The sequence below is a fragment of the Botrytis byssoidea genome, assembly GCF_014898295.1.
Source record: "Botrytis byssoidea strain MUCL 94 chromosome Unknown BBYS_007, whole genome shotgun sequence".
Taxonomy (NCBI): Eukaryota; Fungi; Ascomycota; class Leotiomycetes; order Helotiales; family Sclerotiniaceae; genus Botrytis; species Botrytis byssoidea.
The window spans coordinates 510,577-579,139 of NW_024065848.1; the positions used below are offsets into that span (position 1 = coordinate 510,577).

The following is a 68,563-nucleotide window of genomic DNA, read 5'->3' on the forward strand; positions in this document are numbered from 1 at the left end:
GCGTGCGTGGCGTAGTGGTAAAGCTTACAACTTCTATGTGTGTGTAACCATGCACGTGACACCTAAATTATTTATAAATAATTCTTTAGTTTTTGATAAATATATTCTGATTTATTTTTATTAATAATAATATCAAAAAACATTTTATATATTCTTATCTTTAAAGTCTATTATATATACTCTATAGGATTAAGATTGGGGGAATAAGGAGATCAATTCTTCAATAAAGGAATCTCTTTCTTTTAAAATCAATCTTGTATTTTATAAATATAATAAATAGAAATATTATTCTATATAAATTTATATCTTAGATTAAGCTTTTCGAAAATAGGATTTACTTTAGTTTTAAAAACCTCAAAATAAGATTTAATATTATATTCATATTTCACATTCTCAAAATCCCTATTTATTATATATAGATTATTCCTTTTAATATTCCAAAAGTTTTTTTAATATATAATCTTTATATTCTTATTTATATTATATATTTTAATTATTTCTAAATTCTATTTCTAAAAGTTAATATAAAAATATTATTCTAATCTTTTTTCTTTTTCTTATTCTATAAAGTATTTATCTAATTATATAATTAGACCTTATTCTTTAATTATTAATCCCCTATAAGCTAAACATTATTTAAATTATTTAATAATATATATTAATATAAACTCTGGTTTTTTTATATATTTTTAATTGATTATACTATATTTGATCAAAATCCTCTTAATAATTCTAATATTATAATCAAATCTAATCTTTTGAATAACCTATTTATATATAGTTTTCGAAAATAATTATATATATTATAATAATATTTATTTGTTTTATTTAGTATATAATTTAAATCGATTAATATGTAGTAGGTATATATTATTATTGTATATTAGATTTTGTAAGAGAATATATTATATAATTTTGTAAGAAAGTTTAAGATTTTTTGTAATTTAATAGGAATTAAAGCTTTTCTTTACTTTATTAACTATTTTATTATATATATATAAAGTAAGATATTTATAAGGATTATTTTGTATATTTCTAATATATTATGTATTATGAATTGAAAATATAATTAAAATAATAAAATGTGATTATGGGAATGTAATGTGTGAAAAAACGCGTTTTGTAGAGTTTCGACTAATAGAAGTGCATGATGACTGTATATTATAAAGAGAATGATATCATATATTTATATTTATTATTATATTCAAGTTATTTAATTCAATTATTTGATATAAATTGTTTTAATAATTTGAAATATTTATATAATAATTAAATTGATGGATTTATTAAGATATATATTAATTATATTTCAAAGATTGAATTCTCTATAACTTTTAAAATTATATATAAAGAACTAATTACTTTTTAGAATATAAAATCAAAATTTCGAGAAATAGATTTAATATTATTTAATTTTAAAGTTATATTTTCAAAATTAGATATTCAAATTTGTATATTTATTTCTTCTTTTTTCAATTTAGATTAATAAATTTTTTAAATTTTTTATAATCTAATTAAAACTCGTTTTTAATCAATTTTAGTGAAATCTTGAATAATCTAATATTAATTAAGTTTTCTTATATTTATATTTAAAATTATATTAACTCTAATTAAAGGTATAAAGAGATTAGTTTATGAGAATATACTTTTAAATATAGAAATTTGTATATTTCGAGTAGTGAATAAAGTATTAAATAAATATCAATATATAAAAAAAACCTAATTATATTAAGGAGAAGTATTTATTAAATAAAAAACTCTTAATATATTATTTCAGTAAAGGTTGATATTCAAATTTAATATAACGAATATCAAAAAAAAAAAATTCTAATAAAAAAGTATTTTTTAATTAATATTGTAGTAAATATAGAAAGACTGAATATAATATAAGAATTTATTAAGATAATATAATAGATTCTAGATTATTATAATTTTTATAATTTTAATTAATTAATTCAATAATTATTGAATAAAATGAGTTTGAAAGAGTGAATTGAGGTGAAAGTGATCCGCACACTGATATAACCTGCACACTGATAAATCACGTTATCTATATCTGTAACATGGTTTATCACCAGGTCGCCAATATCACCGGATCGCCAATTATTTTTACATACAAAAAACGTTCGTATGTAACCGTGCACTTTCTTTATCTTTCGATATAATTTTATAAAATTTGAAAATATAAAATCTAATTATAAAAATATTACAAAAATCTGATTGTTTATCAAAAAATTGAATTAATATAAGAGTTATTATTAAAACAATTTATTTATAACGAAAATCGTAAAAATTTCGGCTTTTTTCGAAATAGAACAGAAATATTGATATAAAAACCAGATTTTTGAATAATTGATTTCTTATTATTATTTAATATTCTTTTCTTTTTCAAAAATAATGATTAGTTATTAAGATATGAATATTAAAAAAAGCTTAGTTTTAGTGTATTTTTGAAATGACGACTTGGTGATATTGACAACCCGGTGATAAACCACGTTATCTGTATCTAGGTATATAAAATGAAGAGGATATCTATCTACCTACCTACATACCTAGGTACCTATAGGTAAATAATAAAGGAGATTAGATAACTCAACTCACTTTTTTACAAACCACAAAACACAAAATGCACAGTTAACTACAATACATACGGCGAATGAGTAGGTATATTGATATTATGCTATTTAACATCTATTCATCAATCAATCAATCTCTGCATCCTTTCTCTCGCTATTGACCCTTAAGTAGGTAACCTTATCTTGAGCATTTTTGCTTTCATACTTCATAAAGGCTAGAAAATTAACTTCCATAATAATCTCATCGCTGTTATTTCATCTCTATTATTCTCTGTTTCAAGTTTCAAGTTTCAACGCATCGTACCATCCAAGACTATTGTTCGTTTCGAGTTTGACAAGGTAGGTAATTATTCGTATCGGTTTCGATATCCAAAGTCGACGATGAGGCGATGTAGCGATATTTGAACTTCTACCACAAAATCCAAGTATCGTCGAAAACCCACCACCCCCATTCGCCATCATCCATTACCGATCAGTCACTTCTACCTCCGAAACGAACCTCCTATCGATAATTTCGCAATCGGTATATCATCCACGCCTTCTTCCCTCATCGTCTCCAGATCCTGCTGCTTCTTGTCGTTAGTTCGATACATCGCTTTCCACAATCTCACCGATGCATCTTGAGATAATTTGCGAGAACTCACTGTCGTATTTCCAGTCCCTATTGCCTGAGATCGGAATTGTGGTTCTGTCGTACTACTCGATAGAGATGTAGGTGTCGATGTTGATGCAACCGAAGGCGAATCTGTATTCACAGGTGTTGTGAAAGTATCAAGTGCACTTTTTTCCCTTTGATCTGTAGGAACCTCATAGTCTCCTGCTTGCAAATTCCCAAGAAGTGTTTCGGAACTGTAACTCAGATCGGTATTCGTACTGAGCATTTCTTGATGTTCATATTCCATATCGCTTGTAGACATTACATTAGATAATGCGCTACGACTGCGAACATTTCTCCGCGCGGTAAAGGTATCTAGATTCATAGCTGGATCCGGTAGAGGTGAATCCAGATTCACCGCCTCATCATCCGCATCTGCATCTTGATTACTTGGAGGCCAGATTGAGCTTAATGTGTTTGTAGATTCTCGATTAAGAATGGAAGTCAAGACTGGACGACCCGATACTGCGTCCATGGCGTTTCTTTGAGAAGTCCGGTTTCTTCTAGTGATCACCTGTCTGCGAGAATGGTTTCCCGGACGCCGATGTCTGCGAGGTCTTCTGATTGCTCGAACTCTGCTGCTTGAATCGTGTCCTTCAACGGCATGTACTACCTCAGGTATCGTGGGGAGCTCAGTATCCATGTCATCATCAAGTAATTGGAAATCCATTCCGGGGATTGCGACCGCACGTGTTTGCTCACCTAACGTGGGCCTGCGAATACTCATGGTACCACCAGGTGATATACTCCTTCCAGTGCCCAGAAAGAGTAAAGCCTCGTTGTCTCGAAGCTGTCGTCTTCTGGGAGAATTAGGAGAAGCAGGTAAATCAGTAGAATTAACCGTAGTATTTGTTGCGCGAGCAGATCGGAGTTCAGCCAAATATGATTTTTTAGCTCGCTCAATAGCTCCTCGCTGAACAAATGATTCTATTCCAGGCGGGAAAAGTGGAGTTGGGGAATTCATTGGGGTTTCAACACCTGCAGGATTGGATATGGTAATTTCGGGAACAGATTGCATGTCGGTATCCTCAGAAGGGCGAGGGATGTTGGAATCTGGAAACGAAGTACCATTGGATTTGGGAGAGGGGTTTGACGACATCTTGGAGGATATCGGGTTGGTTGATTTGGTTGAGATCAATCGAGGTTTATGTAAAATTCAAAAAGGCTAGTTTGCGTGATAGCTTTGAGGGTTGTCCCGAATCGACGAAGTTCGAGTTGAAGAGAAAGTCTAGAATTTTTCAAGACTGAAGTAGAAATAGAAGTCAAAGTTATAGTGAAGGTAGCAGAAAGTGAATATGCTCACTCAAGATACAAGAGTTTCGCTGTACGTCTTATTCAATAAGAGAACACTCTCAACACGCCAAACAACCTCTTCGTCTCTTCGAATCGTGTTGCAATAACGATAATCGGTACAAAGAAATATATGTTAACTTCGATCCAAAGGCTACAGAATCGAATGAAAAGTAGTTCAAGAGGCCTCCTATAATTATAAACCGTTCAATCTCAAGTTTCCAGAAAATAAACTTACTAACAAAGCTGATGAAAATATAAAAGTCGATTATCGACTCACAATTCTGTAAATATGGGCAGAAGAAACGGATGAAAATAAGATCACACTTGCTTCAGTCTTTTCTGCAAGGTGGAGTTTTTTTAAAAGGAAAGTGCAGCGAAAATGTATTTGACCTGAAGAAGTCGTTCTTGCCGTATTCAAAACTTAGTGACTATTTTGACAACTCCGCCTTCCCTTTCACAAAGTCACGAGCTAAATTTCAACACGTTGAGAAAGCAATAAATAGGAATGAGAGATTATTGACTTCGGATTTATTTCAGTACTGAGACCTATAGCAAACAACCTTAGTAACACCAAGAGTTTATATCAAAGCTAGAAATGTCACGATTCTATATATGCAACAAACAGCTTGATTCAAACACGGAGTTTTTTTGCACGTCTAATGTTAAGCCAGATGCCTCTCTTTAAATCCTATTTTGTGCCTTTAGATCTAGGATAAAGGGGTTCAAAAGTTATGAAAATCTTCAGAAGAAGCAAAGGTTTATAATCTCTAAAACTGACTAGATAACTCGTGTATTTGGGGGTTTCTATGCAGGCAAAGTGAGATTTTATGATTTGCACATATTTTTACTGGCAGAATCGAGTGTAAGCTAGAGAAAATAGGGGTATGCTTTTACATTTGTTGCACGTCTGATGTCATCTTGATACTCGGTTTCGGAAACGATATTACTTCCTTTCGATTGCATTTCTTGCCTTTATAAGTAAACAGACATGTTGAAAAGAAGTACAGATTGCCCCCGGGTAGAGCTTCACAAAGATATAGCTATTTGCTGGTTCTGTCTCTCTGGTTGAAGTAAAACTTGCGAGGTTTCTCAAGTATCAACACTGAAATTTGAGTTTGAGTAAAGCGAGTGAGTATTGTTTTGTTGGACATCTGATGATATCCCAGATACTCACTTTTGGATACTCGCTTTAATATACACACTAGCATCTTCATGTTCATCTCAAAGTGTATGGAAAACTGCAGTCATGTTCGAAAATAGTAAAGGTGCAGCATAACCAAGTATCAGATATGTTGATAGGGCTATTACTTGCTGACAACTCCCCAAACATGATATCGATGTGAATCCAGAAATTAGCGCTGAAAACAAGCTTTTTCTTAGTCACTATATGGGTTTGTTCCATATTTGAGGAGGCTCTTCAAGCATGATTCGATCAATCCCAACATCGCCCTAGAGGCGATTCCAATCTTTACAAATCTTGAAGAATGGATTTCAAATTGACCAATATATACTCCCGTAAACTCGTAGTAGGATTGCCTTGAGAAAGAGAATAGTTTTAGCGTTTCTAACTTGGTATACTAACTTTCCCTTGATTTTTAGAGCTTTTGATTGGACTTGCACACTGCAGTTTGGATTTACTAGCGATTATGGATGTGGAAACTGCTGTACGCTGGGTGAGAGAAGATGGACGATAGAGGGAAACAATTTAAACAATTTTTTCTGATTCTGCGTACAGGTAGAACTATAGTAGGGTAGGAAAAATTGATGCAATACGAAGTAAATGAAAACGCACAACGATGGCACTTTTCGAGATCACATGAATAACAAAACACAGAGATAAACAACGAGAGTGATAATTAGAGGCACACAATACATCCGCCTCCAACTGGGTCCTTGAAAAATCGCTTCATAGCCAAGAATGATTAATCACACAACTTTTCTCGAAAGTACCCCTTCATCAACAATTTACTCGCTCTCCTTAACAATCTGCTCCAACATCTTCACATAGTCATGAACCTCCTGTGCTCCAGTCAAGGTTATATCTCTCCTTTTACCTTCAACACTGACAACCGGTACACTGTCCACACCATTCCCCTCCGCCTCTCTAATCAGATTCTTCACATCCATCAACCCCTCATATTCATCCTCAATGATCTTCTTTGCTTCTCCTTCATCCACCCCCGCTTCCTTACAGGCCGCAAGTAATGTCTCCTTACTACTAGGATGCTTTTCTTCTTGGAAATACATTCGATACAACGCCATGACGATCTTATCCGCTATCTCCGGACCACTACCTTTCACATCTTCTTGTTGGAAGTGTTGAACAACTCGATGGGCATCGAGAGTATTGGCAACTGTACCACCGAATTTGTAATCTATACCTGCGGATTTTCCATATGCAGTCATTAACTTGATATACATTTCCATCTTGTCCTCAGAATCTCCGTAACGGGATTTGCGATACCAAGCATATTTATCTTCGCCTTCTTTGCTGGCTCCGGGATATAATTGATATGGTGAAAACTTGATGGTGAAGTTAACTTTCGAAGCTGCATCTGTTGAACGGACGACACGGAGTGCTAAAGGGATTGTTAGTAGATGGAGATGTGTATGGACCTGAGTGATTGTGGGGGCGGGGGAAAGGAGGAGACGACGTTGATCATCATCACGTGAGTGATATCCTTTCCCAATCCATTTCCGATATTTTGGATATTTGGGTAATATCATCTCAAGTTCTCAACCGACTTCTAACATGGAAGAAAAGCCCAATTCTTACCTTCATCCAATCTAAGTAACGTTGCTGCAGTTAGTAATCCGTATTCTCAGACTTCCAATAATAGTCCCATGAAATATTGAATATCCTTACCTCTTCTTGGCAAGATAAGTCCTAGTTGCGACCAACACGATCAGTCATACTCTTGATCTCGTATTCCATCAAAATGTGCTTGGATAATCACCCGCATATGCAATGTGCTGATGGTGAAAATCGCAATGAATCAAGAAAAAAGATAGAAAAAGAAGGAATGTAGAGGATTTTACGGAGACGACTTACCATGGACAAATAGTATCAAAGGTAAATGTGATGGTAGAATCGTACATGGTGTTGGCGAGAGTCTTGAATACGAGGTCTGGGGATCTTTTCGGGGCGATGCTACCAAGGTATGTTTGTCGTTGGACCCGGGGTTGTTTTCTATGTGAGAATAGAAAGGTGGGATATATTAATTCGAGATGCGAAGATTCGAAATGGAGTAGCTGTTATACTTTGTAAAGATAAAATGTTGAGAAAGTTCTTGAGTTGTAGATTATATGATATGTATATAATTCCTTGAAATGAAGGGGGCAAATGTAGATATGATGTTGATGTTGTTGTCGACTGTTAACTCACGCCATTTCTCAGTCTACTTCAAGAACTACCCCGCGATGAATAAGCGGATCAAAGTCCCATGGCTAGCCAAACATATTTCATTCCAGCCACACCACTATCTTTCATCATGCAAACACTGTACCACCTGTTGGTTTTCTTTCCTTTCGTTTCGCTCAAGCGACCGACAATCTTTTTCTGAATACCATCACTACAGGATTCTCAGAATGCCAGATACTGTGGTCTTCAAATGCAGTACAACCCTGCCAACAAATGGGTTATCAGAATGCCAAGGTATATTTCCATCTACTCATCGCTTGAATCGACCCGTACAACCAACTCATCCGGTATGGATCGATTCAGCATCCAATAAATGGAATGATGACAAGTACGAGGCATTATACTATACCATGCCACTATTGATGAATCTTCGGCACAACTCGGTGTCTTTTCTCATCTTCCTTGTTCTTTCATTCAATATAGACAAATTGAATTCATGATACGAGAGGGCAAACAGGAGTCTTGCTACAAATAGCCTCATATCTGAGACAAAAAAGGTACAAAGGCACGAGGAGCCTAGCCCTACAATCGGAAGTACCGAGTTTTGGGTGAGAGGCTTAGTTTTTGGAATCGTTGACTCGTGAGATATCATCATTTTTGATGACACCTGATTTGCCCATCTCTTCTTTTCTTTGCTTACTTAACAAGATATTTCTTACTTTCCTGTCGTTTTGCTCTGCTCAGAAAGACCCATGAAATCCCGCATCTTTCATACAAGGGATCAAAGAACACGATAGAAAAATGCAGGAGCGCCTCGTCTCTTGGTCCCGCCTAAATAGATGTGAAGTGGGAGGAAAGCTACCGTATTTCCATATTGAGCAATATATACCTGCCAGTCAAGTTGATCAGCAGTTACTTCTTGCCTCCCACGCAATGTACATATAAAATGAAATCCCCCTCTTTCCCCAATGAATTCTTGCCTCCTCTTACATCAACGTACATATCACTTTCCAATAGACATATTAACATAACAAAGCGCATAGTCGCATCAAACCTTACTGTCTGTCTGTCGTTAATTTTCAAAGTAAACAAAAACATCAATCATCTACACAATCGTTTGGTCCCACACTCAACACTTACTACAATACCTAGTACTCTTGGAACTCAACACCGCTATCTAGTGGATGAAAGTTTTGGTTACAACGATAATCAATCCATAACATACTGAATCAAAGATCAAAAACAATGAAGTCGTTCGTTACCATTAGTGCAGCAATTGCTGCTCTCGCTGGTATAAGCAGTGCTCAAGTTACCTAGTCAGTTACTCCTCCAGCCCTAGATCAATACTTTAGATCTTCTCTTCCTTCATTAGATTCGACTGAGTTAACATCACTATAGTAACTCGACTACTGGAACCTTCTCGTGCCCAATTGCCAATGGTGCTTACTGCGCAAGTTCATCTCTCGGTGGTCCTATCATCATTCGATGTACAAATGGCATTGGTCAACCAGGGAACTGTGATGACAACCTTGCCGGATACTTCCCTTATGGTGTGAACTACTCACCATGTTGGGAGACTAGTGAGAAGAGTGGTGATGCTGCTTGCTCTAAGAAGTATGTTATTACATCTCATTCCATTATCTCATATTATAGCTTCCACTTCAACTCTCATCGACCATCCTTGAATTTCTTATTTCAATTTATCTTTGACTATTGGTCTTGGATATCACACGACTAACAACTCCTAGCTGTATCGTCCAAGGTGCCTCCGGTAACTTCAACGGCACATTCACCCTTCCCAACTGCACACCCATTCCAAATCCTTCCGCTACCCCATCTCTCAACGCTTCAACAACTACAACATCGACCGGTACATCAACGATCATCGAGGGTTCAAAAACCGAACTCATAACCTACACCACAACCTTCTGTCCTACATCTACCCCAGTAGTTCTCCCATCTATCACATCTCCCACTGTCTCAACTTCTATCGTGATTCCTCCTTTAATCACAGCGCCTACTGTCTCTACAACTCCTGTTATCGACCCGTCATCGGGTCTTACCACTGTCATCTTTTCATCCGGTACCGCTGTCAGTACCGCTGTCGGAACTGGTGGCTCGGGAGGAGGCTCGGGTGGTGGATCTGGCGGTGGATCTGGGGCTGGTAGCTCTGGAGTTCACAATGGTACAACTGGTGGATCGGGTGCTGGCGGAAGCGCAACTGCTACACCCGTTGGACCAACTAAAACTGCTACCGGAACTGGTGCACCTGAATATACAGGTGCTGCTAATATCCTCAGTGCAGGTGGTCTCGCAGCAGCGGGTGCTGTGCTTGCTTGGTTTCTTTAAGTGCTCTTATGTTTGAGAAAAAGGAATGAAATGTGGATGCGGAGGAGACAAGGGATGAAGATATGATACATTCCTTACTCCTGATGATGGTATTTATGAAGATGATGGAGGACTTTTTGGCGATTTTCTTACACAGTTTTGGAAGATGGTTTTGGACGACATACATACACACCCACGACGGATACGCATGATATATTATGACTTTACGAGTCGACGACTCTCCTTAATGATAATTTCTATGGATGATGGATTGATAATGGATGTTCAATTTTTGGTAGCAGGTTATACGAGAATAAGAAGGTTTAACGATTTGAGTGGGTATTCTCTTAATTTAAGGGGAATGAGAATGAGAACTGGTGGGAGTAAAGTAGGAGTACGAATGGATATGATATTTGAATGAATGCCGTTGAAGGAAGGGAGATGAAATGTTATTGGAGATTGAGGAGGCGGTATAGTTTAACAACTCAATGATATGACATTACAATGAAAAGTGGATGAAATCTATTTGTGCAGAGAGAGGGTTAAAAAGTCACCTTTCTATTCTTTTGATTATCTGCTTTTGGCTTGTATGGATATAGTATTAGGAGAGAACCTGTCTTACTCATTATATTGTAATCTTACTGCTAAAACACAACAAGAGCGTGGAAGCTATCTTTACACTTTGCATATGACGAATGAATGGTAGGTAGGTACTTCCAATACCAATACACACAGATATCCAAATATCCAAAGCTAAACCGCACAACACACACAACACAAAACAAAACACACGACGATATATATGATGATGACACAACAATCCGTAGTAGGAACCATATAATATAATGTAACACCATATAACATAACACAGCACAAAACGATATCCGAAGGGCCAAGAGTTCCTTTAATCCGCCTATTCCTTCAGTTATTCAGCAATCTATTCACCAATTCACTCATCCATCCAACAAACCAGCTACCCTACAATTTAAATTTTAATCCTCCACAAGTAATCAGTGACAAGAGCATGAATGCAATAATAGCCTACAATCTACCTAGTAGACCACCACTTCCCTATCTATCTATCTATCTATCCATCCATCCATCTATCTACCTATCGAATCGATCAACCCCTTCACTTCATCTATCAAGCTTCAAGCTTCAAACTTTCCAGCCACACACACCCACTCAACAACCGCATCAACATCAACATCAACAAACCATCAAGATTAAAATCAAGATCATTATCACCATCAGAGAAGGAAAAGAGTACAAAACATTAATATACATAATTTATTCATCTTATTCATCTCAATGCTATTCATCATTTCCCTATCATTCAATTCAATTCCAATCCGTACCCGCTTCCATCCTTTTACAATGCATCGCATTCACCACGAACCAGAATCTCCATACAAACAAGCTCCTTCATGCAAACAAGCTTCCTCCTCCCTACAAATCTTTTTCCCCTCCTCCTCCCCCTTCTCCCTTCAGCCCCATCTTTTCTTAATTAAAAAACTCCCAAACTCCCAGTAAATAATCTCGTGAATGAAAGACGTCAAATTAAATTATAGTAGTGTTTATATGCGTATCAATGAATGCGCGGTCCGCCCACAAAAAGGATACTCCAGATTGTTCCAGCTTACAGCCCTGCTGCCACAAGAACGCCTGATTAACTTTCAGTATATCAAATGAAAGACTTCAGCTAAAGTTATACGATTCGCATTATGCTTTTGAACGAATGAGGTATGTATAGTTGTTGCGCAGTGGGTATGCATCATGGAAAGACATGTGACAAGAAAAAAATAAGAAAAGAAAAATGCTCCGGCCGACCTCGCTGCTATGCAATAAAGGACAACTTCAAACGAAAGAAAGAAAATGGCAATGAAGTAATAAAAACTCGTCTATTCGTATAATCCGCTCCTTATGTACCCAATGAGTGGTATGAATGATTTTTTCATTCTCAACACTTTTCGTTTCATACATTACATATTTTATAATGCTCGCCGACTATTCATAGCTGCCGATGCCCCCGCTGATGCTAAATCCTGTTTCGAGCTGACACTTCGTGTGACTCGGGGCAAGCTGCTACCACCAGAAATTGCCACGGTTCCAGTACTTGTACGTTTCGGCCCAGGAGGTCCGGTCAATGTTGTGGCATTGGATTGTCTTCGAGGCGGAAGAGCTTTACTTGGACTTGTCCCAGCCGCGGGTGGCCGAACAGATGAACCACTCTTGTAAGCAGGTGGTTCTGGAAGGGGTCTATTGGAAGCAGGTGCAGCGGTGGTATTGTGTCGCTTTATTGGCGAGTCGATTCGAGTATTGATACGAGGTGGAGCAGTAGCCTTTTGACCAGTGATAAATTCATGCCTAACAGCTTCATCAGGCTTCAAACGCTTTTCAGGGTCCCACCTGAGACAACGTGCCAAGAAATCAAGGAAAACTTCATCGTCGCACTTGATGGTTTGCTGAAGAGATCTTGAGGATGGCCGACGTCTGCGTCCTTTTGAAGATACCGTGAGACGTGGTTTCCCGAGAGAATCAAAGAAAAGCTTTTTGCGAGTACTTTTCTCAATCAAATGCTTTTCCGGTGGACCAAACACTTCCATGATGCAGGCGAGTTGTTCCTGTTCGTTTTCACCAGGAAAGATGGGCACTCCAGTAAAAAGCTCCGCCAAGATACACCCAAGACTCCACATATCTATCGGCATACCATATGTCATACCAAGGATAACTTCAGGGGATCGATAAAATCGGGATTGAATGTACGTGTACACCTTCTCGTTCTCGAAGCAACTTGACCCAAAGTCAATAACCTTGATCTCTGAATGAAGAGGGTGCGCAAGCAGAATATTTTCGGGTTTCAAATCACAATGAATGACCTTCTTTGATTTCAAAAGCAACAGACTGCTAAGCATTTGCTTTGTAAATCGTCGAACGATCTTAAGTGAGAAACCTCTGAAAGAGTGAGCTTTGATGAGCTCATAGAGATTCATATCTAAAAGTTCAGTAGAGATACAAAGATGACCACGGAAGTAGAAGCTTTGAACAAAGTTGACCATGCTATGCTTATTTTTAGGATCCTATAATTGTTAGCTGGCTACTGAGTGAAGTGATTGGAATTACATACCCATTCGCGCAACTTTTGGAGGATATTAACCTCTACCAAAGCCTGCTGATGGAATCTCTTCTTGTTCCGGATGATCTTAATAGCTACTAATCCTCCAGTCTTGTGATCAATACATCTTACGACTTGACCAAAACTTCCCTTACCAAGAACATCAATGATCTCATAACGGTATGAAAGATGATCTCCAGTGGCAATTTGATAATCCCCTCTTTCATCATCGTACCCGAAATTGGCGGCATCAGATTGAAGCTGACCAACATGTTTGGCTGCACTAGATGTCCCACAGAAGTAAATGTCCTTGTAATCGACAATTTCCCCTTTCTCGTAAATGTTGAGATGCGAGACAAGTTTGAGAGCCTGTTGAGGGTTCGCTCGATCCTTAGGAGTAGCACGTTTTCTTAGAGCATCTAATTGACGAGCTGCCGTCTCTGTTTCCTTTCGTTTATTGCCGAGCTTCTTCATCTCCTCTTCCGCCAGAAGATCATCCTTGTCTAATTCCGCTGTCCAGTGATCTTGATGTCTAATACTAGTACTAGAAGCCTTTGGATTGAGCATTCTATGCATAACAGAAGATGTAGTTCGAGAAGTCGCGGTTGGAATATTTCTCTCCGAGGCCATAGAGTCAGTTGATGTCTCTTTCTTCGGACTGTTTCGATTCAAACCCCAGCTATCACTCTTTGTTCTGTCGTGACCTGTGATCATATTAAGGCTCGAAACCGAGCTTTTCCTTCGACTGGAATTGAGATAAGTAGTAGTAGTAGTGGTTGACTTGACCGAAGGACTAGGACTAGGAATTTCCTTGTTATTGCTACTCATATTGTTCATGGTGGAAGAAGCAGGCAATCTAGGTGGTGGCATATTATCATGTTTTGGCGGAGGAGGTGGTTGATTGGCTTCTCTTCCGCCTGTTGCTTGAGCATTGCTGGCGGTGTTCTTCGATCCAGATCGCTTCCAACCAAGACTCAACTTCCTTCGCAACGAAGTTGTTGAAGACGGCGTTGGGGGTTCTTCCGGACTTGAGACTTCCGCAGGAGTATCTGTTTTGGCTAATCTATTCACCTTCAAGGCACGTGGCCCAGTCAATCTTGCCGGCTTGTTTTCAGTCGTCGAAGTGTCCATTGTAGTGAAATCACCACTAGTTTTGGACCGAGGCATGAGATGCTGGCCAGCGTTGTTCTTGGGAAGAGATGAGGATAGATATGGAGAGGTTTCCCTAGGCGGCGGTGGTCGGTTATTGGCTATAGGTATTGGCTTTGTCCCACTGTTATTTCCAAATACTTGCGAAGATTCTGTAGGTCTATGATGGATAGAACTATTGCTTCGCATTTTAGGCATATGATGCTCCGATTTATCTTCGTTGCGACGGGAAAAGAACGAGGTCTTGGAAGCTGTCATGGGCGAACTTGGGGTCTTTGTATTTGTCCGCTTAGGCGGGGGTGTAATGGCACCATTGGGTAAAGGCTCAGGATTGGATATGGCCGCAGCTTTTGCAGCCGTAGGAGCGCTTAATGGTAACAAATTCAAGGGTGGCAGACGAAGTGGTTGAAGGTTCTTTTTCTTGGGAGTCGTGGTATTTTGCTTTTGCTGTTCAAGGTCTGAATTCGAGCTAGGTGGCGCATGCCTCGACCTCTTTGGCTCTCGTTCAATCTTGGTTGGTTCACGTGCAGAGTTCCTACCAGAAATGCTATTTGTTGAAGTACTGTTAATACTACTGGCATCAAACGGCATGCTTGATTTCCTCTTGGCAAAAAACGGAGTTTCGATGGGAGAATCTTTGGGGGATTCATACGCTTTGGGTATCGCAGGAACTGGCGGAACATCTTCCTCCTCATTATTACCAGCCGAGCTATGAACATTTCGTGACTTAGGTGTTGGTAACCTTGATGTTGTGGGGGCAAGTGACGAGACTCGAGGCTGTAAGGAACCTGTAGTAATTCGAGATGTGTTACAGCTTGAACTCGACGCAGCTGAAATAGCAGAATTGTACTTACGGTTACTATCCGGAGTAGTTCGAGATGATGAAGGTGTGGGCACCTTTCGAGGTAACATTGAAGGGGACCTTGAAGACCCTCGAGGAGTAAACGCCGGATACGAGTCAGGCTGTGGAGTTGGCGGTGTACCTGGCGAAGCAGTAGGATTTCCTTGATGAGTCGATAATCGTTTGGCTCTTCGAGTATCCGTAGGGCTGATGGTTCTAGCCCCAAGTCCACTTGCATGGGAAGTACCTGGCAAGACTGACATCCGCTTCGAGGTTGATGATGGTGTGGTTGCAGGTATTCCTGTTCCACTGGGCCTTCCTGGTGACTTTGCAGCAAGGGATGATGATCTACTGTGATCTGGTGTGCCAGGCTGAATAGAAACTTGGGGTTGCCCTTTACTCGGAGGTTGCAATGATTTAGTTTTAGCTGCTCTCGAGGCAGTGGTACCTCTTGCTCCATCCATATAACTCGGAACTCCTGTACTATTCAATCTTGCAGATGCATTGGCAGCATCCGACAAAGATTGCAATGATGTACTTGGAGCAAGACTCGGACGTCGTCTTGGTGTGGTCCCTGCCTTGCTTGAGCTATCTGACTCAGCACCTCCTACAGATCTGCGCGGTATTCTAGCAGCAGGCGCATTGGAGGCAGCACTTCCAGATATCGGAGGATATTGATTTCGTCGAGTTCGAACAGCTAGGGGAGCAGATGGTGGATCCATATTCCCCGATGCAGTTGAAGAAGTGGTTGAAGATATGCTACCTTGACGATTGCTCACACTCTGCCTACGTTGAAAAGAGGAGGTTCTCGCGGGTCGTGGTCCAGACACTCCACGCGCAGAACCTATCCCTCGCCCATTGTTCATAGATGCTTTAATTTCCCCCATTGAGGGCTTCTCTCTCGGCATTGAATCTCCCCCACCTGTTGCCGGATATTGTGCTGTAAGCTGTAGTTCATTGGAGATGCTAGTTTGCAGGTCGTCAAAACTGGGAGAAGGCAAAAAGTCGTAAGAAGTCGAATTATCGTCGTTGTGACCCCCAAATGTAAATAAGGTGTGATTGTTTCGTTGTGGAGCATGCAGTGTAGGCTCTGTCCCAGCTATCAGACGCGAACCTCCGGTGCCTACACTGGGAGGATAATTCTCAGAAATCCTTCTGTTAAAAATATTAGTAAATATGAGCGCCTCGAATGGCTCCCTTCTTGAAGGTTGTGAATCTTACTGTCTGGTGGGTGAAAGGTCAGGTCGTGGACCTGAAGGAGCCCTCTGTTCCCGAATCATGAATAAGGAACTAAAGTCACTGGGGGAAGCCAGCGACAGAAATTAATCTCGAGTAAAGGATTTTGCTTTTCCTTGAGCTCAGTCCGTTTAAGGGCCGAGTTTGTCGATAGACTATCTCATTTCAAATGGCCGTCGTAGGGTATAACTAGTAAACAGGGAAGTCGTTGTAAATGGTGACCCAGTAAAATGCAGAGGAAAGCTATCGGTATCAGTGTCTCTCGAGAGTCAATATCTTTTTTTTTCCCTTCTTCTCCACAGAAATAAAGCGCGTCAATTGATGGTCTCCTCTTTTTGTATTGGAAGTTTGGAATATATCTCGAGGAATGGCTCGTGGATTGTGTTTAGTGGTGAAATGAAGGTAGCGGTGGCAGATGTATTTTTTTTATTGTATGGAGAGTCAGTCTCTCTGAGGCTGCAGATAGACTAAGAGTAGTTGAACAATATTTTGGGGATGGATTGCAAGCCTGTACCTGTCCGTTCCCGTTACTGGTTACTGGTACTGCGAATGGGATAAAAGCTTGATGTTTCCCGTACCTTTTCGAGATTCGAGGTGGCTCAGGGAAGTCAGGGTGGTAAGGGTTGGGGGGTTTATGATCAAGGTCTTTTCCGTTGCCTATAGAAACAAAAAGTGGATCTAGATTCTGGATGGAGTGAGTGAGTGACTGTGAGTGAGTGAGTGAGTGAGTGAGTGACTGACGGACTGTACTTGGACTCTTGGAGACTCGGCTGGGAGACTGAATTGAATGAATGGGCTGGAGTGGAGGACTGGGCGACTGGAAGACTAGAGGACTGGGGTCCCTTTTCTTTTGGTACCGTTATGTTTATGTACGAGTAGAGTAGTACGTGCGAGTAGTATGTACGAGTAGAGTAGAGTAGTATAGTATGGTATGGTATGTACAGTATGGACGCATCAAGGGAAGTCTCTTTTCTTTTTGCAAGATGTAACGAGATGCTTTTTGAACCAACCTATCAAAATTGGAATAGATGCAACAATAAAATCGTAAAAATCATCAAAATCATCAAAATCATCAAAATCCCATCAATGAACCAATGAGACAACGGTACACCTGAACAAGATGGAGTAGACTTAAATATGTTGAGCCTATCAAAATTTAAAGAAATTTACCAAATCCATTCAATGAACCAAACTAATAAAATGTAGTACAGTTTAATAGAGACCGTACTGTGATGAATTTTGATCATCTCGGCGGTCAAGGTGGCTTGTTATCTTATTCACTCTGGAGTCTTGAGTCTTGAGTCTTGAGTTCTTGAGTCTGCCACCTGCACCTCAAACCACAACGCCTCCCTCACCCCCTCACACCTTCTTCTCCTTGTAGCTATCTATCTTGAGACCATCAATAAAGTTAATCACACATGCTGCAGGACGACGAACTCTTTCCAGGAGACCCAAGCAATGCAATCACAACTTTATTACCACTGTCAATGCTTTCAATGCTTCCTCACTATAGAGAAGGATTATTTGATAATTATATCATTGATTTAATGAGGACACCCATGTATGGACGGACGTGTAGATTGTTTACCGGGTCGAGCAATCTGTATTTAGTATATATCGAGTATCAAATATTGATGGTCTGGTGGAGGGAAATCCAGGTCTGCAAATATCGTGGTCTGTCTAATAAGTCAAGGTGATTATTGGGCGTGAAGGTATATTGTGTGAATGTGAATGATACATGGCAAATTGGACTGGTAAGATTATGAGTGTAGGGTTTCTGAAAGTTAGTGCTCGAATACCCAGGATGCAAGTTGATACCTAGGTAATTCGATATATAGTATACAAATCAAATCGATATCGCAACTTGAAGCTGGATTACAAGTACTAGCTACCTAGGTAGGTAAACAACAGACTTTCTTCTTCTACAAAGTTTAATCTGATCTGGATTTGTGCCGAGTGAGCCCTCGTTCCCTCCTCCTCTCTCGTAAACATAAAATTCCCATTCCTCATACATGCAATCTTATGGAGACTATGAAGGTTTCTGCCCTACTCGGCTTCAGATTTTTGTACACCATGGCAACACCAACTAATTCCTCCACTAATGTATATCGCATGTAGGGAGTATCTAGACATCAAATTCTGTGAGGTACAGATCCACCTAGAGCATAGAGAATGTACAACAATGCAAACAGGATGTCACACCCCTTTTCTCCAAGATGCAGTTTTCATCCATCAAAGCATCACCTGCTTCCGTCACCAAATACTAACGAGTAGGTAGGTAAGACCAAGCCAGTTGCCTTTCTTCTTGCTTGTTAGTTTGTGAGCCCCTGACACGTGCAGGCAATGTTTTGAGTAAGAAAAATATTCCGAATGATAAGAACATTACCCAGTTAAAAGATTGATAAAGGCTAAAACCATGTTTCAACGACAAGAACTGACTTGTGTTGGAAGCCATGCTTGCCATGGTATGATGCTATTCATGCTGGTTGGTGTTGTACTCTCGCAGAATGTTTCTGTACGACAGAAAGTATGGTACTGTACTGCTTCATGTATAATCTACCTACAGCTTGAGCTTGAGCTTGAGCTTGAAAAAGGGGTCACACAACAGCATAAGCGGTATCATCTAGCCGTTACTGTGATCATGGGTTAAAAGCGTTTTATACTTATTTATTGCCGTTTTCCTCTGTCCCAAGATCATTTGCTATCACTTCTGGGGAATCTTCAATTGATTCCCGAATCCCAAAAGTACTGATCGAATATTCAATACATGCCCAATAAACTTAAATGATAGCTCCTTGCGTGGGTGGATAAGAAGTCTATTACGACGGTAAGACGGAACGAAGGGAATTTATTTTTTCGAATTAGTCGAAATTTAGTCAAGTCCGAAATCCAACCCCTTCAGCCCAATTGCGGGTGGTCGGTGGTCGGTGGTCGGCGGCAAAAACGTCATGCCTCCTCTTCCCGCAGGTAGGTTCATCGATCGCTAAGCGCGTCAACTTCAAACACCAAGATGTTTGAGCTTCGTAGACAAACATTATAGAATTGGTCAAACCTCAACTAAATTTTCACAACTGGAATCATTTTTCAATTAACTTGAAGCATGTTATTCACTTACCACATGGGCTGGAACCTTATTATCAGGGAAGAAACGAAACACTGCGACTGAACGGTTTCTTCTATGAATAGATTCCCCCCTCATTGATCTTTATAAGGATCGTTGGAATCCCAACCCAGACACAACCCCTCAATCTCCGCGAAGAAGCCTAATACTTCAAAAAGTCTCAGAAGATGGATGACTTTACGGCAAATGCGTTTGTGAATCGTGATGATCCTATCCCGGTGATAAGATTCGATCATACAGACGACCTTAATGGCGATGTGGAGGATGCAAACGGAGTGTCTAAGAAAGAAGGGGCGCGAGAAAAATTGAGAAGACACAAATCGGAGTTGAAGGAAAACTTCAAAAAGGCACACAGTAAAGCTTCGGAAACTTCGGCAACTGTACAAGATAGATTACTTGAAAAGTACGTCGAAACTCTACATTGCGACGTTGGTCGTCTTAGGACTCTACTGATTACAACAGATTACTACAGCAGGTAATACCAGTGGAGGACCTTGGCGAAAATGGAAAAGATACGGCTACTACTCCTCCAAATTTTGTTGAGCGACCTGCTTTCAATATAACGACCATGTCGAATAATTTCAGAAGATTCAATGCGAGAATAGGAGTGGTTTTCGTCTTCCAAGCCAAAGTGATACGTCTACTAAGCTGGAAACAATGGTCGCATACCCTCTCATTTCTTGCAGTATATACCTTCGTCTGCCTAGATCCATATCTTCTTACCGTTCTTCCGTTGGCGGTTCTTCTCCTCGCAATCCTCATACCTTCATTCATTGCTCGTCACCCCGCGCCTCCTACAACTATAACGACGGACTCGTTCACATATTCCACAATAGGTCCGCCAATAGCTCCGGCTCCAGTTGTCAAACCCGTCAAAGAGCTTTCCAAAGATTTCTTCCGTAACATGCGCGACCTCCAAAACTGCATGGAAGATTTCTCTCGCCTCCACGATACAGTAATTGCTCTAATATCTCCCTCCACAAATTTCTCTAATGAACCACTATCATCTACTCTGTTTCTTTTCCTCGTAGTAACAGCAGCATTTATGTTCATCGCTTCGCATCTCATGCCATGGCGCTTCATCTTCCTCACAATAGGTTGGACCATTACATCTCTCGGTCATCCAACTATTCAACGCCAAATGATCACAACACATACAACAGTCGTACAACCGCGTGCAAAACCCCTCCAAACTAGTCTCGAAACCTTCATTTCTCATGACATCATCCTCGATTCATCTCCCGAAACCCGCGAAGTCGAAATCTTCGAGCTCCAAAAACTTTCCCGTGCAGGCGAGTGGGAACATTTCGTATTCAGCAGCTCACCTTATGATCCCATGAGCAGTATGCGAATTGAAACTGGGCGGCCAATCGGTTGTCGTTTTTTCGAGGATGTAAAGAGTCCAAGAGGTTGGGAATGGAGCGAAAAGAAATGGGCGTTGGATTTGTGGAGTAGAGAATGGGTTGAAGAAAGGATTATTACAGGTGTAGAGGTGGAAACAGAGGGTGAAAGATGGGTTTATGATATTAGGTATGAGGGGCAAGAGGAGGATTCCGTAGGTGTCATGGATACGGGGAGTACTAGTAATTTAGGGAGTATAAGAGGGAAGAAAGGGGTACCGATTAGTTGGGAAGAAGCGAGTGAGGTTGACGGGGCTGGTAGAAGAGGAGAATGGAGAAGGAGAAGATGGGTTCGAATGGTTAAGAGAAGATGGGAGAATCATGAAGCGGAAGTCGAAGATGAGAAGAAATAGTCGATGTATGCTTGCATACTATGATTTTATGAAATCCCGGCGAGGAAAATGACTGGTGTTTGGGTAGTCTTTGATTTTTAGCGTACAAATTAGGGTATCGATGGCTTGGGTAAGGGATTGGGAATGAGGCAATGGGATTGGGGATATGGCATATATATACCATGGTGCAGGTCTCACCAACTTTCGCTTGTTACTCTCTACACATCTGTAGACAGATTTTAGCGAACAAATCAACAGAAACTATAAGAAAAATCGTCAATATCTATCCCCAAGCCAGATTGAGTGTTATATTGCTATGGATTGAACAAAAAGCTTTAAGAACGATATACTTTTCCCTATCTGGTTATTGGCAGTCTAAGGATTATTATGCGCCACATAGCACCGTGATACCAACACTCTATCAGTGTGGTGCATATAGTATACAGTAAATACGCATCCCCCCTCCCCTTCCTCATTCTGATTCTCATCGCTATTCTCCCTTCGTTTCTTCACGGGTAGGATATAAGCAAAAACCACAAATCAACAACCCCACATTTCGCACGTCTTGTCTCCTTCCTCACTCATACATGCAAAACGCCTACTATCTTCTTGAGCACCTCATACTGTTCCTGACGAAAATCATCCGTGATCAATATATTCTGCGCCGCTTGGAAATTGAGCAGTTGTTTGGTTTGCGGAGTCCAGGGGGGCCAGGTGGGGGTTTGTGTTGTATTTGTATTTGTATTTGCGGTTATGTTTGTGCTAGGGTGGGAATTGTGGGTATCACTACCACTGCCATATCCATCATGATTCGCGGCGCGATTCGGATCGAGCGTGTACAGGAAATTGAGGTAGTATTTTTGGATGGATTGTTGGGGGAAGCCGAGGGATTGGCCGTAGACGATGCCGATGTCGCTTCCGTGGTAGGTGCCCAGAATGGGGGTGCCGTAGCCGTAGCTGGAGAGGTAAGAGTATATTTTTACGTTTGGGTGGATGCGGGATGAGTAGGATAGGAAGAGGCGGCGGGATAGGGTGAATACGATGTCGCCGAGGAGGGCGGCGAGACGTTTGTATTGTGGGTAGATGTTCCAGTTTGTGCCGGTGTTGAAGGGGGAGCCGGCGGAGGGGTCGTCGGGGTAGGCGGCGACGAGGGAGGCGATTTTGGAGGGGGGAGCGGTGGGGAAGAAGATGGTTTGAAGGTAGGAGGTTAGGAGGGAGGTGGTGGTGAGGTTTGTTTGGACGAGAGCGAAATATGTTCCTTCGTCTTCTTGGTCGCCGATTATGAAGGGGACGGGGGCGAATTGGCCGTGGGAAGCGAGGATTTCGGGGGAGGCAGGGAGGACGCCGTTTTTGTGGTCCGGACGTGGGAGATAGGAGAGTGCGAGGGATGTGTAGGATGTGTAGGAGGGGGGAGCTAGTGTTGCAGCGAGAAATGTTTCGTAAGGAAGGGCGCGGAGACATTTGAGTGTGTGGGTGGAATTTTGACAGCCGCCCGCAAGCACGACTTGGTCGTATACTGCTTGTGCGCGCGGACTATCGACTGTTTGGGCGGGAGTGATGGAGCCAGAATCCATGATTGCACCGCGGAATAAAGGCTTGTTTTTGTAATGGTATTGGCCGCCATAAAGAGCCATTTGATCAAATACTGAAATTGAACCTGCGGATTCACCCCATATGGTGACTTTATCGGGATCGCCTCCGAAAGAAGCGATGTTGTCGGCGACCCATTGAAGACCTAGTCTTTGGTCTAACAAACCGAGATTAGAAGATCCATCTCTGAGGATTTCGGAACCGGCTAGGAAACCAAAACCTCCTAGACGATAATTCACAGCTACGTAAATGAAAGGCTGGGAACTCGAAATGGAAGTTCGAAGAAGTTGCGTTGCATCGAAAGATTGAGTGGAGCCGCCTGCGAAAGCGCCGCCGTATATCCAAAAGAGCACAGGCAGTTTAGAGTGCCGAGTAATGTTTGACGGACGTTGGATGTTGAGTGTTAGACAATCCTCACCGACGGGACCGGAGGCTGAACCTTGGGGACAAGCTGTGGGGACACTTGTTGCTTGGATAGTTCCCAGGTTTCTGGTGATACTTTTGGGTGGTTTCAAGCGAAGAGACCCGGTGGGCGGTTGAGCATAGGGAATTCCCTTGAATGTGTCAATTCCTAATGTGCTAGACCCGATGATTTTGGCATGTGATATCTGAACTGTAGGTGCCAATTGACGTCTCTCTGGAGCAGGCAGGGCTACAGTGAGAGATATCAAGAGCCATGTGGTGATACCCTGGAGAAGCATATTGTTCAATTTCAAAGACAGACACTTCAGCTTGAAATATGGTTCCCGCAACGATCAATGAACCATCTTGATAAGATTTTAGACAGAATCAGAACTATATACCCCATATTCTTTCAGTAAACGCGGGGAACATGTAAAGAAGCTATTGATGCGCCCCTCCAAAGCCATTGCTCTGCATTCGGCCAATCCCCGGCTTGGTATGCATCGGAAACTGTTCCAATTTGAGAAAGATCTGAGATAGTGAATAACTTCATTGGGATCGCAGTCATATCCATGTCTTTTATCCGGCATCTATTGCCACGAGAATAAAAAAGAAGAGCGAGATCTGTAATCCACGTAAATAGAAATCACTAGATTCCAAATTCTAATAGTAGCGATGCACATCAGATGCGATGATGTGATAGATACGATACATGAGATATGATTGGTCGATCTGGTGGACAACCTAGTAGGTCAAGTGGTTCATCCGAGGTACTTTCTTTCTTCTCCGCGCTCGCACTTCGTCACCATCCTTGTTGTTGCCTCGAAGAGAAATATGTCCATTGCCATGATCAATAGTAGGAGTCTCGATTTTGAGCTTCAGAAAAATACACCCGCAAATTCTCATCGGGGCTATACAGTGGTTGTAAATGAGGGGCCAATCTTCTAAGCGATACGTATTATAATACACATTCCACATACACCTCCACTCCCTCCTCCTTCTGCAAGTATTGATTAAAATGAAAAGGGAAGACAATTAGAGCTTAATATCAGCCAGAAATGGACAAAGCATTTCAATAGACTTATCATGGTTTTCAACAATAGCAATGAAGATATTTGATATCTAATTTGTGGTTTCTCCGGCGAGCCTCAACGCGGTTTGAAAACATGCACATTTGTACAAGTCGTCCTGGTGAGGTATGAGTAAAACTTACGCAATGCTCTGTGAATATACGACGATACCTGAGTACCGTTGAATTTGGTGTGGCTTTAGCTAATACGACCCCCATCGTTGCAGTGTACGAATTGAAGAAAAGAATCGTTGAACCCACACAAGTGAAGTGTACAGTTCAAGCATCCGAAAGCTTTGGATGGCAGTCCGGACATGCTAGTAATTCGAGAACGTCAATTGGTTGATTGAACCTCGGTATTTTGCCCCGTTCCCCAGGTTTCGGTAACCTTACATTCCCTACTGCTAATAGTAATCACGGCGCGTTTCAATGGTTCCGGATCCCCAGGTTGTATTAACTCTGTATCTCTCTTTTCTTCTCCTTTCATGCACTGATTCTCTCATTTATTGTCTTATCTCGCGCCGAAGTTATATACCATCATCCATTTACTTTCCTTCAATTCATCACAATGCCTCACCACACCCTCACGCGAGACGAAGTCTCCAAAAATAATACTGAGGAATCTCTCTGGTTTATAATCGACAGCAAGGTCTACGATGTCACTGAATTTGTCGATGCTCATCCAGGAGGAGAATCCGTCTTAAAACAAGTTGCCGGCACAGACGCAACCGAAGCATTCTATAACTTACATCGACAAGAAGTCCTACAAAAATACTCGAATTTATGTATTGGCACAATTGAAGGCGAGAAATCGCAAGTTATTGAACAGAATGTTGGGGATTTGAGTGTCGTGCCATACGGAGAACCTACATGGTTAACTCCACAATTCAAGAGTCCTTATTATAATGAAAGTCACAGGAGGTTGCAAAAGGCAATGAGAATCTTTACGGATCAATATGTTACACCTGTTGCTCAGGAGTGTGAAAAAACTGGGGCGCATATTCCACAACATTTGATTGATCGAATGTCGAAGATGGGGATCTTACATATGAGATTGGGCCCGGGGAAACATTTACATGGTGTTAACCTTATGGATGGCGCTGTGAAAGGGGAGGAGTTCGATTATTTTCATGATATGATTGTCGGACAGGAGATGGTTCGCGCTAATGCAAGAGGATTTCAAGATGGTAATATGGTTAGTTATAAGCCCATGTTTTTATGTAGAGTCAACTCTATATTTCAATGCGTGACTAACACTTAATCTCAGGCTGGTATGACCATTTCCTTAACGGCAGTTCTTCAATTTGCCAACGATGAGGCATGGAAGAATAAAATTGCCGCAGAGGTGTTTAGTGGGAAGAAGAAGATTTGCTTGGCCATCACCGAAGCATTTGCCGGATCTGACGTCGCAGGTATTCGAACAACCGCGGAGAAAACCAAAGATGGCAAACACTATATCGTAAATGGTACTAAGAAATGGATCACTAACGGAGTCTTTTGCGATTACTTCGTAACTGGTGTTAAAACAGGTACTGTTAAATATTACTTCTCATGCTCAATCATATACTAACACACTCTCTAGATAAGGGACTGTCTGTTGTGTTGATTGAAAGAGGCGAGGGTGTAGAGACAACACCAATAAAAACCTCCTACTCACCTACAGCTGGAACTGCTTATGTCACTTTCGATAACGTAAAGGTACCAGTTGAGAATCTCTTGGGAGTAGAGAACAAGGGTATCCACGTTATCCTTAGTAACTTCAACCATGAAAGATGGATGATGGCTAGTGGTGTCACTCGCATGATGCGACTAGCAACAGAAGAATGTATCAAGTGGAGTAACCAACGATTGGTATTTGGCAAGAAATTGACTGATCAGCCAGTCATCCGACAAAAGTAAGTTTGGCTCCTTCATGTGCGGATGAAACTCCTAATTGACCTTTATAGGCTTGCTAAGATGATATCTCACTGTGAGGCAAATCAAGCATGGTTAGAGAATATCACGTATCAGATGACTTTGATGCCATACAAACAACAAGCGACTCATCTCGCGGGCCCAATTGGTCTCCTTAAGATGTTCGCTACCCGTTCAGCTCATGAATGTGCAGATGAAGCTGTGCAGATTTTCGGTGGACGTGCGCTTACTCAGAGTGGGATGGGAAGAACCATTGAGATGTTCCATAGAACGTGAGTATCCATGCTATGAGAAGTTTTCACCGGAAACATCTTGCTGATATCTTATAGGTACAAATTCGATGCTATCTTGGGTGGAGCCGAGGAGGTATTGGGCGATTTGGGAGTAAGGCAGGCCCTGAAAAATATGCCAAAGAGTATGTTGTAGATGATCATCGGGACACAGGGCCAGAAACATTGGGAGAACAGCACGCCATTGAAGCATTCCAAGCTTGGTATAATTTAATTAGAGCTACAGAGCTAAATGTGGTATGATATAATAAAGTTCTCTCAGACTTTATATTTAGTACGCTCTCGATCACTGGAGAGGAATAACCGAACTTATTGTGTATTCTCTGGAAACATGAGGCGCGATTGTATGTTACGAATTGGGACAGTCATAGGTCTGCTCAGGTGGCAATAGGTCACAACAGATTTCCCCTTTGTATCTGCCCTCGCGTTTCTGCGGACTCCAAAAAAATGTATGCAGCAACCTTAACATCTCATCAGCATACCTGAGCTATGGTATGTTAACTAAGAAATCTTCCTCAACTAATAGTCGGCTCTCTACGTAAGCTGCCGACTAGTTCCCAGCCAGTGATATTTGATGTATTGGACTCATTTCGTACTCGGTAATTTAAGGACATAATGATTGAATTTGGATCCTTGAATATACTCAGACTACCTATTTAAGGATGCTCATTCTACTTTTGTAGGTCACATAAATACGTAACATATATGTAGCTAAACCAATTCGCTCCCACTCATCAGGGATAAGGGCAATTTTAGGAACTCTTACCAAATGCTTATCGCTCTTATCGGAAGGACCCCGCCATCCCCCATTCATGCTTTGGTGTAACAACTACTACCTACCTATTCTGTAATCTTTAGCCGATGATTCATCATACCAAAGTGATTCGAGATTGAGATTCGAAGATTTGTTAGTGGAGTGAGGAGATAATTAGAAACTAGATCGCTTCCACTCTTTGAGCTTTTCAGATACTCAAATAACTTTGTTAGCCACTTCGCAAGCTTATCTAGCTATTCTACTTCTCCTACCATCAAGCTCTTCAATGTCAACAGTCCATTAATCAAGTCAAATAGCTCTACAATCATGTCTAATAGAGTCAGAGACCTTCCATGGCCATCCACGATACCAGACGACGAATATGCCGAAATAGCTGCTGGGCTTCCTGCAAAGGATGAACCGTTCATTAACCAGTACATTGGTGGAAGAGAAGCACTTATAGACCAGGAAAAACAGCAGCGCAGTGGTTCGTAATATCCTTCCATACTATCATTTCTCACTTACTTATATTCTTTACAACAGACTATGCATTCAGATCCACTCTCTCACCTCTCGCGCAAGAAGCCTGTAACATCGTATCCCGCATCCGTCTCGAAGAACAAGCCTCGACGTGGACCTCGCAATTCGAGGACCATGTTGCGCAAGAAACGGGGAAGAATATATATCCAGGTATGATGTTCAGTCTGGCAAAGGAAAGGATGGAGAAGACGAAATTATGGCAGATTGTGAAAAAGATGCCCAAGGGCGCGCTTTTGCATGCGCATATGGATGCGATGGTTGATTATGATTTCTTATTTGAAGAAATGCTGAAGACAGAGGGCATGTGCATCTTCTGTGATAGAGCTTTAGATTCTCCTGAAAGTAGGGAGGCGGGGCCCGTTAAGTTTAGGTTCAGGAAGAAGGGAGATGGAGAAGGTGCGGAAATTTGGAAGGAGGGGTATAAACCATTTAGTTTTGTGCCCTTGAAGGATGCTGCAGAGGCTTTTCCCGAAGGTGGGCGAGAAGGATTCTTGCGTTGGCTTCGGAGTCGATGCACTATTACTGATACTGAGTCTATTGAACATCATCATGGTGTTGATGCAGTCTGGAGGAAGTTCTCTTCGGTTTTTACGATTTTAAACACAGCCATCTTTTATGAGCCTATATTCAAGGCATTCATGAAGAGAATGATGCAGACTTTACTTGCCGATGGTGTCAAATGGGTTGATTTACGACTGGCATTCACATTCTTTTATTACCGCGAAGGTCAAGAGAAAGCAGATGATACATACAGCAATATGTTCAAAGTTTTCGGAGAGGAAATCGAAAAGTTTAAGGCTTCAGAAGAGGGTAAGGGATTCTGGGGAGCAAGGATGATTTGGACTGGTCTTCGAGTTTTGGATACAAGAAAGATCGTAGAAGATATGGATGCTTGTTTAACAATCAAGATGACTTACCCGGATCTCATATCCGGATATGATCTTGTTGGTCAAGAAGATGCTGGAAGACCATTAAAAGATCTTTTGCCAGAGCTTTTCTGGTTCAAGAAACAGTGCGCGCAAGAAGGAGTCGAAATACCTTTCTTCTTTCATGCAGGAGAATGTCTTGGTGATGGTAGCGATACTGATCAGAATCTCTTCGATGCTGTTCTACTCGGAACTCGTCGCATCGGTCATGGATTCTCCTTATACAAGCATCCTTTATTGATTGACTTGGTCAAGGAGAAGAAAATTCTCGTGGAGAGTTGTCCAATCTCAAACGAGGTCCTTCGCCTCTGTGCTTCGATCATGTCACACCCTCTACCAGCGCTTCTCGCGCGAGGAGTTTCCTGCTCTCTCTGTAACGATGACCCTTCGATTCTTGGTCAGGATGTTAATGGTATGACGCATGATTTCTGGCAAGCTTTGCAAGGCTGGGATAATCTTGGACTTGCTGGTCTAGGTTCACTGGCTGAAAACAGTGTAAGATGGGCAGCATTCGAGGATCAAAGCGCTGGCAAATGGTTAGAGGATGTTAAGGAAGCTTCCATGGGTAATGGTGTGAGGGCGAAGAGATTGCAAGAATGGAGCGTGGAGTGGGAACAATTTTGCTTGTGGATAGTAACGGAGTTTGGCGACGATGAAGATAGTGCGAGAAAAATCAGAGAAGATGGGGATGGTCCGTTGGCTGCTCAGGACTAAATTGAGTATATCCGATGATAATTCAGTCCTATTCGGAGTTGAAAGGTTTTGTGTTAGGGAAGCATGTGCATTCAACAAGGCGATTTAGGTCATGATTAGGGAGGGTCACGATACCCTCGACTGGAAGTCGAAATTCAACATTATAATCATCTATATAGAAATCAGATAAAATAGCTCCTTTCGAAGCTTTTGTTATATTCCAGCTACTGCCTATGCGATTATGTAGTCAGACTCGTACAGATGTTAGAGAGCTCCAAGGTTTCAAGGTTCCCTCATACATTATGGTCATGCACAAGGGTCATTATTGAATTATCTACCTATAGTAATCCTGCTTGTACGATTTCTGATTTACACTTTGAGTAACAATAATTCAGGTGTGCGCTGTACATATAGTCATTGTATATAAGTTTTAGAGTCCGCCTTATGTAGAATAATTTCCTTCTCTCTTTTCTCCCTTCTCTCTTTCAAAAGCTTCTTCTATCCAGACACCCCTTCTAAACCTTCTTCCCAAACATCAAAGAGCTCCAGATCATGTCATATGATCATACATGGACACTAACGAAACACATAAGGTTAGCTTTAGGTATAAAACATAGGTATACCTAGGTAGTTCTATATAAACCTAATATAGAACAAGAGTGCCCTTACAATATACAAAACCCAAAGACCTCTCTGCATGATGATTTTCTCGTAGGCTCTAAAACAGAGAAGAAATACCTCGTGGAATCTCAATATATGTAGAAGATAATAATTGGTTCGACAAGAAAATCGAATCTAATCATTCAGCTAATGCTGGGTGGTGTGTACTTGGATAAATCCACGTCAGGACCAGTAAGCCAAGCCGCACGAGGAAATTTAGTGGTCTTATCGATAAGGATATCGCCCGAAAACAATCACTCGCTCTCGCAACCCACATACATCCTATCCTCTTCTACCTAAATTTCCACCTTTCTACCTACCTACAACCTATTACTGAACCATTTAAAGTACCTACCATTATCTACGGTAGGGAATCTTTATCAACAGTCACAAAGGTCTGTTGAACAATACATTCACTGATTATTATTGATATATTTGAACTGTAGCGACTTTAACATCTGAGAGTACGGTCAAGTATGATTCCCATCTTGCCCCGGACAATATCAGTGCACGAGGTCGACGTCAGAAGCCGCCCTTCCTCTTCTTAAGATAAAACCATCCATCAAATACGCCGAAACTTCTTATTTTCTTTCTTATCAGTGTTCTTTAAGACATTATTGCTTAGAGGCGTTGATTTCTCTTAATAACTTTTAATAATCCCTTGCATAACGAAGTCGCAAGCAACAATGGCGTCTTATTTCCAATTATCCTCGATGCCCAAACGATTACTCCAATATGCGCTCTCTAGTTTGGAAGTCTTCGAGACGGATGCATTGGATTTAGAGAATTTGGATATTGCGTGGGGGAAAAATAGCACGTTTGAATTTAAGGATGTCGGGTTGAGATTAAAGGTACTAGTTATATCATGATCTTGACGTCGAGGATGAGCATGTCATGCTAATATGCGAGATGTAGAAACTCGAGACTTTACTACAACTTCCTTCCACGATCGCATTAAGTAAAGCGAAAGTTTTACTGCTGCGGCTCACGATACCGGTCGATATATATAGCAGCCCGATATTGGTCGAAGTTGATGGGGTGGATGTGCAGTTGAGGGTTAGGGAGGAGAAGGGTGCATATAGTTCACGGACAAACCATGACAGGTTAAGGAAGAAGTCGCTATCGAGAAACCAGGACCCAGATCCCACACTTCCAACTGCAGAGGACCTTGCGGCATCATTTCTACAAACCGAATCGAGAGAAGAAAAAGAAGAGTTGGAAGCCGCAATTCTTGGGGAGACGCAGGATGTATCAGAGTCTGTTACATCTAATGAGGGAGGAGACTCACCTGTTGGGACTGGGACGGCTCTCTCGTTACCGGCGTTCATGGCTAGATTTTTGCAGGGCATTGTGGACAGGCTACAAGTACGGGTGCGTGGGATTACTTTCAATGTGGATCTCGATATTCCTGCAGAAGGACCGACACCAAACCGTACCACGGATCCAGTAACAGTTCAATTGAAGATTGACGATGTCGATATCGAGGGAGTTACACATGATATTGAGTCCGCCCAGACGAGAGGGGGGAAGGACATAACATCGTTATTCAAGGAGGGAAAGAGACTGATCTGTCTCAGCAATATTCAAGGAGCACTTATCACAGAGGCAAATTTATTTCAGACTCTCTCTCGATCATCCTCCGTTGTATCGCCAATACCTCCGCACTCTGACGTAACCGAATCTCGGCGGGCTACAGATAAGCGATCATCAGAAGAAACACAAACCATTTCTGTGGAAAGCATGGGTGCATCTGATCGAGTTGTTTCCCCTAGCCCCCCCTCATCTCCTGCTTCGTCACTACGAGTCTCCGAATCTTCACTGCCGGAAATAAGACGTCCTTCACCTCCTTCAAGGCCCGTGAAACCCTCGCCAGTGGTTAAAGGTTCGACTGTTGCTAATGATAGTGGACGATCTGATGATGCATCAGAAGATGGACATTCCAGTCCTTCCGGCAGCGAGCATGGGTATATCGACAACAGCGAGATGGGAGATAGCTTGCTTCAAAGCTCAGCAATTCTTGACCAAGTCACCGACTCCCTACTTTTGGATCATCCTGAGGGAGATGATATGAGATCTTCAATATCACAATCTGAACATAGCACACCTGGCGGAAATTCACGCACTTCAACGCCAAGGGCCTCTGCTCACATTTCCTCGCCCTCTGGTCAGGCTCCAGAATTCAATGCATTCCACAGCGTTAACAGAGCTCACAACATGTTACAATCTACCATGCTGCCCCCCAGAGCTCATACTAGATTCTCTGTGGAGCGAATATCTCATTCACAGCCGACACTTCCGCCCACTACCGCGCCGCTTGATCGGACTTATTTAGTTCAGCAGTCTAGGGTTCCATCGGAAGATTCTATGAGTGAAAGTAGTAGCTCCACTTTCAATGAGGAGATTGGAGATGATCTTGCGCAGTCTCAATTATTCAGTCATGAAGAGGCTGAGAGCATGTACATGAGTGCGGTCTCATTTACTTCTGCTGCTCCAATCCCCGGTGGGTGGGCAGATTCAGGCACTGATAGCGAAGATGCGAGATCTCCACCACTTACCCCAAGGGACTATGATACACGAGTGGAAAAGCTCGACAATCTTGAGCATGCTCGCCACTCTATGCATTCGGATGGCGCGTCAGACCTTAATTTTCTTGAGAAATCCACGATCTTGCCCTCAAGCTCACTACATGCATCAAATAGAAGCATAGGTTCTATTCGCCCGGAAACTCCACGCCAGCCTGAGATCTTACACAAAGTTTCGAGCGATCTCTCAGTGAAGTCTGTTGTTGCTTCTAGTGACTATAAGCGAATGACGAAGCAGATCTTCAGTCTTGATCAAGTCGCTATCTATATTCCGGCGATGAATAACCCTTCTTCTGATCCTGTAGATGCAGCTGCTGAATCAGCACTATTTGGCAGCACTTTTGACGGCCACAATGACTCGCAGTCAAACACAATGGATCTTCCTGGGGCATTTTCTATCCATCTACCCAGAGACCAACATTCACGGTCGTCGCCGAAACCAACACCGAGAATTCCAATACAGCCACCACAGAAGCCTGAAGAGAACAAATCAATTGAGGTTGACGTGGGAAATCTACTGGCTCAATTTGATGTATCTGTGGGCAGACTTATATATAAGCTCGTTTGCCAGATTCAAGGGTCTATGAAACAGAAGACACAAGCAACCACTGTATCAAGTAAGCCTACATCTAGCTCTCCTGAACCTCAACTCAGGGTCAGTGCGCAAATTGTATCACTTAAGTTCTTGGAAAATCTTAAGGGTACTTTGGGTTCACAGATTTCAGAACCACCGACGAAGTCATCGGATTCGGATGTTCTTCTCAAGACCACAATCAAGGGGTTCAATGTCTCTAGAGATCCTTCGGGCACTACTACCAAGACTAGCATAACACTACAGAAGTTCATTTTTGGCTACGCTCAAGAAAACATAATTTCTTTTGATGCAGGTCTTCAAGTGAGAGCTTCTACTCGTGATCTTGCCGCTTCTGCTGGCATTGACGTGTCTGCCAATATATACCAAAGTCATGACAGTACTCGATTTGAGGTCCATACGCTGCCCTTGCATGTGGCGGTTGACCTGCAGCATCTTGATGAGACTTTTAGCTGGTTTGGTGGATTGAGCAGTGTACTCAACCTTGGTAGCTCGATGGCGTCGAACTCGACAGTCATTTCCAGCCCAGTAATAAAGCCGAAGACGAAAGGCGTAAAATTCAATACGCCTATCGAACTTGATGATCAAACAGTGGCGGTGCAGAACAAGGCAGATGTTAGGATCGGTGGGTTGATTCTTGACTTGGTGGGCACTGAATGCAGCGTGGGAGTTGAAACTTCTGCTGTGAAGTTGATCAGTCGCGAGGAAGGAATCGGCATTGGTATTGACAAGATCAGATTGTCTGGGCCACATCTCAAGCATTCCGTTGACGATCCCGCCATTGCTATTGACGTTTCCACGACGCGCATTGAGTTCTTAAACGCACCCAAGGACAACGATATAGATCGATTGTTGGCATTAATCGCACCATCGAATTCAAAGTATGATCAAGACGATGATATTCTTCTTGATACTCTACTTCGTCAAAGACAACAAGGATCTGTACTCCGACTTACTGTGGATGATCTACAGGCCAAAATTGGTAAGTTGCAAGAGTTGAGCTATCTTCCAGAATTGGGTGAGGAGGTCGCAAGGCTATCCACAGTCACAAAGTACTTACCCGACGATGATCGACCGGGTCTTTTGTCCTTGGTCAAAGTCAAGAAGCTTGGTGCCGACGTCGATGTCAACAGCTCTGTGGGTAGTCTTCAACTCAAGGCTACTGATTTGGATATGGCGCAAATCCCTATACCATCGCTAGTAGCGTTAAGTGTCGGCACGGTTTCTGCTTACCGAAACCATTCTGAGGAGTTGATTGGTGCGGGCACAGATCAAGTATTCAATAGGCCAGAATTACGAATTCCAAGCATTATGGCTCGATTGATTGGTGATGAGATGGAGCCTATCGTGAAAATCAAACTTTGGAATCTAAAAGTCGAATATCGCGTTCCTACACTCATGATGCTGCTCGGGCTGGCGGATACTGCAACTGGAGATGAGATGTCAGCTAGTATCACGACGTCAGTCGCTACACTGCGGGACTTAGCACAGCCACCAACTCCAAAGGGTAAGGAGAAGAGTGTTGAAAAAAGCCCCGCGTCCAGTAGTAGTCCGGCCAAACCAATGGCCATTGATGTCGTTCTAAAAGACTGCATCGTGGGTCTCAATCCCTTGGGCTTGCCTTCGAAAATTCTTGCCGTATTGACCGAAGCACATGTGGTTGCGGTTTTACCAAAGGATCAGAACGCAAGTGTCACAGCTGAGTTAAGCAAGGCTTCTCTTCTTGTCATTGACAATGTTGCTCATCTTGCAAGTACTGCGCAATCAGATCATAAAAGGAATTCCTTTAATGGTAGCAGTAATCAAGTGGCAGATCTCACTTCAATGGGCTATGTGTCAGTCAGCTACATTTCATCTGCAAAGGCCACTGTTCTTCTTTCCGTTGACGATGATGGTCGGAATTGCCTTGATGTTGAGTTGCGAGATGATCTCTTCGTGCTTGAATCATGCGCCGACTCCACTCAAACATTGATCAGCGTGCTTGGTAAATTAGCTCCACCGGTAAAAGCACCGAGAAAGGAGGAGAACACTTATCAAACAAAGGTTGTTCCGCTTAACAATCTTCTGGCCTCTGTATCAATAGATGCCTTTGGAACTCCTGAAGGTCAATACGAATTTAGCAATGATTTCACAGAGCTTGGGGACTTAACTGACGAAGGAGGAAGCGAACTCGGCTTCGATTCCGATTACTGTAAAGGTGGATCCGACGACGGATACAAAGAAGCTGTCCTTGACGATTCAGAGGATTCATTAGCGTCCCTGAACCTCACCGCACGCGATACTCGGGATGGTGTTTTACTGGACAGCTTTGTGGAAGAGCCAGAAATTGATAACGTAGCTCTATCGTTCCACGAGGACCATTTTGGGACAGGCACATCACTGGAGCAGTCCGCTCATAGGTGGAACTCGGCCAAGAATACCTATGATACCTCCAGCTACAGCAAAGTCAAGAAGAGCCCATTGAGGTTACGCGTACGAGATGTACACATCATCTGGAATCTATTTGATGGCTACGATTGGCAAGAAACTCGGGATACAATTTCCAAAGCTGTACAAGACATCGAATCCAAAGCCATTGAAAAGCGTGCTCGGAATGAAAGACGCTCAACTTGGGAGCAGGATATCGATGATGACGAAGATACTGAGCGTGGAACCTTTTTGCTCAACTCAATGTGGATCGACATTCCCAACAGTCGTGATCCCCGTGAGCTCGCTGCAGCTATCAATCAACAGCTGAACGACAATGCTACCGAAACGGAATCAGTAGCAACCACGAGTTATACTGCCACCACAAGCAGACAAGGAGGCGGACGCGCAGCCAAGAAGCTTCGACTCAATCGAACTAAACACCATAAGATTGCATTCGAGTTGAAAGGAGTCTGTGTCGACCTTGTGACTTTCCCGCCCTTCAGTGGTGAAACCCAGAGTTCCATTGATGTTCGTGTACATGATCTCGAGGTGTTTGATAACATTCGCACCTCGACCTGGAGAAAATTCGCTACTTACATGCAAGATGCAGGTGAAAGAGAAAAGGGTTCAAATATGGTTCACATCGAGATCATGAATGTGAAACCTGTTCCTACACTTGCTGCAACTGAGATGGTTATCAAAGTGACTATTCTTCCACTTCGGCTTCACGTTGATCAAGACGCTCTTGACTTCATCACTAGATTCTTCGAATTCAAGGTAGAATCGGATTTCGAACCTGAAGCTCCGGGCGAGAAACCATTCCTACAAAGAGTGGAAGTTAATTCCATTGATGTCAAATTGGATTTCAAGCCAAAACGTGTCGACTATTCTGGTCTTCGTTCCGGTCGCACTACGGAATTCATGAACTTCATGATACTTGACGGAGCTGATCTGACACTCAGACATTGTATCATTCACGGTTGTTCAGGGTTCGACAAGATGGGCCAAGTCCTCAATGATATTTGGACGCCAGATGTCAAAGAACATCAACTTCCCGGTATCTTGGCCGGGTTGGCTCCAGTCCGCTCTATCGTTAACGTCGGAAGTGGTTTCAAAGATCTCGTGGCGGTACCCATGAACGAATATAAGAAGGATGGAAGAATCGTTCGGAACATCTCCAGAGGCGCCGCCATATTTGCTAAAACCACGGGTACCGAACTCGTCAAACTCGGTGCTAAAGTTGCCATTGGTGTACAAACCGTCCTACAAGGGGCTGAAGGTCTTCTTGGGCCCCAAGATGCCTCTCTATCCCATGGCAATTCCAGCGATGACGAAGATGAACGCAAGCAAATCTCACTCTATGCCAATCAACCTGTTGGTGTAATGCAGGGCCTCAGGGGCGGGTACGCTAGCTTACAGCGAGATCTGATTATGGCTCGAGATGCAATTATCGCAGTTCCGGGAGAGGTCATGGAAGATGGCAATGCGAAGGGGGTATTGAAGGCCGTGAGGAAACATGCTCCTACTGTGATATTGAGACCAGTGATTGGAGTGGCAAAGGGGGCTGGACAAGTGTTGATGGGGGCTACGAATACTTTAGATAAGAAGAATCTGGAGAGGGTTGATGCTGTAAGTTTTATCTTGATGTTTTATTCTTTTGATGAAATAATTTACTAACTTGTTCTTCAGAAATATAAAAAGCATTGAGCTTCTCCCCGTAGCCAATTCACTTTTCATAAAGACCGCGCGAAATAGGAGGAAACACCAAACAAGCAATCACGAATATTAAGGAAGGGGTTGAAATTGATGTCATAGTATATTTGTTTAAATTGCGAAATTGCGCAAGTGCAAGCATGGCGAAGGGGTTTTTTGTATGAGCATTGAGAATGGTGCATTTCCTTTTCTTGATTACTGGTCGTTCTTCCTTCTCCTATAGAGTTAGCGGATGAAACCTGGAGTTGTTTATGGTTCTGGGTTTGGGCTAGGATTTTTTTATCTACGGATTAGGTGCTCAGGCTAGGTTAGGATGAATTATTTAGGGCGGAATGGGATGGGTCAGTATGCAGACTGGGAGTGTGATAGGATACGATTGGGAATAACAAGATTACATTAGATTGGTTTGATTTCGATTTTGACTGAATTGGAGAGGAGGTGAGGGAATTAGGGTATGGGATGGGATGAGATGAGGATGTATATGAATATACGGTACGTACATATACATAATTAGATTATTTGGAACGAAATGAGATGAAATGATATCATGAATTTTGAAGAGATGAGCGTTGGGCTATAATTGTGTATTGGTGGTGAGTAGTGAGTAGTGAGTAGTAGGTAGTGTGTAGTGGGTGAATAAGCTAGCTGTATAACATAATATAATATCTTAGATGGAGGAGAGGATGAATGAGAGAGAAGGGCCCACTATTCAGTAGAGAGAAAAATAAGATCGGAATTGAATTGAATACTAGCGAATGAAGCTCTTTAGTAAGGTAATGACATGGATTCTTTACGATATGAAGGGCAAAGGGAATAAATGATATTCTAAACTACATAGTACTGCGATTGAAGGTTAGTTGGTGTGGTAGGTAGGTAAATGCAATGCTTTTAGTTGTGGGTGGGTGATTTGTTGTAGGATTTGCTTGCCATTTAGGGGAGGTCAAAATTGGCCTGTTTTGTCTCCTCTGAGTGGGAGGGATACCAACTAAGAGTTAAGGTTGAGGAATACGGTAGAGGGATTTGATTTGCATTTGTGGCTTAGATTAGGAGATTGGAGAGTGATGAGATGTAGGTGTTTGATCTTGGGATGTAATTCATGCTTTCATCGAGGCTTGTTTATAACCTTAGGTCATCAAGATTTTTCCGGGGAAGCTGGAGAAGAAGATAGCAAAACTCGCTTGTATTTGTCACTTTGTTGCATATCTGAAGGTCTTGGTATTAGCTCTATATGTATCTGTTAAGCTAATGTATCTAGATGTAGATATTAGATTAGCGATTCGGGTTCTTGTTTGACGATGCATGGTTCGAATAACTGTACAGATGTCGACGGATTCGAGGCGCATATTGCGGTTCTTCGGATACTATAGCGGTGCAGATGGCGCATGCATGAAGAAAATCGGTAAAGGAAATCATGGACGGTTTGATGCCGCTGTTGCCGATCGAATCAAGGGATTGGGCAATGCAGGTTGTATGCAAGTTGATCGAAATGGAGAAATATATTTCATGGGTAGTGAGTCAGGATGCCTTGGGTGTGGAGTACCGGTAGAGGGTTGTAGTATGTTGGTACTCTCGTGAATGGTCTTGTTAAACCTCTGAAAAAATTGATTCAAAGTTGGTTGATTATCAAACATATGATGTATGTGGCAAAAGTATATGGTTTTGACTGTACTCGAGTAGTGAATAAAGTTTGATGTACTCCACAGGGTCAATGGCGATTCAACGCCGATGTACTCCGTTTGGCTTGCAAGCTAAGAGAATGTTAATCGAAAAATCGAACAATCGAACACTTGTGGCTACATCTTTGGTGTGGTGTGGTGGCTAGTGGCGTATGGAGTAAATGGATCCATCCATTTACTTATGGATACCTACCTACCTCCAGCTACCTAGCCTCGTAGCGTGGCATGAGTCAGGGTGGCTGAATGCTTCATAATCCACTCAGTCGGATGAAGGAGAAATGTTCATGATTTCAAGCATCGCATAGTTCGAAGTTGTTTCTGAATTGCTTCATCCTAGGAGCCATGTTTCGAATGTAGCTGAGTCGAGGATATGACAGAGAAGAACAGACGTCCTTAGGTTCCTTGATCTGTCTAATCAAACCGGTACTCAGAAGATTCAGAAAGTTGTGAGATATTTGGTAGAGAGCTCGAGATAGATTGTGCGAAGTGGCTAGTAGTGTGATGCCATTGATGAGAGATAAGGCGGAATTGCTTTTCCTGGTAAACTTCACTTCGGGGTTTAGGGCCTCTTTTTGGAAGAGGGTACCCATATACGTCAAGAAATGCCGTAACAATACTTTTCCGAGGCTTGAAATCGCGTGGTTAGATAGATGGATGCCATCGATGGTACGAGGAGGAGCAGTCGGTGGTAAATAGAGTACGGTATATACGAGAGAGTATGTAATCAATAATAGCTAATCCGGAATTCGATATAATAAGCAAGGCATTTTCTGGAATCTGGTCTTTCATTCAATCAAGTGCCGTAATACAAATTGCCTAGGTACGCTTGATAGATGGAATTGGCGATTCAGTTCTACGCCATGAACTTTCTCGGAGATGCTCCTCTGCCGGTAGTATGAGAGATGATCATTTTGTGCCAACCACCAATTTATGATGATCGGTACTGTAATTTAAAGTCCTTATGAGATTCCGGATGGGTGATTAATAGGTTCCAAATAAAGAGTCTCGAGAGTATGTGAAGCATCCATACTCTAGACCGGATAATGATATAGGGATGAAAGCATGATGTATTGATATATATCAATCGTTCCATGTCAAGGTATGTCCTTGAGCGTTTTGACATTATGAAGAGGAAGTGAGGCGAATTCATGGGAGTGGAGAAAGAGAGAGAGAGGAGTCAAGGAGACTTGATCGTACATGGAGAGTGCGGAAGTAAAAGGTTAAGGTGTGTCTTTAGTATAGAAGCTAGTGCTCTATAAGGCTAGCTCGGCTAGTCAGCAGCTAGCACATGCTTTCAATCACGGAAAAGTGGATCTAGGGGACTTTTTAGATCACCCTTAGATTCACGCCGGTGTTGAATTATTAATCATACTAACTCTCAATCCATCTCTCAAGTCAGTCAAGTGAAATGATTGTACCGGTATGATATGATGGCATACATTCATCGTACATACCTGGCTGGCCTCTCTGAATGGAGCCAAGCCAGTCTTGTGAGTTTACAGCCATGTGTAAGGTATTTATTATATGTGTTATATATATTCATATTTAAAATCCTCATTGATATATATATATATTCCCCCTCGATAATCACATTCCATACCACTTTATCACAACTCACAAACCGAACGAAACAAATCCATCTTCTTTCATCACCCCATCAAGGAATAAGAAGTCGACAACAAACAGTTGCATTAAAGGATAATCCGACTATCGAAATCAAACCCAATCCAATAACCCGATACCGCCTCGACTCCCGCCTCCAGATAAGACTTTTTTAGTACAGTCCCAGTCCCAGTCCCAGTCCCATTCCCAGTCACAGTCATAGTCACCAGTACCAATACTTGCGGTAGATTACGTTCTCGTCTCCGGTCCTCGTCACAAGACACCCAATCGCATTGTCACCAAGAACCTTCGATTACTTTCTTCTTACGAATACAAGTACAACGAATACAACTAAGACACCGAATCTTCTTTTCATAATCATTTCCAATTCCATTCAACAATTCCCTTTCTCCATTCATCAATACAACTCTTCCCTTTCATCATTAATCTCATTGATAATACTCAACTCCTCTTCAATTAACTTACATACCATTAATCATCCATCATGTATACTCCTTCAAGCGCCACTTCATCCAGGTCCGCCTCTCCAGAATTACAATCGGAATCAATGCAAATCTTTGTTAAGGTTTTGTCCGGCGACAGTATGTTTATTCCCAAATCCATTCATTCTTAAAGTTTCCAACTAACTCACTATTTAGCTATACCCATAACCGTTCCCGAAGATACCACCATTTCGAACCTCGCCCATCTCCTCTCTATCCGCACATCCTCGCCATCGTCATCACTTCGTCTCGTACACGCTGGAAGACATCTACAACCATCTTCAACTCTCACCTCGAATAACATTACTCGAGACTCGACAATCCACGTTGCAGGAACACTAAGAGGCGGTATGCCACCTAAGAAGATTAGGTGCAATTACAAGGACTGCGGGGTGGCAGCACAAAGAATTGTAGGACACTGTGGATTTTGTGAAGGAGAGTTCTGTGGGAAGCATAGAATGTTGGAGGATCACAAGTGTGTGAAATTAGAAGACGTGAGTTGCCCTATCTCCGATGGTGTATCTCCTGGGTCCAGTGCTGGGGAATCTGTACCCCGAGAGGCATTCGATGGATCTAGAATGGAAGAACAGATTCAATGGTGGCAAGTTGGATTAGGAGATGTGCTCTCAGAAATAATGTGCGAAGATGGAATTGTGGGCTGACTCATCTCATTATAGTGCAAGAAGGAATGTCATGACCGAAATGCAGCTCAACTAAATGCCGAGCGAACCCAAGTCATCAAGGGTATCTAGGCACCCAATTCTCTCCTGAAAAACGCATCCCGCCCGAGATTATACACGGAGGGACAAGAGACATACCTGCTCGATCGTCATTTTGACCATCGAACTCTATTTTACATGGTATCCATGTCGGTAATCTAGGTTTCCCCAAAGTCGTGTTTAGCCACTAGCGATAATACATCTCGGGTTGAGATCACCTCTACTCACCCGCTCAACATACTAATTCTCTTCGTTTACATTATGGGTTTTAGCGGGCGTAAGGAACTAGCATATTTAACATCTTCACTTCCATTCCATCAATTGCGTTCTCAGGCCCATCTATCTCTATTTCCTAGTGGCTATTAGGAGTTTTGATGGTTTTGATGCAATTAAAGGGGTGGTTGACTTTGGGTGTATGGGTGGTAATATAGTTAGGGTTATCTTTCATGGGAGAGATAGGGTCGATCTGTTATATAGTTTTTGAGTCAAATTACATATCCGCTTTTTTTTACAATTTAGCATTTTGCATGATTGCTGAATGTTTCTGTCTTTTTGTTGTGGCCTTGCTAGTTGGCTGTCCTTGACCCCCGTGAATGATGTATTGCAGCTTTGAAACTTTGGGTGAGTACAAGATCTCTGTTCGAAGAAGTATTTCCTAAAATTATTCCTTTACTTCTTAATTGCTATTTTACCTTTTCTATGCGATTTCTCACTTCTGTTTGTAGTCTTTTTTTTCTTAGCCTTTTTTTTGCAAGTACTATTTTATCACGGCCACTCCTTTTAAGGTTTATATGGTGACGTCAATGTTGAGGGAGGGGGCTAGAAAGTTATCACTCGTAGTCATGTCCGATAAGTGAGAAGTCTCTTTTCGACTCTCTCTCTCTCTCTCTCTCTAAATTACATAAAGTCTCGGGAATGTAAATGCAACCTTACAACAAATAAAGTTCTTTGGTGATTTCTATTCGGTAGCCGGTTTAGTGTGAGTTTTCAAGCGCTAGTAAGTCAACTTCTTTTATCCTCCCGGCACGAGTGCCTTCATTGTTGAATTTGGTTTTGAAGAAAACTTTGTCTCGGAAGATTTGTTGTTTTTTGTTTGTGTTTGTGTTTGTGAGAAAAGTGAAGTAAGAAATTAGGGAATTGGCGTATTCATGATGTGGTATTAATTGTGTAATTGTTGATCGATTGGTGAGCGAGGGTTGATAAGGGTTTATGGGAGTTGGTGGTTTACAGAGTGGGGAGGGGCTGGTTTGGGGTAGCGTTGAGATGAGTTGGATAAGATGAGGTAGTTGAGATGAGTTGGAGGTGGTTTCTTGGGGAGGGTAGTAGGTTGGTATTTTGTCTTCTCTGTTGATAGGTTGATAGATGGATGGTTTTGGGGGTGGAGATATGGACAGTTGGTGTGAAGAGGCAGGATTGGAGTCGATGAATTTTCGCAATAGCTAGTAAGGGAATTCTTCGCTCTTGAGCCTTGAGTTTGAAGCCATTTGTATACAGTTGCTTTCTTTCTTTCTTCCTTTTGTATGATTAGGCGTGTGCAGTTGCTGTTTTGTAGTTGTGGGAAAGGGGATGGGTTTTGAGTATCTAAGTGCCTTTTCTGACGTTTGAGGATGCGAGGGAGCGAGGGAGAGTGTGTTGTGTGCTTATAATTTGTGTCTCTATCTATGTGTGCGTTTATTTATGCGTATGTATATTATATTATTTTATTCTTTCTGTATTCTTTGGCTACTGTAGCATTCAAGTCTACTACGTCTCTTGGCAAGTGTAATGTTTTCCCTTCTAAGTTCTTAAACTGATGGAACTTTCAAATACTATATCTTGCTGTTTCTATTACTTTCTATGTCTAATCTTGATTGTAAAACTGTCTCTCTACTCCTAGCATTCGTGAGATTATTCCGTGCCGGAAACACGCAGCATGATATTGGCAACTAGGCTAGCCAAAGTGAAATTTTCGAATCTTTCGATATATGAGATCACCTAACGACCGAATTCCTGAAATTCTGCTGATTATGTTACTCGTCTTTTTCGCCTCCTAAATATCACTAAACCACACCACCGGATTTCTTTTCCAGACTCTTAATATTGCATCATCAAAACAAGTCACACCGAGGCTGAGAATTACGAAAAGCAAATATGGCAAGGCCTCATGCCTTCAACATGGCAGTAGAAGCTTCCGAATCCTCTGGACCGGATCAACAGCTATCGAGTGGTTTTCTTTCTAAACTATGTTTCGATATTCGTAGATCAGTATATGAGCAACTAGTCGTGGATCTTGGGCTGATTTTGCACATCGCAGTGACAGATGTACGACCAGGGAGCCAGAATCCAAAGCATTTTAAGCAAGTACTTCTGCCTTGTATCGCTGGACCAGAAGGCCATGTTGGTCTTGAACATTGGGGCGGCTGGCAATCTGCACATACAAAGTGCATAGATCCATTTAGCTGGGGAGTGGGTGGCTCCAGTGATCAAATTGGGATAGTGAGAGCGGTATGTCAATCATGGAGGAAAACGGCCCCTAGACCATAGAATTTGATTTCGCTTCTATTGAGTTGCAAGTATATGTAAGTAATATACCGATGTAATAAACTGGCAGGATAGTTCGACTAATGATAATTGTACCATTTAGAAATGCTGAATTCATATATGTCATTTACACATTTGCAACTTTTGATCTGATTGGGCTTCAATGCGCGACTCAATTTCTCGAGAATGTTCCACAGCTACAACTTGATGACATTCGGTCTCTCCGCGTTTCCCACAAAATAGAGCATCCAATCTACACATGTTTTCACTATGAGCCCAAGGGCTCCCCCGCCTTCGAGAAGCAACAAGAGAAGGATCAAGAACTTGCAAGATGGCAAGCTAAACATTTGGTTTACATTTGCGACTTACTCTCGAGAGTGAAAAGGTTGAAGGATTTACATATCACCTTCTACGATGTTACAGGTCGCCGTTTGGAGACGTCCCTCCTGTACCCTTTGGTGTGGGTCAAGAATGTTGAAAATTTCCAGGTGGATTTGCCATGGGCATTGGAACATGCTGTTGGCCTTTATTGTAAGAACACAATGCTGCCATTTGTTATTCGAAGGCCATCATTAGAGGAGGAGCATGAACCTGAAGCAATTTACGAAATGAGGAAGTTTAAATTATTGTTGTTCAAGTTAGTCCGCTTCTTGACACATCCATTTCGTATGCTTTGATGAGATCGAATGGGTAACATCTAGGTTCCATAACGACAGTCGTGGTTGTGGGATCATGTCCGAGGTTCAAGCTTTTCTCATCTTCCTGGCCGTTGACGTGTTGGGCAAAATCATGTTTCGCGATGGTCGATTGCATATCTGGGAAATGGGACATTGAGCAGTTATTTTCCAATCTGGGAATTTGCGAAGATTCAAAGCTCCTTCTGTACATATCTGTGAATACCTATATTCTTTTATGCAAATCTGTTATGCCAATACCGCGGTAATGACCCATCATACAGTATCAACTTTTAGGCTCCAATCCCTCCCGATGAGTCATCTGGGCTAATGTAATAGTATAAATGAGAGGAAATCCGTTGATGCAAAATAATTGATGTCCAAAGGCAAATTCTCCATTTCATTCCCTCATAGTCTATTATTTTTTCTGCGATCACAGCATTTGATACTGTGTAGGTAACGTGGTATCAAAAGCAATAACAATGAATCAAAACAATCACATTCGTGAGTTCACCATGGATAACAGCCGACAAGGTCCTCTCAAGATTCCCGGACATGGTGATATATCTTTATTCAGCGAACTACCCAAAGGTTCGCGATTTCACCAAGGATCAGATGATTGGGAAGAAGGGTGGGAACATAAGCCTCGTCTGACAGCTCGAGAGCTGGCCATGATAGGTCTCACCAATCTCTTGACTGATATGCCTAACTGGCACATAGATGTTTTCAATGACAAAGATACTGCAAGATGGCACGAAATAGCCATGAAACATAAATTGATAAGTGAGAAAGCTTGGGAGTGGTGTTTAGCTGAGTTGAGAGACAAGGCGAGATTGTTTCGTACTACAAATCGTGTTCTTGCTTTGGACGCCGGAGCTTGTGTTTCCAAATCAGATACTCTCGTATCTAAAGCGCTAATGAGAGAGCTCAACATGACTATCGAGGAACTGCGCGCTCAGTTCGACAAAAATGACGTGCAGAATTCTTGTCGAGATAAACAAGTTGTTAATCTTGTTGATCCATCATTGTTTGCGCTCGTTTACGGAAGGCGAAAGTTTTACTGAATGGAGGAAAGTTGGTCTGAACGACTTTTCCAACTCATACGGACGTGGTATCACTACTGAAATTCCACAAGTCCATCCCAAGGGAAGCAATGTGGCAGGTGCTGCTCGAGAACTGAAAAGGGTGGGCTTTTCCTTCTATAATGATGAAAAACTCTACCGCTGGTCAACAAACTACCAATAGCTCCCATGCGAGGTGGAATTTGATGGGACTTCTGACACTTCCGTGCGTATCACCTCCTACATCAACAATCTACACCCTATCAAAAACAAAGGACTATACAGCATGATCGAACAGCTTATACAATTAGTCATAGAGCCTTGGAATGATTGTTTGCTGAAAGGCGAGCACGGACGCGTTCCCACCCGAATTAGAATATACGGCACAGTAGATCTAGAGGAGGAACTAGGAAAACCTTCAGCACTGATCGAGAGGTCGCATGAGAACGACCTCAAACATCCTGAACCAGGAGCTGCATTCACATATGAAGAATGGAAAGAAGGGAAAAGTGGTAAGTTTACTGCAGATAAAGCTGTATGGGAAGGTCTTCCCGAGTACGCATGTTGCTCAGGAACAAAGCACAAGGATTTTGACAGTGACCACGAATTCTACAGCATTGCTCTACAGGAAAGTTTTCGGGAAAAAGGACTGCAAGTTTTTGTGCAGATTGGAAGTATCGAACTAGGTGAACGAAATAATCCATTTTCAATGAAGTTTTCAGGAAGTGATTGGGATGTCGATGGGACACAGAGTGAACATATTGCTGCTACATCTATATATTTCTACGATGTGTAGAATATAGCAAATATGCAAATTTCTTTTCGACAGAAAACTTGTCTCAGTGAATCAGCATACCATCGTTCGGAAGTTGATCTTTTCTGGAACAATGTTGTCACTAAGGAAGATGGGTATTATGACGATGAGGGTGGTTATTATTTTCCTTCTGCTACTCAGGATTTGGGCTCAATAACTGTGAAGGAAGGACGATTATTGAGTTGGTCCAACGCGTTGCAATATAGGCTCGAGCCTTTTACGAGAAGTAGTCTTACAGAACCGGGAAATGCGAAATTTATCAAACTTATGTTGGTAGATTCGTATTATCGAATTTGTTCGACCCGGAACGTGCCACCGCAAAGACGTGATTGGTGGACTAGTGAAGTCTTTGGAAAGGATAATTTAGGAAGAAAATTGCCAGCAGAGCTGTTGAAGATGATCGAGAAAGCTGTGGATGGCTGGCCGATAGGGAGAGATGAGGCTAAGGAGGATCGGGATAATCTACTTGAAGAACATCGCTGGGCTCAGGAAGCCGAGTCTCGTTCGACGCATGTTTTTTATGGGTGGTGTGATTGTGCTTGTCATAAGTGACACGTCAGGGTATTGTCAAGATCATTAAGAGAGATAGATTGACATTCAGATAGATTTTGAGATGAATATTGTCTTCAAAGCGGCGTTTTATTTTCTGTTGCATTCAGGGGACTGGAAAACCACATTGAAAACATTGAAATGGTAATTTAAACTTGCTGTTTCTTTGATTCTATAAACACCTATTCATAGCTAATACCAAATACTAGTTCCTCTCTTTCAATTTTCATCTATTCTTCATCAAACCTCACATAGACACCATTTTGACAACAAGCTGCAGACAACATCAGAAACACAAGAGAGTCTAAAGGCTCAACTAAGGCAACGAATATAGCTCCTGCGTACAAAACAATTGAATCACATAGAATTCCTTCAAAAATGTTCCACTCGAAAACCTAGACACGGAATTAAGGCTGTCTACAAAAACCTAAAACTACCAGGTCGTGCTTGTGGGGAGAATCCCCTATGCATAATTATCTCGGAATATCCGCAAAGCACAATTGACTATCCAGACAATCAATGATGTCAGGAATATGCTCTACAATCAACTGAACTTGGCAGTATCTCTTTTCTAATTAGCAATAGCTGCTGGGAAAGCAATTGCAATAGGAAGCACTCGCTTCCATTGACAAGATTTTTTTTCTTCTCTGCTTTTCGAACTCGACGGTTCAATAAGTAAGGCATTTATTGCATTCCAAATGATGTGTGTCGATCCGAACTAACCTAATCAATCATAGCATTATTGGAAGTCAATTCTTGCTTCTAGATGGACTGATTGATCAAAACCCTTTATTTATCGTTCAAAGGGTCCAAGAGTTATATCCAATTGGCTGGTGTCGATATCGATATCAATCACAGATCCACAATTATCTTCAAGCCAAGAGACCTCGGCATCGGTAAACAATTCTATCCCTCCTTATTATCCTAACTCTCATAAAACCTTAAGTGAATACATAATCTTCTTCATCGGAAACCTGTCTTTCCTTCCATCTCCATAACTTTCATATCTAGATTCTTCTACCCCGATTATTAACGAAGCCGACGCTGTTGTCGAAGACGGGAAACTCAATTTATGATAGCGCGGGGTTTGCTAAACTCCATTCCTCGCTAGTAACGCTATCGACATCATCGTTTTTACTAGTTTGAGGATTCTTGTGTTCTCCCACGGGAACTTTTGTTTACTTACTGTCTAAAACCATATGTGATTGGTGCCCTTTGCGGATTTAAAATAACTTTATTTCATCCAGACTTCTTGGATTGGAATCTTCGGCCGAAATATAGAGGTTGGCAAAAAGTGGAGTTCAGAACAATACACATCATACCAAGGCGTAGTGTCCTGGATTAGATCGTTGAATACATATACCATGTCTACACCCACGAAGACTCCTGCTTCTGTAGCTACAGATAGAATCCTCTCTCTTACAAATCACTTAAAAGACTCTTTGAATCCATCCGACGACTTACACAAAGCAAAAACAATGGCATCTTCATATAAATTTGAAGGATGGATGGCGTTAGATAAGGATGCTGCTAAGGGAAAAATGGTATGGCAAGAATTCGAGCCAAAGACTTGGACGGAGGATGATGTCGATATCAAAATTGCCTACTGCGGTATTTGTGGGTCTGACATTCATACATTGAGATCTGGATGGGTATGTAATTCTTTTCTTGGACTATAGAAGTGGGGAATAACGATTTGGCTATAGGGCGCGACAAATTATCCAGCTTGCGTCGGACATGAGCTAGCTGGTACTGCTGTGAAAGTGGGGAAAAACGTAAAGCACATTAAACTTGGTGATCGATGCGGTGTTGGTGCACAATCAAGTTCTTGTCTGAAGCCTGAATGCGAGGAGTGTGCGAGTGGAATGGAGAACCATTGTACAAAAATGGTTGGAACTTACAACGGAGTTTATCCTGATGGTTCCAAGTCATACGGCGGTTATGCAGATTACTGCCGTGCTCCATCGCATTTTGTTATCAAGATTCCCGATGGACTTTCTCTTGCCGAAGCAGCTCCTATGTTGTGCGGAGGTGTCACAACTTGGTCACCTCTTGTCAACAACGGAGCCGGGCCCGACAAGCGAGTCGGAATAGTTGGTATCGGAGGCTTGGGCCATTTTGGTCTTCTATGGGCCAAAGGTCTCGGCTGCAAAGAGGTTGTGGCAATCTCCCGATCAAGCGGAAAGAAAGCCGATGCAGAGAAGATGGGCGCCACCAAATTCATTGCTACAGATGAAGACGAAAATTGGGCCAAGAAGAACGCTAGATCTCTTGACTTGATCGTTTGTACCGTCTCTAGCCCAAAGATGCCAATCGCTGGATATCTTTCATTGCTAAAAACCAAAGGGGAATTCATTCAGGTTGGAGCTCCAGAGGATGTCATTCCAGCTTTGAACATGTTCGCCTTCATTGGAAAGGGAGTAAAGCTTGGAGGTAGTGCAATCGGTACACCAAGGGATATTAGTGAGATGTTGGAGTTCGCTGCCAAAAATAATATCCATCCTTTTATTCAGGAGAGACCATTATCGGAGGCAAACCAAGCTGTTGTTGATATGGAGGATGGAAAAGCTCGTTACCGCTATGTTTTGGTCAACGAGAAGCATGCAAAGGAGTTGAAACAGTAAGCAATTTTGATGAATATGTATGAATATATATACGTGTATATAAAGAATAATTGAAATAATACACAAGCAAGAGTCAAACAGTATCTTTGCGAATCAGAAGCATTGTATTGTCTCAATTTAAAAATAATAAATGTACACAAGGAACAATGAAATGATAAGTGATGGAAGAGAAAAAGGATATTCATAAACGTCAGAAAGTAACCTAGAGTCCGTCCAATTGATGTCAGAGGCTCAATGCTGGCAGCCATATAATATTCAGACCACTAAATTAGCTCCAATTACCAAATAAACTTGTTCCTACCGTTCAACCCAATCCTAAACTTTAGAAAATCATTGACAAGATTGATCGTTTCTCATCACCACTTGAGGTCAACAAACTAGTCATCAAACACAGTCATATCAAGGTACCTGGGTATTGAGACTATGCAAGTAACAGAGCTTCCAAAAACGAAGAATACACTTTGAAATAGATCAACTCGTAGTGTTCTCGAGAATAAGTTGCTTGGTTCTGGTTAAACAATCACTGGACAAGTGGTGGATGCATTCACAAGGTTCGCCAGAGAATACTGTAAAGGGGTGTTCTTCGGATCGGCTATTAGTTTGTCCGAGCCTCACGCTAGTCTCAAAAAGCTAAGCTTAATTTGCAATTCTACGGCTTACACTTTTGCTTATATGCCCTGGGCAACTTTGAATGGCTTCCTCCAGCTCGAATTATTTCTGTACCTTCATTAATCTCACCTTGAATTCTGAAACTTGAGCCTCAACATCAAAAAAACCACTATCATCGTGCCAGTCTCCAAATTTTTCAGCTAATTTTTGTATGATCTTTATGCCATTGTTTCTTTGTTCTTAAGGTCCTTTTTGGTCCTGGGGGACGCGCCAATCTTTTGTTTGAGGCGACAGCTCTCAACTTTGCCTTTGCGACAACTCCAGCTACAACTCCGCATCCCATCAAACTTCCGAACTCAACTCGATTCGCATACAGATAGTGGAGTTCAAATTAATACAACATGGCTGATTACGAAGAGGGATACGAATATGATGATTATGGAGAGGAGGATGCAGGTATCACGGCAGAGGACTGCTGGACGGTTATCTCTTCCTTCTTCGAAGCAAAAGGTCTAGTTTCGCAACAACTCGATTCTTTCGATGAATTCGTCCAAACTACTATGCAAGAGCTTGTCGAAGAGAATTCACAGCTCACGCTTGACCAAAACAATCCACCTTCGTCCCACGACAATCCTATCGCCCTCCGTCGATATGAAATCAAGTTCGGCACCATCATGCTTTCTCGACCGGCTATGACCGAAGGTGATGGAAGCACACAAGTTATGTTACCACAAGAAGCTCGTTTGCGAAATCTTACGTATTCAAGTCCTCTTTACATAGAGATGACGAAGAGTACTCAAGTCGCCGTAGAGCGACCCGTTCCTCTTAACGAGCTTGATGACGAACAAGAAGCTGAGATGGTGAATGGCGGAGAACATCCTACACGATTGGTCTGGGAATATGAGGATGGTGACCCAGAAGGCCCTAAAGGTGCTCCACTTCCAGAACAAGTTTATATCGGAAAATTGCCCATGATGTTGAAGTCGGAATTTTGCATATTGAAGGGTCTCGACGAAGACGAACTCTATGGATGGAACGAATGCCCTTACGATCAAGGAGGATATTTTATTATCAACGGAAGTGAGAAGGTTCTGATCGCACAAGAGCGTAGTGCCGCCAACATTGTTCAAGTCTTCAAGAAGCCAGCGAACAGTGCAGTGTCATACTTGGCTGAAATCCGAAGTGCGCTGGAGAAGGGTTCGCGCCTTATCTCTTCTTTGCAAATCAAATTATTCGACAAAGGTGACAGCAACCGAGGAGGTTTTGGTAAAACTGTCAAGTCGACTTTACCATATATCAAGGCAGACATCCCTATTGCCATCGTCTTTCGCGCACTTGGTGTTGTATCTGATGAGGATATTTTGAACCATATTTGTTACGATCGAAATGATACTCAAATGCTCGAGATGTTGAAGCCATGTATTGAGGAAGCTTTCGTCATCCAAGATCGTGAAGTTGCCCTCGATTTCATTGGAAAGCGTGGCAACGGTACATCTTTGACTCGTGATAAGCGTATCAAATATGCCCGCGATATCATGCAGAAGGAGCTGCTTCCTCATATCTCCCAAAAGGAAGGTAGCGAAACCCGAAAGGCATTCTTCTTGGGTTACATGGTTCATAAGTTACTTCAATGCGCTCTTGGTCGTCGGGAGACTGATGATCGAGATCATTTCGGAAAGAAGCGTTTGGATTTGGCTGGACCTTTACTTGCAAAATTGTTCAGAAATCTGTTCCGTAGATTAACAACCGATGTGTACAGATACTTGCAGCGTTGCGTGGAAAATAACCGAGAGTTCAATTTGACTTTGGGTGTGAAATCCACAACAATCACAAACGGTCTGAAATATTCTTTGGCCACAGGTAACTGGGGTGATCAGAAGAAGGCAGCAAGTTCTACCGCTGGTGTGTCTCAAGTATTGAACAGATATACCTTTGCTTCAACACTTTCTCATTTGCGCCGAACCAATACACCCATTGGACGTGATGGAAAGATCGCCAAACCTAGACAACTGCATAATACACATTGGGGCTTGGTCTGCCCGGCAGAGACGCCCGAAGGTCAAGCTTGTGGTTTGGTTAAGAATTTGGCTTTGATGTGTTACGTTACAGTTGGTACGCCGAGTGATCCAATCGTCGAGTTCATGATTCAACGAAACATGGAAGTATTGGAGGAGTATGAACCACTTCGAGCACCCAACGCAACAAAGGTTTTCGTCAATGGTGTTTGGGTTGGTATTCATCGAGATCCTGCTCATTTGGTCAAATGTGTCCAAGACCTTCGTAGATCACACTTGATCTCTCACGAAGTTTCACTCATTCGAGAAATTCGAGACAGAGAGTTCAAGATTTTCACCGATGCAGGACGAGTGTGCAGACCTTTATTGGTTATTGACAACGACCCTGACAGCGCCAACAAAGGTAACTTGGTATTGAACAAGGAGCACATTCGCCGTCTGGAGGAGGATCAGATGCTGCCAGCAAATATGGATAAGGACGATAAAGTAAAAAACGGATACTATGGATTCCAAGGTTTGATTAATGACGGTGTGGTTGAGTATCTGGACGCTGAGGAGGAAGAGACCGTCATGATTACCATGACACCTGAAGATCTTGACATTTCTCGACAACTTCAGGCTGGTTATCAAATTCGTCCTGATGAAAGCGGTGATTTGAACAAGCGTGTCAAGGCACCTATCAATCCAACTGCCCATGTCTGGACTCATTGTGAAATTCATCCAAGTATGATTTTGGGTATCTGCGCAAGCATTATTCCTTTCCCGGATCACAATCAGGTAAGCTTTAAGTTCAATGAATTCATTCATTCAAGGCTAATTCTATTGCTACAAAGTCTCCTCGTAACTGTTATCAATCCGCTATGGGTAAACAAGCTATGGGAGTTTTCCTCACTAACTTTGATGTTCGCATGGATACTATGGCCAATATCTTATACTATCCTCAAAAGCCTCTCGCCACTACACGTTCTATGGAGTTTTTAAAGTTCAGAGAACTGCCCGCTGGTCAAAACGCCATTGTTGCTATCATGTGTTACTCTGGCTACAATCAAGAAGATTCCGTTATTATGAACCAAAGTAGTATTGATCGTGGATTGTTCCGAAGTTTGTTCTATCGAGCCTACACGGATCAAGAAAAGCGTATTGGTATGAATGTTGTGGAACAATTCGAAAAGCCTTATAGATCCGATACTCTTAAACTCAAGCAGGGTACATATGACAAACTTGACGATGATGGAATCGTGGCTCCTGGTGTTCGTGTCACTGGTGCCGATATCATTATCGGAAAGACTGCACCAATTGCTCCTGACTCTGAGGAAATGGGTCAGCGCACAAAAGCTCATGTCAAGCGCGATGCATCTACACCTCTTCGAAGCACCGAGAGTGGTCTTGTTGATCAGGTACTTATTACGACCAATGCCGAAGGTCTCCGATTCGTCAAGGTCAGAATGAGAACTACCAAAATCCCCCAAATTGGTGACAAATTTGCTTCGCGTCACGGACAGAAGGGTACTATCGGTATTACATATATGCAACAAGACATGCCGTTCACTAGAGAGGGTGTAGTCCCAGATCTTATTATCAACCCCCACGCTATTCCATCTCGTATGACAATTGCACATTTGATCGAGTGCCAATTGAGTAAGGTCTCTACTCTGCGTGGACTTGAGGGTGATGCTACACCATTTACCGAAGTCACTGTCGATTCTGTCTCTAAGCTTCTCCGTGCACATGGTTATCATTCTCGTGGTTTCGAGATTATGTACCACGGTCACACTGGTCGTAAGATGATGGCCCAAGTCTTCCTTGGTCCCACATATTACCAACGTTTGCGTCACATGGTCGACGACAAGATTCATGCACGTGCCAGAGGTCCCGTACAAATTTTAACCAGACAACCTGTGGAAGGTCGTGCTAGAGATGGCGGTCTTCGTTTCGGAGAGATGGAACGTGATTGTATGATTTCTCACGGTGCTAGTGCTTTCCTGAAGGAGAGATTGTTTGAGGTTTCGGATGCTTTCAGAGTTCATATTTGTGATATATGTGGACTCATGACACCAATTGCGTAAGTTTATGTGCTAACCGGAAAAAGAGTTATACTGACCTAATTATAGTAAAATCAACACTGGTTCCTTCGAGTGTCGTCCTTGCAAGAATAAGACAAAGATTTCCCAAATTCACATCCCGTACGCCGCTAAATTACTTTTCCAAGAGTTAGCAGCAATGAATATTGCCACAAGAATGTTCACAAAGAGATCTGGCATTACGGTGCGCTGATTTTGTACGATCTAATTACGACTGGATGGGGGTAGACTATGAATTTCGTGGCTGGGGAAAGCTTTGCATATCGTGGCGTTTGGGATGGAAGAAAGATTGTGACCATTAAGAAGGGGCATTCAAATTATTTGCATAGGATGAAGAAGTTTGGTTGCGTTTCTCGTTCGCAGAAATATTCTGCCAAATATTCTACGTCACAGTGCCGAAGATGCACAGAAAAGCATTATATTGGGCGCGCATCGTGAAATTGAATGGTGCTGCTGTATCATATTAAGATTTTTCTTTAGGCATAGAGAACAAGATAATAACTGAAAATTTGATCGATGTTGTGACTTGATCTCTTTTGTTTTTGTTAAGGTTCTCTTCAAAAATTCTCTCGAATCTTTTTTATGACCCATTTGTACAGGACTTAATATGTCCCTTAGATCATGCCATTCATGGATACATGCTGCAATCATACTCTAGGACTTCCAGCATTTCAATTTCATACCTACTCATACATATTGATCCCTAATTTTTGTCGCCGTGTACCCAAGTTTGTAATATACATCTCCCTCTCGTTCATTGTTCAAACAAGTACCATGATTCGTAATACCTAAACAGAACACGTACACTCGTCTGAAGCCGCAGAGCAATATCACCTCGTGGTCCCATCACTAACATTCTGCACCTTCCTATATTCTTCTTCCATCGCCCGCTGCAAATCGAAATCCAACTGCCGCTCTTTTTTTATGCGCTGTTGTTCCATGTCTCGGATTACGCCTGCGTGCATTGCCTGTATATTGTTTTAGTATATGTGCAGCTGAGACTGGAAATGGGACGGAGGTGGAATCGAGAGGTAGAACATACAGCTTTCTCGGCCGTCTGCGCATAATGTACGAAGACAATAGTGCCGGCGGCGAATAGTGAAGTGCCGAAGAGTGTTAATTTTGCTGCGCGAGACATTGGGCTAATTTTTCGGGAACCCCTTATAGGTATTATGAGAAGTAACTCAAAATGTCTACAAGTATATAATGTTCAGTACGAAGAAGACGAATATCTAAATTCTAGAATGGTGGAGTGATTTGAGAAGCTGCAATCGATGCGATAGGCGCAGACGGAAGTTGCCGGACAGGGGTCTCTACAGTGCACTAGGAGAGCTTGTTGCATCTGTTGGAGCTATCTAAGCTTGAACCACTCCAAATCCAACGTTAACTCTCCACTTTCTTCTTGCGCGACGCTGATAACGATTCGAAGACACGATTGATTTTTGAAAGAGAAGATTCCTTGAACTTATTGTATTGTTTGTGCAGAGAACAGTCGGATTTGAAGATGGTATGTTTAGTCCGATGATCTGGGTCAGGGTTATGTCAAATGGGCATGGATGGGATGGAGGTTGGGTTATGAGTGCTTTGCTAATTGTAAGATGACAGTCGGCACAGAATTCGGCGGGTATTCAGACGTTGCTTGATGTATGTTTGGGCTCTGGGATGATGAGAGGAGGATGGAGATACTGATTGAGAGGTTAGGCAGAGAGAGATGCGCAGAAGATTGTTCAGAAAGGTGAGATGGAATCCTAGGATGTTGGTGAAGTTTAAATTATATGCTAACGTTTCTATCTACAGCTAGAGAATGTGAGTTGATACCTACGACGATACTATGTTTGCAGGATGAGGCAATGCTGATAGCGATGCAGACCGCACAAAACGTGTAAAGGAAGCAAGAGACGAGGCAAAGAAGGAAATTGATGCGTATAGAAAGGAAAAGGAAGATGAGTTCAAGAAGTTTGAGGCAGAGGTACGTTGCATCTGGGGAATGGGGAAAGCACTCGAGCTAGGAACGATTTGAGGTTCTAACTTGTTGGATCTAGCACACGAGCGGCAACAAGAAGGCAGAAGAAGATGCCAACAAGGATGCTGAGATCAAGTTGAAGGAGATCAAGGAGGCAGGCAAGAAGGGGGAGGGCCAGGTTATTTCGGGCCTGTTGAAGGCAGTCTTCGATGTTAAGCCTGTTGTACCTCAACGTGTTGAAGGACCAAAATAGGGCACTCAATCTTGAGTTTGTTTGGGGGAAGAGGCTGAGCAATGCGAAATTGTAAGGGGAGACGGTTGTGGTGGTAAAGACTATTAGTTCTCCACCGTGATGGAAGTTGTATTGAAGTTACCGCTGTGGTGAAGAGGCAATTGATGATAACCTGTGTATAGACTAGCTTGCGATTCAACAACAAAGATATCCTCTGTTTCTCATTATGGTTCAGAATATGTGCTCAATATGCTAAATTATCCATACCTACGAATCTTATACAATCTTGTGGATATTGATAATGATATTGATCTTGATCTCGACTTTAGCTGCGTCTAATGCGACTATTTTTAGCAAAGGCCCGTTCCGCTCCTCAAGGCCAATCACATGTTTCCATCTACGTCACTAGTTTTACCAACAAAAATCTAGCCCCGCGAACGCTATCAAGCACCTTCTTCTTTCCACCTCGACTTTTTTCAAAATGGCAATGAATTTTAGCCAAACTCAATGTATAATATCCAATTATGACATTTCCGGTCGCTCGTGTAGCATCGATAAGATGTCCATTTCACAATGTGCCACGAGCCAAACGACCTATAATGCTCTCCTTCAATACCTCCCGCCCCAGTAAACTTTCTACCCTAACGACAAATTCCCAATTATATATACATAATTCAGCCATTCATACTTCACAGAAACGTATTCCTCAACCACGTACATCGTTTATTCATGCAGCGGGAATCCATACGTCGAATGTTCGACAACATGAGAAAGAAAAGGATATGAGAAATGCGGATCCGAAGGTTAGCGATATTGGGAGGGCGATTGAGGATGATTTTGCTACGATTAGAGATTGTTATGGTATTTCCCCTCGCACCCCTCCTCGATGTAATATAAGTCAGGACACTAATGAGATTAGCTACACCTAAACATCCAATTGTTCTCGCACACGGTCTCTTCGGGTTCGACGAAGTTCGCATCGCAGGTAGTCTTCTCCCCGCAGTACAATATTGGCGCGGTATAACGAATGCTCTTCGTGCAAAAGGTATTGAAGTGATTATCGCCTCTGTTCCCGCTTCTGGTAGCATCGAAGAACGCGCTGCGGCATTGGGGGAAGATATTGCCGCGAAGGCGAATGGGAAGAGCGTGAATATTATTGCGCATAGTATGGGAGGTTTAGATGCACGGTTTATGATATCTCGGTTGCAGCCGCCGAATGTGGAAGTGCTGAGTTTGACGACGATCGCGACGCCTCATCGCGGCAGCGCGTTTGCGGATTATTGTTTCGATGAGAGTTGGTGGCATGGGATGATACCGGGGTTGATTAGGAAATTGAATGAGGTGGGGATTAGTACGGGGGCTTTTACGCAGTTGACGAGGAAATATATGAGCGAAGAGTTCAATCCGAATACGCCGGATGATAAGAGTGTGCGATATTTCAGCTATGGGGCGTCTTGCGATCCGAAGCTTTGGAGTGCGTTTCATAAGAGTCATGGGATAGTGGAGAAAGTTGAGGGGCCGAATGATGGATTGGTTAGTGTGGAGAGTAGTCGTTGGGGCACTTATAAGGGGACTTTGGTGGACGTGAGTCATTTGGATTTAATCAATTGGACCAATAGGTTGAGGTGGTTGATGTGGGAGTTGACGGGGAACGTGAGGAAGTTTAATGCCATTGCTTTTTATTTGGATATTGCGGATATGTTGGCGAAAGAGGGGCTTTAGATCGGGTTGCATGACTGAGATATGGGTTTGGAGTCTGGCTGGAACGTATCGACTGATTCGATTTCAGAGAGAAAAGTTTGGGATCGGGGACGCTTGATGATAGATACGTTGGGATAAAACAGATAGAAACAAAGCTCTTTGGGTAAAAAAATTAATACTTCTTTCCGCCTCTTCAAATCTTACATTTATCCGCATCTTCAGCTCTTGCTCCCATATTTGTGAAGATATTGATTCGCTAATCATTGTATCCCATGCATAAACCCCTATCTCAATCGCTCGAAACCAGTTCCCATCCACTGAACCTCCTATCTGCTACAAATCTTAACAAATATTAAGTCAACTTTCGACTTAGATATCACATAGATTGTACATCAGAATAAGAGATTACAACACTCAATAGCCATGATACACTCGTGTAGGCGCTTAGTGGACAACTTATCCTGACATCTCTATATGTATCTAGAAGCATAATAAGCAAAGTACTATATATCTACAAGTCTCGCATAGAAGATAAACAATGAATGTTCCAAGAAAACATATGATGTCCCACGCAGTACTTACCCATACCCTCGTAGTCAAAAAGAAGAACCAGGCGACACACGATATCTTCTTCCCCCTAATGATCCATTTTGCATCCACGTTCTATTACACTACTCTATATGGAATTCGAAGGATGAAACAGATGTTTGAAAAGAGGGTGTTTCCGAGCTCCGCAAATGGAGTAGCTAGCAAGCTGTTTGTAAGTTTCTAAGTTTTTAACCACAGTTGTGAATTTCCAAATTGCAAGACGACGTACATGTGTTACACAATCACAAATATGGAATACAAAAAACTTAAAAAGGTCAAGTCATGTTTAGAAAATATAACGATCGTATTGCTGAACTATTTACGTTCCTCCCTGCCTCTCTCCATTCATTTATCCATTCATCGAAAACTACTTATCCACAAGAATAAAAACATCTTCATTCCCCAAGCCACCCTAAATCTCGTAACCCTCTCTTCCATCATTTTCCAATCTCTACACGCCTTCTGAGATTCTTCTAGAACTCTCCGGCTAGCACGCTCGCTCGCAAGCCCGCTTACAAAGCCAAAGTAGCACCTGCAGAGCCTACAACAGCAGCAACGACATTTCCGCTACCCAACAAGGAATACGAGTATGGGAGGGAAGTGGTGGTCAATTTACCGACTGGGGCTGTGTTGGCGTATCCGCCGAGATCATTGTCGAATGCGTTTGCGTATCTATTGTTTTTGTGTGAGTAAAACTGACAAGGAGACAGGAATAAGGGAGAGGAGAGAGAGAAAGAAAAACATACCCAGTGTCATCACTGTAAAGCGCAGCGATTGGCTCACTGACATTCTTGAAAACGTTGCTTTGAACCAAGATTTGTGCACCGTCTCTGGTGTCAATACCGGTGTTGGCGTTCAAGAAGTAGCTGTTGAATACGTGGCCGGTTCCGAATCTGAAAGAAGGAGTGCGGGATCCGATGTTGGACCAGTAGTTGTTGTGTTGAGTAACGGTGAGATGTCCAGTATCTTCATCAGCGTTGTTGTCGGAATGGCCAATGAGAGAAGCCTTGAAGTGGTCGTGAATGTATGAGTTGGAGATGGTGACCCAGTCAGAGGCGTGGGTGACGTCGATGAGACCATCGTAGTAGTCTTTGCCGTGGATGAGATCGGAGGAGACATCGCTGGGAGGTAAGTTAGGTTTTATTTTTGTTCTAGATTTTTGGAAGCACGAACACATGATCAATCCAAACATTCTTCGCTGCTTGAATACCAATAGCATCACCATTGGCAGCCAGGACCTTTTGACTAATGATGTTTCGCACAATGACGTTTGTGGATTTGTTGATATAGAGACCAATTCCAATGAGAGCTAGAAATTCATTAGCGCTGTCTAGAATATGTTTTTGCAAAGACGGAACATACTAGCTCCTTTCTTTCCAACGATTGTCTTGTTGGATCCAACTCTAACTTTGACAGAACCAGAGATGGTACCGCTAACGACAATAACTCTTGCAACTTCATCGTTGGTTACTGCTGCTGTGAATTGAGCAAGTGTAGAAACAGTGGTGGTTGCGCCACCTGCTCCTCCTTTGGTTCTGAAAGAATTTTAGTAAGGTACAAAGGCGATATTGAGGAATTACCTACCCGCCGTTTTGGGTTGCAAAGCCGGTAGTGGCAACATCGGTGATAGAAGCTCTCTTAGCGATGTTTGCACGCTCAGCAATAGCATCACCTTCAGTTGGTGTTGGAGCAGCAGAGACAAATTGTGCAAGGACTGCGAGTCCTGTGGAGAGAATGGAGAGCTTCATGTTTAGATATTCAGAAAGTTCGTTGCGGAAAGATAGATTCGAAAGATTGATTGTAGAGCTACTAACTTCTTCCTTTGCCTTGAGTTAAGTGATTTGTGAAGAATGAGAATCTCGTGGAATCTGCTTCTCCTTTATATATTTTTGACTTCTCGTTCAACCCCCATATCGTCAAATGAGGTCTGAATCCATTTGATGTCAGTACAACCGCAGCCGTGCAAATCTTCACGGAAGACCTTCAGTACGGAAAACGTATCCAGTGACGCTCATCAAATTCGCTCACGATCGACGGCGCTTCTAGACACACTCGATTCCACGAATGAAGAATCTTCCTCATCACAATACAACAACAACACTTCTCTCTCTTGTTTCATCCAGCAAAGTCAAACACAACATCGAGCGAGCCAAGAAAGTGCGCATCAAGGTATCTTTGTACACGCCAAGCAACATAGATGAAGCTTATTTAACACTTAGGTTGGTGGGTCTGTACACTCGTAGATTTTCCGTCCATAGACGATTTAGCACGCTTAGAAATCTGGGGACCCCGCAATATTAGGGGTGCATGTGCGAAATTCAATAGGGCTCCTCTAGACAAATACGAACTGAACGGCTATTTGCATCACATGTTCTGTGAAGTAGTAGCTGCATCATCATGTATTGAAATGGCGACGTCAATGTTTGGCCATACGTGGAAAATTAGTTCCGTGCAGGAAAACTATAATAGTAGTAACAAAAGCTACACCGGCGGTGTATATTTGCTTCCGCGAGTTCGAAATAGATCATACTCTATACATTTTATCCTTCGTGAACGATGTGTTCTTTGAAAAAGTTCAGGTTGAAATTCGGTTGCACAATAACTTCAGTAAGGTTGTACAGCGTCTCATGACCCAGTTAGTTTATGGGGAAAAGCTTTTAGCATTATTACCCGCCTGTAAGGATCGACCATCTTGCAGCTCCATTAATTCGCCGAACTTAGAAATGGCGTGTGTGGAAGGGGAAATGCTCGAATTGATTCTTGGCGCAGGAATCGATAAGTTTAGACATACCGAGTTACCTGCCAATTCCATAATACGATCTTCAGTTACCGAATTGCGGTAAATAACCTGCACAAAATTCCATGTCATCTCGCCACGTTCAGGTAACCCCTGAGTCACGTTGCAGTGACGCCTTTATTAACCTCATTTGCTAAAGAAATTCGTGATCTTTTGACTTCCCCTTTTCTGACCAGAAGATTTCTTCGGGCTTCCACAATTGTTGCTAGTAGCGCTCCTAGTCTTCCTATTTGATGCCACAGGCGGAGAATCTTTTTCGGAACTTGCAGAAAAGCGTATTGATTTTTTGGGCGGCTCTTCAGTATCAACGTTGTCAAGCTCGCGTTTTATTCCATGTTTGTTCTCTAAGTTGGGCACTGGTAATGGCGCATTATCCTCACACCCATTTTGATCGACAGTTTCGCGACCATCTGTATCTGTACGCTCTTCCTTGATTGGTGTATCTTTTGTTTCTTCCTCTTTGATCTTCCGAGGTGCGTCTGCATCCGAAGGCTTAGATGATGCCTTAGATGATGCCTTTGCATCATTCTTCCCCCCTTTAGCAAAAAAATTGGCAATATTGGACTTATTTTCCGTGCTTGCTACTGGAACAATGAAATTAGGAGAATCATTGCCCACCTTTCCCACTTCCTTGACAACTGGGTAGATCTCTAATTCCCCTTCATACGGCTTTAGGAGAGATTGAAGTTCTTTTGTCCATGATGATCTTTTTGGATCAAGCCAAGTGCGGAGATCTTCTGAACCGTTGTCAAGGACTACTGGCATCCTTTCATGTAGGAAATCCAACTGCTTATTCGAACTCGTTGTGATGATGGTGTAAGTATAAAGTTTCTCATCCGAGCCTTCATATTGAACGACATCCCAAAGCCCTGCCATGCACAATAGCTGACCATCCTTCCTCTTGATATAATGAGGAACCTTTTCCTTTCCCTTCTTCAACCACTCGTAAAATCCCTCTGCAATAACAATGCACCTTTTCTTTTGCTTCATCATATTCCACATTCCTCGGTTCTCAATCAAAGAGTCGTCACGGCAATTAATAGTTTTCATCATCGATCCATAATCCGGGTTACGCTTCGTCCAGAATGGTATCAAGCCCCATTTCATACTCTGCAGTTTATACTGGACTGCCTCATTCGTGTGTTCCTCTTGCTCAGTCACATCCAGTTTGGAAGTTTCTAGCTCGGTGGCGGATCTCTTTTCAGTCTCATCGACACCTTCCTTATGATGTCTCGATCCCGCGCCCCAATCCGGTACATTAGCCCGATAAACGATGCCATGATACCCCGGCGCAAAATTATAGCTTTGCCTCGGTGCGCCATCACCTTCATCATCTGGCGCTTCCTCAACCGGCATATTCTCATTTTCGAGATATTGGCGCACCTCTGAAGGTCGCTTTGTAATATCAGCAAGGTCTTTACCAACCAGTTGATTTTTATGACTTACCAGGTGTAGAGCGTATCTTCCACACATATTGACTGATGTTACATTGTCGTGTTGAAGTTGGATTAAATGTCGCGTTTAAGATATGTAGGTATAATGGGATGTGACAGGCGGCCGCATTTACTTCAATGACGTCACTGTTTCTCAGACTCGTGGAGCTTTGATATAATTTACGAGTGTCTACTATTTTATGTACTTTCATCTCAACCTTTTCAAAACACCATTTTATAGATCATAAAAGACTTCCAACATAGAGATCAATATGAGCAGAAAATCATCCTCGTTCTTCACAGCGCTGATCAGTAACTTCTGATATCCCCATTCTCGAATTTCAAAAATAAAGTTCACCGGGAGTCCAATAGAAACTCTATCTTTCACCGAGACAAACTTCACCAGGATCACCGGGAGTTCATTCCGCATCTTCCCCACACTTACCCCGGTGCTCCCACGCCGGCAATTATGAATGAACTTCTTCATCTTCCTAGCAAGCTGTCGCCATCGTTCATCACAACTTGAGTCCCATTGCAATCTCACGTCTTAAAATCTCCGTAGTGTACACTTATGATGCATAGGTCATCGTGCCATACATATATATGTATCTAGCATAGCTAGTAATTATTGTGTTACTTGCAATCAGATAGATACTACACCAGTATAGCTGCCCTGTACTTGTAAGTGCCGTAACATTTGAAATGATACAATTCGTATCCTAGACGGAGTAGACGGAGTAGACGGACCGCCGGCTCTCAGCCACCTCAATTTCGATGAAACAATCTCAGAAAAGTATACTGTAAGAACATGAATGTAGGATACCCACCTACTTGTAATGGATTTATCCATATTGAGACTGTTGTATACCAAACAATTTGGACCAATGATTGAGAAGCCCCACTGCCTAGGTAGGTAAGCTAATCAATCCGGTACTCGTTCACCAGTAAACATCAAAATCAAGTGAGAGACTTCTGGAACAAATTCAAAATCGAGTCAGGGTAGCGATTCATAGGTACTTTCTCTATCGTCTATCTACACTCTACCTCATAGATACCATTATACCGATGATATTCTATGAGTCTCATAATTTCATAATGCTATGTCAATCCATGCGTACATAGGTAGGTACAATTCATGACCTCTAAACACCCACGCTCAAATTTCAGAACAAAAAAACAAAAAAACAAAATATCAAACGGAGATCTCTCAATCTCAAGCCTCTAAATCCACATCACTCTTCTTTCCACTTCCACTTCCCATGATCTTTACATTTTCCCGTCCACCTTTGCCCGACTCCTCAAATTCGCTTCCTTCCTCCGCATTGTACGCCATGCTAGGATCATCGATTTCTTCTCCGACTTCCATCCATACATCGCTTGTAGCGGGTACAGGGAAGAGTTTGCACAGAATCCAATACACGCTTGACGCGACAATGAATCCGCAGAAGAAGTTTAAATTATAGATATATGTTGCGCCAATTGGAACTTTCTTACCAATTGCTCCTACGAATCCGACAATGTTGATGAGGATACCGGCGATGTAAGCAGCGTAGCCTCTCCAGTGAATACCTGCCGTATAGTAATATGGAGAGGTTTTCTTGGCGGAATACAGGTTTCGAACTTGCAGGTAGCCCTTACGAACGAAGTAGTAATCTGAGATGATAACACCAGCAATGGAAGATAGGAAGACGGAGTAGGCGGAGAGATAAGTGGTGAAGTTGTTGGAGGTTGAGAGAAGATTCCATGGACACATGACGAGGCCGACAAGAGCGCAAACATAACCGCCGCGACGGATGTTGATGTAGCGGGGGAGGAGAGCTGTCATGTCTGTACCTGCAGATACGGAATTGGCTGCGATATTGGTACCGAGTTGGGCGAGCGCAAATGCAGTTGCGATAAAAAATACACCGGCGCGATTTCCAGATCCCCCTTCGGTTAAGAATGATTGGAGAAGTTCCAGGGGGTTCCAGATGGCTTTACCGAAGATGACGGTTGAAGATGAGGAGACAATAATGCCAACGAAAGATGTAACGGCAAAACCGACAGGGATAGTGATGAGTTGCGACCAGAAAGCATCCCTGGGCTTTCGTGCAAAACGTGCGAAATCGGGATCGTTGACAATGAGAGTTGCGAAGTTGGCGATGGAGGACATAATTCCAGTGACCATTCCCCAGCCCAACTTGCTTCCATGGCTTGCATTCCCTTGTTTGACGATCGGACCGAGACCCTTTGCGCGAACTATAGCCCAGATGAAGAATGAAAGGCCTGCAACTGGTACCACATATGCTTTAACTGTAAACAGATGACGGATTTTGTGGACTGGAAACCAGATTGCGGGAAGCGAGCAGAACCAAAAAAGGAAGAATGACACAAACATCACAGTGTTTGTTCCAGAATTAGGGATTCCATTGTGGATCTTGCCATCGGGCTGCCACGATGGCCAAATTGCAGCGATCATCAATTGAACGCACTCTCCTCCAATCCAAGCCTGCACTCCATACCAAATACAAGCCATGGCTGCACGATTGAACACGGGCCATAGAGCACCCCAAATACCGAAAGACGATCGAGCAATAACGGGAAAGGAAAGATGATAAGTGGCGCCAATTCTTGCCGTGGATACAATGAAGCAGGCTGCAATTGAATATCCAATCCATACACAAAGCCATGATTGCCACCACGATAATCCGCCGACAATCATGCTCGATGATATCATCCATGTGTTCTAATTGGTCGCAATGTTAAAATCTTACTTCTGGGCAAGAAATGTTCATTGGTGCTCACGATATTAAAAGAATCCGCGATCCAAAATCCTACGAAATTCCAGGTTCCCCATTGTCTACGTTCTGGTTCGACTAAAAAGATATCAGTGTCTGAGTACTCATCCAAAAATAAGAATTACTTACCAGGCTTCAAATCATGATTGTTTAACATGAGTTGAGCGTTGGTCAATCCAGGTTCGGCCTCTACGGCCAACTTATCGGCCCAGTAGCCAATCTTCGTATTTTTAACTTTCTCCATGATGAAATCAAGAAACCAGCCGCCCGATTCGTCCGAAGAGTGAAATACAATATCTCTGAAATGAATATCTGAAGAAGAGGAAGAAGAGAGGCGTCTGGGAGAGGAGGTTGATGTATTTGTAGAATGCAAGGAGGAAGAGGGGTTATGAAGTAACGTTGTACCGGTTGCACTTTCTTGGCTCTTCGACGAACCACTGGTAGAAATTAACGGCGTGCTTTCGTCGTCTGGTCTAGTACCGGCAGTGTTCTTGGTTTCTTCACCTCCAAATCTGAAGGCGGGCATTGCATCTATTATATAGATTATTGGATAGACAAGGGCCCTGGATGCCGTCTATGATCTTTCTCGCCTTATGATCTTCTAAACTCTTTTTGCCTTCTCTGTAGCTGCATAAAAAATTCTTTGAATCCCTACACAATGTGAAAAAGAAGTATAATCGCACAGGAGACTAGATCAAAACTGTCGCTCGATTTGTCGACTTGGGTTAAGTTTATTAGTTTCTTGTCCCAGTTTACCGGTTCGAAATCCCCCGATAGAGGGAAGGTACCTGGCCTAGTATTGTCATGTAAGTGAATCATCTACAATTGCTTCTTATCTTTGGAATCCTCTCCCGTGCAGGTACATTTCGCCAACCAAGACAATTAATCCAAAGGCAAGGGCCATTAGAAAAGCATATTCCAAACCATTTCCCTAGTACCAAAGATACGAGAGATACGCAACCCAGACCCCACGCTGCAAGATCCAGGATCATGATCTCATATGATGAACCATTTTTACAATTTGGTGCCCAGATCAATACGTTTTCATGATGTGAATGAGTGATTGATGGCTGGATTCCCTGTTGATTTGTCTGAATCCTCTCAAATCATAAGCTCCGCATGATTTAGAATGATTTTTATTACCTAGGTAGTCGTTTGATCATGGATAGACTAGAACTTGGTGTATCATATTAGCTGTTGATCATCTCTAGCGAGACCTATCAACAGGCACATCGTTATCTGACAACGTCGGGTGGATTCACCGAGACTGTGATAGTGTCGATAAAGATAGAAGATAGATAAGTAATACAGATAAGGCTGCTATTTTACTCGATGTGATCGAGCAATGAATTGTAAAATTGCGGGGAAGGAACATGGAGATTATGAGAGTACGGAGTAAAAGAGAAAATCATATGCATGCAGGTAGGGCGTTGGAAAAGATTTCGGTGTCCCCGAGCCTTAATAAGGTAAAGTGATTGAATATTTTCTGCAAGAATGCGACATATAAAGATATTACATCTCCGGGGAAGAAGTTGTCCAGTCTTGTTTACAGTATAATAGTTTAGGATGTCGCCGTCGCCGTGAAAAGTTTTCACAGCATTAGATCAGGGGCTGAAAAACGTGATCTACTTTCAATAAATGTGATCACATGAGTTGACTCCGATCTCGGTATCCATAAATTATCGAGACAGAAATTATAGTAACTCTCAGATGCAATCGATTGATTTCCATACCCCCGAGAGAGGAGAAAAGTGAGCTCGATGGCCCTCTCGAAAGCAGAAATGATCTATTTCAACGAGGGCAATTACACCTCCAATAATTAGATGTTGTTAATGTGCATTTTATTCTATTGACCTTAATGGTTTCCTATTCTTGTTTTATACAAACTGTTCATCCCCAGAGTCAGTTCATGAAAAGCTGAGAAGCCATGGCGATGATTCCAGCGGCAGCGAGTTTAGCAACACTCTGGAGTCGAATCGGGAAGAGAGTTATCATGCTGTCCCTGATCGGATGATAACAGCAATCCAGGTACAAAACTCTATGTAGTTTTAAAGTTAACCACGGTGGAATTGATAGGTTAAACT

The 68,563-nt window shown here is 42.3% G+C and overlaps 19 protein-coding genes across 19 annotated transcripts; 11 read left to right on the forward strand and 8 right to left on the reverse strand.

The window, feature by feature from the left end:
• Positions 1-3,058: 3,058 nt before the first annotated feature.
• Positions 3,059-4,330, reverse strand: EAE97_004191 (uncharacterized protein; the record flags this gene model as incomplete). The annotated part of the gene is made up of 1 exon (XM_038874703.1): positions 3,059-4,330. The coding sequence occupies one exon, from the start codon at positions 4,328-4,330 to the stop codon at positions 3,059-3,061; it is 1,272 nt and encodes a 423-aa protein (XP_038734147.1).
• Positions 4,331-6,489: 2,159 nt separating this feature from the next.
• Positions 6,490-7,623, reverse strand: EAE97_004192 (uncharacterized protein; the record flags this gene model as incomplete). The annotated part of the gene is made up of 4 exons (XM_038874704.1): positions 6,490-7,103; positions 7,301-7,311; positions 7,391-7,411; positions 7,577-7,623. The coding sequence occupies 4 exons, from the start codon at positions 7,621-7,623 to the stop codon at positions 6,490-6,492; spliced, it is 693 nt and encodes a 230-aa protein (XP_038734148.1).
• A 1,164-nt stretch (positions 7,624-8,787) lies between these two features.
• EAE97_004193 (uncharacterized protein) lies at positions 8,788-10,864 on the forward strand. The gene is made up of 3 exons (XM_038874705.1): positions 8,788-9,201; positions 9,284-9,499; positions 9,634-10,864. The coding sequence occupies exons 1-3, from the start codon at positions 9,131-9,133 to the stop codon at positions 10,232-10,234; spliced, it is 888 nt and encodes a 295-aa protein (XP_038734149.1). The 5' UTR covers positions 8,788-9,130; the 3' UTR covers positions 10,235-10,864.
• Positions 10,865-12,204: 1,340 nt separating this feature from the next.
• EAE97_004194 (uncharacterized protein) lies at positions 12,205-16,598 on the reverse strand (the record flags this gene model as incomplete). Its single annotated transcript, XM_038874706.1, has 3 exons — positions 12,205-13,293; positions 13,341-16,473; positions 16,540-16,598. The coding sequence occupies 3 exons, from the start codon at positions 16,596-16,598 to the stop codon at positions 12,205-12,207; spliced, it is 4,281 nt and encodes a 1,426-aa protein (XP_038734150.1).
• A 3,244-nt stretch (positions 16,599-19,842) lies between these two features.
• EAE97_004195 (uncharacterized protein) lies at positions 19,843-21,428 on the forward strand (the record flags this gene model as incomplete). The annotated part of the gene is made up of 2 exons (XM_038874707.1): positions 19,843-20,078; positions 20,138-21,428. 2 exons carry the CDS (start codon positions 19,843-19,845, stop codon positions 21,426-21,428), a joined length of 1,527 nt encoding a protein of 508 aa, XP_038734151.1.
• A 560-nt stretch (positions 21,429-21,988) lies between these two features.
• EAE97_004196 (uncharacterized protein) lies at positions 21,989-23,698 on the reverse strand (the record flags this gene model as incomplete). The annotated part of the gene is made up of 1 exon (XM_038874708.1): positions 21,989-23,698. One exon carries the CDS (start codon positions 23,696-23,698, stop codon positions 21,989-21,991), a length of 1,710 nt encoding a protein of 569 aa, XP_038734152.1.
• Positions 23,699-25,036: 1,338 nt separating this feature from the next.
• On the forward strand, positions 25,037-26,808 carry EAE97_004197 (uncharacterized protein; the record flags this gene model as incomplete). The annotated part of the gene is made up of 5 exons (XM_038874709.1): positions 25,037-25,663; positions 25,736-25,997; positions 26,051-26,363; positions 26,415-26,654; positions 26,712-26,808. 5 exons carry the CDS (start codon positions 25,037-25,039, stop codon positions 26,806-26,808), a joined length of 1,539 nt encoding a protein of 512 aa, XP_038734153.1.
• A 945-nt stretch (positions 26,809-27,753) lies between these two features.
• On the forward strand, positions 27,754-29,606 carry EAE97_004198 (uncharacterized protein; the record flags this gene model as incomplete). The annotated part of the gene is made up of 2 exons (XM_038874710.1): positions 27,754-27,913; positions 27,970-29,606. The coding sequence occupies 2 exons, from the start codon at positions 27,754-27,756 to the stop codon at positions 29,604-29,606; spliced, it is 1,797 nt and encodes a 598-aa protein (XP_038734154.1).
• A 1,325-nt stretch (positions 29,607-30,931) lies between these two features.
• On the forward strand, positions 30,932-37,535 carry EAE97_004199 (uncharacterized protein; the record flags this gene model as incomplete). Its single annotated transcript, XM_038874711.1, has 3 exons — positions 30,932-31,096; positions 31,161-37,457; positions 37,518-37,535. 3 exons carry the CDS (start codon positions 30,932-30,934, stop codon positions 37,533-37,535), a joined length of 6,480 nt encoding a protein of 2,159 aa, XP_038734155.1.
• Positions 37,536-41,324: 3,789 nt separating this feature from the next.
• On the forward strand, positions 41,325-42,074 carry EAE97_004200 (uncharacterized protein; the record flags this gene model as incomplete). The annotated part of the gene is made up of 3 exons (XM_038874712.1): positions 41,325-41,421; positions 41,479-41,816; positions 42,000-42,074. 3 exons carry the CDS (start codon positions 41,325-41,327, stop codon positions 42,072-42,074), a joined length of 510 nt encoding a protein of 169 aa, XP_038734156.1.
• Positions 42,075-44,195: 2,121 nt separating this feature from the next.
• EAE97_004201 (uncharacterized protein) lies at positions 44,196-47,662 on the forward strand (the record flags this gene model as incomplete). The annotated part of the gene is made up of 6 exons (XM_038874713.1): positions 44,196-44,461; positions 44,665-45,227; positions 45,770-46,193; positions 46,291-46,420; positions 46,481-47,088; positions 47,140-47,662. 6 exons carry the CDS (start codon positions 44,196-44,198, stop codon positions 47,660-47,662), a joined length of 2,514 nt encoding a protein of 837 aa, XP_038734157.1.
• Positions 47,663-49,137: 1,475 nt separating this feature from the next.
• On the forward strand, positions 49,138-50,283 carry EAE97_004202 (uncharacterized protein; the record flags this gene model as incomplete). Its single annotated transcript, XM_038874714.1, has 2 exons — positions 49,138-49,311; positions 49,366-50,283. 2 exons carry the CDS (start codon positions 49,138-49,140, stop codon positions 50,281-50,283), a joined length of 1,092 nt encoding a protein of 363 aa, XP_038734158.1.
• Positions 50,284-51,293: 1,010 nt separating this feature from the next.
• EAE97_004203 (DNA-directed RNA polymerase II subunit RPB2) lies at positions 51,294-55,181 on the forward strand (the record flags this gene model as incomplete). Its single annotated transcript, XM_038874715.1, has 3 exons — positions 51,294-53,684; positions 53,741-54,969; positions 55,019-55,181. The coding sequence occupies 3 exons, from the start codon at positions 51,294-51,296 to the stop codon at positions 55,179-55,181; spliced, it is 3,783 nt and encodes a 1,260-aa protein (XP_038734159.1).
• Positions 55,182-55,498: 317 nt separating this feature from the next.
• Positions 55,499-56,312, reverse strand: EAE97_004204 (uncharacterized protein). Its single transcript, XM_038874716.1, has 2 exons — positions 56,031-56,312; positions 55,499-55,956 (listed from the first exon to the last, which is right to left on the reverse strand). The coding sequence occupies exons 1-2, from the start codon at positions 56,124-56,126 to the stop codon at positions 55,819-55,821; spliced, it is 234 nt and encodes a 77-aa protein (XP_038734160.1). The 5' UTR covers positions 56,127-56,312; the 3' UTR covers positions 55,499-55,818.
• A 180-nt stretch (positions 56,313-56,492) lies between these two features.
• EAE97_004205 (uncharacterized protein) lies at positions 56,493-57,204 on the forward strand (the record flags this gene model as incomplete). The annotated part of the gene is made up of 6 exons (XM_038874717.1): positions 56,493-56,495; positions 56,594-56,632; positions 56,690-56,723; positions 56,786-56,794; positions 56,857-56,957; positions 57,031-57,204. 6 exons carry the CDS (start codon positions 56,493-56,495, stop codon positions 57,202-57,204), a joined length of 360 nt encoding a protein of 119 aa, XP_038734161.1.
• A 503-nt stretch (positions 57,205-57,707) lies between these two features.
• Positions 57,708-58,905, forward strand: EAE97_004206 (uncharacterized protein; the record flags this gene model as incomplete). The annotated part of the gene is made up of 2 exons (XM_038874718.1): positions 57,708-58,044; positions 58,103-58,905. The coding sequence occupies 2 exons, from the start codon at positions 57,708-57,710 to the stop codon at positions 58,903-58,905; spliced, it is 1,140 nt and encodes a 379-aa protein (XP_038734162.1).
• Positions 58,906-59,984: 1,079 nt separating this feature from the next.
• Positions 59,985-61,220, reverse strand: EAE97_004207 (uncharacterized protein; the record flags this gene model as incomplete). The annotated part of the gene is made up of 5 exons (XM_038874719.1): positions 59,985-60,144; positions 60,219-60,593; positions 60,646-60,781; positions 60,835-61,007; positions 61,057-61,220. The coding sequence occupies 5 exons, from the start codon at positions 61,218-61,220 to the stop codon at positions 59,985-59,987; spliced, it is 1,008 nt and encodes a 335-aa protein (XP_038734163.1).
• Positions 61,221-62,395: 1,175 nt separating this feature from the next.
• On the reverse strand, positions 62,396-63,742 carry EAE97_004208 (uncharacterized protein; the record flags this gene model as incomplete). Its single annotated transcript, XM_038874720.1, has 2 exons — positions 62,396-63,664; positions 63,716-63,742. 2 exons carry the CDS (start codon positions 63,740-63,742, stop codon positions 62,396-62,398), a joined length of 1,296 nt encoding a protein of 431 aa, XP_038734164.1.
• Positions 63,743-64,691: 949 nt separating this feature from the next.
• EAE97_004209 (uncharacterized protein) lies at positions 64,692-67,755 on the reverse strand. Its single transcript, XM_038874721.1, has 3 exons — positions 66,609-67,755; positions 66,487-66,557; positions 64,692-66,427 (listed from the first exon to the last, which is right to left on the reverse strand). The coding sequence occupies exons 1-3, from the start codon at positions 67,003-67,005 to the stop codon at positions 64,916-64,918; spliced, it is 1,980 nt and encodes a 659-aa protein (XP_038734165.1). The 5' UTR covers positions 67,006-67,755; the 3' UTR covers positions 64,692-64,915.
• Positions 67,756-68,563: the final 808 nt, after the last annotated feature.

Excerpts from the sequence above, each read along its gene's own strand:
- EAE97_004193 (XM_038874705.1), top strand. The coding sequence starts at position 9,131 with ATGAAGTCGTTCGTTACCATTAGTGCAGCAATTGCTGCTCTCGCTGGT. Across the intron at positions 9,202-9,283 it reads AGCAGTGCTCAAGTTACCTA|TAACTCGACTACTGGAACCT; the intron begins GTCAGTTACTCC and ends ACATCACTATAG. Across the intron at positions 9,500-9,633 it reads GATGCTGCTTGCTCTAAGAA|CTGTATCGTCCAAGGTGCCT; the intron begins GTATGTTATTAC and ends AACAACTCCTAG.
- EAE97_004204 (XM_038874716.1), bottom strand. The coding sequence starts at position 56,126 with ATGTCTCGCGCAGCAAAATTAACACTCTTCGGCACTTCACTATTCGCC. Across the intron at positions 55,957-56,030 it reads CGCAGACGGCCGAGAAAGCT|GCAATGCACGCAGGCGTAAT; the intron begins GTATGTTCTACC and ends AACAATATACAG.
- EAE97_004209 (XM_038874721.1), bottom strand. The coding sequence starts at position 67,005 with ATGCCCGCCTTCAGATTTGGAGGTGAAGAAACCAAGAACACTGCCGGT. Across the intron at positions 66,558-66,608 it reads CAATCATGATTTGAAGCCTG|TCGAACCAGAACGTAGACAA; the intron begins GTAAGTAATTCT and ends ATATCTTTTTAG. Across the intron at positions 66,428-66,486 it reads TCGCGGATTCTTTTAATATC|AACACATGGATGATATCATC; the intron begins GTGAGCACCAAT and ends GCGACCAATTAG.